This window comes from Candoia aspera, chromosome 1 (genome assembly GCF_035149785.1).
Source record: "Candoia aspera isolate rCanAsp1 chromosome 1, rCanAsp1.hap2, whole genome shotgun sequence".
NCBI lineage: Eukaryota > Metazoa > Chordata > Lepidosauria > Squamata > Boidae > Candoia > Candoia aspera.
In genome coordinates, this window is record NC_086153.1 from 232,036,215 (window position 1) to 232,097,162 (window position 60,948).

At 41.1% G+C, this 60,948-nt stretch overlaps 2 protein-coding genes and 1 long non-coding RNA gene across 6 annotated transcripts; 1 reads left to right on the forward strand and 2 right to left on the reverse strand.

The window, feature by feature from the left end:
- Positions 1–14,717: 14,717 nt before the first annotated feature.
- Positions 14,718–54,980, forward strand: STX3 (syntaxin 3). 4 transcript variants are annotated; one of them, XM_063289135.1, is made up of 11 exons: positions 14,718–15,251; positions 35,032–35,106; positions 37,795–37,894; positions 38,150–38,224; positions 39,169–39,236; positions 39,899–40,007; positions 42,833–42,906; positions 43,227–43,361; positions 45,525–45,635; positions 52,962–53,073; positions 54,228–54,980. In XM_063289135.1, the coding sequence occupies exons 1-10, from the start codon at positions 15,222–15,224 to the stop codon at positions 53,037–53,039; spliced, it is 855 nt and encodes a 284-aa protein (XP_063145205.1). In that variant the 5' UTR covers positions 14,718–15,221; the 3' UTR covers positions 53,040–53,073; positions 54,228–54,980. The 4 variants fall into 4 exon arrangements, with proteins under 4 accessions (XP_063145205.1, XP_063145204.1, XP_063145203.1 ...); XM_063289134.1 differs by lacking the exon at positions 54,228–54,980 and adding an exon at positions 48,599–48,713 and having other exon boundaries at positions 52,962–53,452; XM_063289133.1 differs by lacking the exons at positions 52,962–53,073; positions 54,228–54,980 and adding exons at positions 48,599–48,713; positions 49,779–52,343 and having other exon boundaries at positions 14,719–15,251.
- Positions 38,946–54,260, reverse strand: LOC134487371 (uncharacterized). The gene is made up of 2 exons (XR_010066847.1): positions 54,187–54,260; positions 38,946–39,297 (listed from the first exon to the last, which is right to left on the reverse strand). It is a non-coding gene; the product is annotated as an uncharacterized LOC134487371 (long non-coding RNA).
- A 1,143-nt stretch (positions 54,981–56,123) lies between the features above and the next one.
- On the reverse strand, positions 56,124–60,648 carry MRPL16 (mitochondrial ribosomal protein L16). Its single transcript, XM_063289137.1, has 4 exons — positions 60,511–60,648; positions 59,176–59,241; positions 56,965–57,113; positions 56,124–56,795 (listed from the first exon to the last, which is right to left on the reverse strand). Exons 1-4 carry the CDS (start codon positions 60,566–60,568, stop codon positions 56,310–56,312), a joined length of 759 nt encoding a protein of 252 aa, XP_063145207.1. The 5' UTR covers positions 60,569–60,648; the 3' UTR covers positions 56,124–56,309.
- Positions 60,649–60,948: the final 300 nt, after the last annotated feature.

Sequence of the window (60,948 nt, forward strand, 5' to 3'; positions counted from 1 at the left end):
ATTCCTTTTTAATGCCTGATTTCTGTTACTACTTTTAGCACTGTGAGATAAGCATAGTAATCTGCAGATATTCTTTTGTCTTCTAAGAATCCTGATGACTTTAACAATGAATAGGGAAGATTAAACCTGGCAGGCATAACAAGGAGGACCAAGCAATGAGCAGAATACTGTATAGCTATTTATCTAGGAATTTCCAGCATTCTAACCCATTTTTCAGCCAGTTCCAGAAGTTAAGTCAAGTGTGTATGTATGTGAATAATGACCTGTTTGGAAAAGAAGTGAAAAATTGTTAGGAATGTAGATTTTTCAGCTAATCCAGTATACAACCACAAGGTTCTTTACTGTATGATGAAAGTATTCTGCATCACTGCAGTGCCATCTGCATAGGTTTCCATTCCAATGCAAGGCCTATCATAAAAATGCTGTCCTCTAGGACTACTTGGCTCACTGCCACTATATGCAGTGGACTGGACACAGACCATAGAAAGAGACATTTCAGTGGTGACATCTCAAGGCTGTGCCTGGTACCTTTGCTATAGGCTGTCTGGTATCAGGTGAATTTTCTTTTTTTAATTCTTCTCTCTGGATTTTTAGTCTCTGTTTTCAGATTAGGTAAGTACGTCTTAGATTCTTGTACAGCTGTAGGCCTTTCTTTTTTCTTTTTTAATAATAATGTTGTTAAAAATTACAATTACAAAGATAAAAACTCATACAAACTAAAAAAATGAAAGAATAAAAAGAAAAAATAGGAAGTGCAGAAAAGAGAAAAAAAGAACAGAAAGAAAAAATAAGAATACAGTAAAGAAAAAGAAAACAAACAAAGAAATGACTTCCCCCTTCATCACAACAAATACAAACAATTTAGGAACTTAGCACCTTCTCTTAAAATACAACAAATGATCTCTTTTTCCCATATTCCATCTCTTATCTATAAACAAATCCTTAAAGCCTTGTCATTTCAGTCCTGATCAGCAAAAGCCCATTAAGGGTTACCAGAGATAACAACATATTTATTTTAGCTTTGATGAAATAAACCAACTTTATATTCCTTCCTTTTACTTTTAACAAACTTGATCTTTAGTCCCTTCAAATAAAGTCCTAGAACTTGATTTCTTTTCATTTTTTCTTTGTGCCTTCTCACGAAATTCTTCAAAGCTTTACCACGTGTCTTTTGTAAATCCAATATAGGAAAATTACCCAGGTCACTCTCTTGGTTTGTTATTTTATATCCCTTTTAATTAGTAAGACATCAGCTGGTTTCTTCTGTATGTCCAGTGTGCATCTTTTTCCATATCATTCTTGTAGCCTGTCATTTTAAAATCCCCTTTCAGATCAGTCTTAATCTTGTCAAGTAAAACTTCTTTCTCTTTCATAACATCTTTTAAACACAGTCTGCCTATAAAGGCAGATATGCCTAAAATTAACTTTTGGATCCATTGTTCAAAAATATCCTTCAATATTAAAATATTGTTCAATATTAAAATATTGTTCAAAATATCTTTCAATGTTAAAATATTTTGCTTTCCTTTCTGTATTAGTAAGTCAAATGTAAGTGTTCTTCTCCTTTAATTGTAATCTTTAGTTCCTTCTGGTTCTCTCTAGTGTCCAACCTTCAAAGTCTCATCCTGTCATGATTTTTTTAAAGAGAATTCAAAACAAAAGCATTTTCCCATGGGAAGCATTCTTATAATTAATTCCAAAATCTTATTTCAAATCCATCTGGACCCTTACTCTGTTTGTAATTTTCCAAAATCAAAGTTCTAATCACCCTTTTGCTGTTTATTCCAAAATAATTGTTTAGGTCCTTGAATTTGTATTTAAAACTTCTTTCACTAAGGATTGAAGGAAAATCCTCTGGTGCTATAAAATCTGTTGATTCAAAGGTTCCTGATAGCTGAAAAAGCAGTTAACAAGCCATTTCCAAAAGTGATTAGAAAAGGAAGCATGCAAACTTTAAGTTCCTTAAAGGCACCAACTATGGTTTGAGCAAGGTGGCTATTCCCTCATCTCCCAGAGCTCTAAACCCACTGGACACTGCTATCTTGTGGTATCCTCACAAGGAGCAACTATTTAGAGCACTTGTGGGTGATCTCAAGTCTTCTCCTTGACCAGAGAGGAATTACAAAGAGCTGGTCTACTCACCGGCTCTTCATTCTGCCACAGTCATCAGCTCCGCTTTTAGTGAAGCTGTCTTCGGTTCGCCATTTCTTCCTTGGAAGTCCCAGCCATAGGCCTTTCTTGCTGATTATACTTTGGGTTTATTTTGTAGCTGTTTCAGATTTTATTTATGATTTATATCTTTAACTGTACTTCTACCAAGATGCCACCAAGTATTGTTTAAAAAGTTAAAAAAAATTAAACCATTAAAACATTAAAGCCAGAAATAAAAATATCATAGATTTTAAAACAACTTTAGATGAAATATTAATTAGATAAAATATTTAGATTAAATATGGGTGTATTTTGTATCTGTTATTCTGAGAACTATTCAGAAAGGTCTGGCTATTTATTTACACAATTTATTTCTGCAATGCCTACTCCTCCCCATTCAGTGGACTCTGGGCTGCTCACATGGCATAAATATCATAACATCATTTGGTCAAATGGAAATGTAGTCAGTCTAGGCTGACCATATTTCCTGGAGACAAAAATGGGACATTGGGATGGCAAAACGGGGCAGGGCTGGGCAATGGGCTGGATCAGCAGGCAGGAACTTCTCCATTTTTCTCAGGCTGGGAATCTTTGGATTCCTTTGTTTGCGAGAGGCAAGGCTGGGCTGGAGAGTCTAGTGAACGGTTGTCCCTGACAAGCCGTTCCTCCTCTGGCTGTGCTTTTACGTTCTTTTCTTCCCGCCATTTCAAGGCAGGAGACAATTGGCTTGCCCTTTGATAACCACCTATCAGCTGATCCTGTTTTTTTTCTTTTTAGGTTTCCCACCAGGTTGAGCTCTGCAGCTTTTTTCCCACCGTTTCTGCTGAGCTCCCCCTCCTTCCACTCAAAGTCAGACTGCATTCTGACAGGTTCATGGGAACTTTCACATTTTTAAGTAAGGTTTTTAAGAAAATGGGACAAAATGGACATTTATGTTAAAACAACGGGATGGTTTGGAAATGTTAAAAAAACGGGACTGTCCCGTTCAAAACAGGATGTATGGTCAGCCTAAGTCAGTCAGTCATGGCTCCATACACTGCATTCAGCCATGTGGTTTGATTAACTAGGGCTTACTGAATAAATCAAAACTGCCAGAGTTCATCCATCAAGCTTTAAGCTACAGTGGCTGGATACCCCTAACAGGCTAAACCAAAACCAAACAAACCACACCATAGCTTAGTACAATTCATTAAGGAAATAAACCTAGGAAATAAATACCAATAAAGCAGATGTGTATTGCATCTCTTTCCTCCTCCAAGAGGTACAGATTAGCAGTCTTGCCTTACAATGTCTCTCTATGGTGCAACAGGCTAAATAATTAGTGCCTTGAGTGAGGTGATCAAGGAGGGTTTATAGAGTACCTGTACAGTCCAAGCCCACTGTTTCAGCTGCATGCTGGTTAAAGTCAATACAGGAGGGCAGAACTTGGGGAAGCTAGTAAATCTTCTGGTTATTCCAGGATTTGTAAAGCTATTATCTTTTATGGGTTTAGCTCAAATTTCCATCAAAAATACCCTTGGTAACTGCACACCCTTGATGAGATTTGTAGCTGAGCATATCCTACAAAAAGAGTCTCAGTCTAGCCCAGCAGTAGGCAATGTGCTATGCACAGACCCCCAATGTGTCCCCAGCCACCTTTCTCTGTTAAAATAAACCCTGCAATAATGGCAAGAAGCAGGCAAAGTATCTGTAACGGTTGCCTATTCTAAAACACTGTCAGACTCATGAACAGGAATTCAAAGATATCTGATTTATTAAAGAATAGTATGCAGGATCACAAAGAAAGCTGAGAATGATGAAAGCGCACCAAATTCAAACTAAAAACCCTCGGTGCAAATGAAATCCCTCCCCCCGTAGAATCTTCTCAAGTTCACAATCCCAGGTGCTCCTAACGGTTTCTGATGGTCTGCGGGAAAAGGCCTTGAACAGATAACATAACCCAAACACATTCCATTGTAATGAACACAGATACAGAGCTTGGTACAAGGTTTCACAGCAGCTCCCTCCCAAACAGAAATGTGCGTCAGCGCCATGGCATGTGACACGTTACAATGTATAAAGTACATTGACTCAGTGAACATGACAGTATCATGCTCTAGAATTATATTTATTTTCAGCAATGCTTTTATGTCTCACAAAGTTCATCTTTCATTAAGTAGATATTTTGGTAATTCGCCAAGTTTGCCATAGTGGCCATTTTATGAATGGCCAAGGCTTCATGGTAGTTATCTGGTGAACATACTCATCCCATGTTCACAAAAGTCCAAATGTGCCTTTGGGTCAAAAAGATGGCCTGGTCTGATCTAACCACCAGACTGTACTAGCTATTAAAATAGGCTGGAAATTGAAAATTGTTCCAGCTGGAACACTAATGTCTGGGATCTATATATTTCTTCCATTCCCAGTGATTTACAATAAGGTGTGTGTATGAAAAAGCTTGAGTGGACAGACTTTAGAGATCTACTGTCTGAAGTCTATCAACAGACATCTCAGAAGAATTGCATCCAAGGAACTTGTTCATGGTCTGATTGAAACTTCATGTACTATTTTTGAGAAATTCTGGAGTATGAGTAAGGTGACAGGCGACTTTATGAAGGTGAATGATGCCTGCATCTTCACAAGAGGGAAAGGGATGATCCAGCAACCTCTAAACTGACATCGATACCCAAGAAGATTCTACAACAGAATATAGAGCAGATCTATAAGCAACCTGAGTGTCAGACTAAATAAATCTCAATGTTTGATTGGGCGACTTCCTTGATAGATTTGGACAGACATAATATATCTTAATTTCAGCAAAGCATTTGACAAAATACCTCATCACTTTAATTAGCTAGCTAAAATTATGGAATGAACAGCATCACAATAAATTGGTTATACAGCAACTTGAAAACCACTCTCAAAGAATGCCCACCAATGGTTCCTCATCAAAATGCAGTGAGGTATTGAGTGGAGTATTTCAGAATTAGAGCCAGTTTGGTGTAGTGGTGAAGGCATCAGGCTAGAAACCAGGGGACTGTGAGTTCTACTCCTGGATCAGGCACAAAGCTAGCTGGGTGACCTCAGTCCAGTCCCTCTTTCTCAGCCCTAGGAAGGAGGCAAGGGCAACCCACTTCTGAAAAGCCTTGACAAGGACACTGCAGGGGCTTGTCCAGGCAGTTGCCAGGTGTCAAAAATTGACTTGAAGGCACACAAACAAAAATAATACTGATTCAGAGTTCAGTCCTGGGCCCTGTATTCTGCAATGCTTTTACTAATACTGTGTTTAAAAGCTGAGCTCCTTCCCATATGTATTTTATTATGTTATTGCTCTTTTCTGCCCTGTACAGTATATTAAAGCAATACTTGGATGTAAAATGTGGGGAGAGTAGTTACCAGGCTTGAAGCTGAGTCAAAAGTGGGTGGAATACCTAATAACCCAAAATATAAAAGTAAAATTCAAAATTATCTTTGTGGATGGATACATAGGCTAGAAATAATGGAATGAAATCAATCAGAGACAGCTGCAAAGTTCTTTACTTAAATGGAGGTCAGATGTACAACTGTTGCATGGGGGATACTTGGCTTGTTAATCACACTTGTGAAAAGGAACCTTCGAAGAGGAAACAGAATATGAATCAACAGTATGACATGGCTGAAAAAAGGGCAAATTCTATTTTAAACTGCATCAGGAGAAGTAAGTTTCGAAATCATGGGAAGTACCAGTTCACTGACAGAATGGTGAAAAGCTGGACTTTTTTCTTTTCTCCAGACAACACCACTTTCACTTATCAAAGGGTAGAATGAAAGTGACAGGAGTTCTGCCAATTCCCTTTCTAGCCCAAGCGGCAGCAAGAATGATAGAACTGTGGTGTTTTCTTTTCTTTCCTTTCTGATTTTTATTTTACAAGTTAACTGATGGAACAGTAAAATGGCAGGTCTCTCTTTTCCTTTTAATAAGGTGAAATTAGATAAAGAGTTTCCCCTTCTAGCCCAAGTGACAAGAAGAATGATAAAACTAGTTTTTCCTTTCCTTATTTACTGGTCCACTGGTGGATGCAAGGAGTGTGTGAAGTATGGGCGGAATCAAGGGGAGGGGGCTTATTCTAAAGGTCTATCAATTGAAACCCCAAAGACTCACCCATGGAAGGAAAGTTACTATGACGACTTTCCTAGCATAGATGGGAGAGTAAAGCAGCAGGTGGCATGTTCCCCGTTGCAAGGCATATGTGCATCACAACGGGGAACATGCCCATCAGGAAGGAGGAAGGGATAACCATTACCCTTTAAGCACACAAACGCCTACAACAATCACCAGCACAATAGAGGCACACCTCTGTCTGGACCTAAGACCCATTAACAGATCGGGGGAACTTCCACCCATTACCCCGGGGGATGCACCTGCACCGGACAAGAGTGAAGAGACAAAGGAGACCAGCGGAGATTGCCTAAATCGCCCATCGACGAACCCATATCGCTGCAGATCGCCCATCCGGATCCAGCTTATGGGACAATGGAGGGTGGAGGGGGACAAGGTCCGCCGCACGGGTATAAACGGGGTACCCCGCTACCACGCCCGCATTCCCGTCTTTTTCTCCGTATGCAATCTGCTTCCAATAAACAGGAAATCCTTAGACCCTCTAAGTGAGTCCATGTCTTATTGGGAGTAAGGCTACCCTGACATAAACACGGGAATCGAAATTTTTTTTTTCCAGTAGTACCAGTCCAGATCCAACCTGTGAGGGAACCAAGCTAGTGATGGAAGAATTCATCACCCGACGAGGCGGCTACCCAGCGAACAGCAACGGAACCCACAACCCTGCGGATGGCAGACGCCCGGTGCCCCGATGGCGCGTGGCCCAGGAGAGCTCAGGATCGAGCTCAGAGGGAGAAGCGATGGCAAACGCCACCCGGGGGTCCCAAGGCACGTGGGTCACCGTTGACGAGACGGAGGAATCCTCACCTGGATCGCCTGGAGCCTCGGGGGACCTGCGGGACATCCCATCATCCACGGCGTCAGGAACCGAAGGAGAGCGGCAGGGCCACCGCACCAAGAAGGGCTCGAGAACGGCGGCAAGGCTGAGCGCAGTCGAGGACAAGCTGGAGGCAATGCAGCAGCTGCTCCTGAGGTTAGCAGAGGTGTACGAATCCCACAGCTGGGGCGCGGAGGGGCCAGGCACCAGAAGCCTGACACCCCTTACCCCCCCCTCGAAGAAGCACCAGCCGGAGAGCTGGAGGAGAGGTCCAGAGGACACAGCGCCAGGCAGAGTCCGCTTCCAGGAACCCACCAGATGGGCTACTCCCCCCCTCCCACCCTGATGGTGAGACAACCAGAACGAAGCAGGAGCTGGCAGGAGATGGTACCAATGCCACCCGAAGCCCGACGGAGGGAATCCCCACGTCGAGACCAAAGAGCCCCGACTGCCCAAAGCACACCTCGACGCCCAGATGCGGCTTGGAGCCCACCGAGAGCAGCGATAAAGGACTTCGGGGTTAAGTTCAATGGGGACCCCACAAAACTCTCCTTTTTCCTCACAAACGCGAGGAACTATATGGAGGAATGGGGTCCCTGCTTCCGAACGGAAAAGGGCAAAGTAAATGCCATCGCAATCAAATTAAAAGGATGGGCTGCTGACTGGTATGTCCAGTTATGCCAGGCAGGGGCCCCAGAACTCGAGAACTGCAACGAGTTCCTCTGGGCAGTAGACCTGCACTTCAGGGACCCCCTGGAAAGGGAAAGGGCGAAAAGAGCCCTGAAAACCCTCAAACAAGGACAGTGCTCCGTGGCAGATTATGCCATGGAGTTCCAAGCCCTGGCCGGGAAGGTCGAAGTTTGGTTGCAGTCCACCCTTATTGAGTGGTTCAAGGAGGGTCTAAACCTGAACGTACTCAGGTGGGCACTGTGCAGGAGCAACCCCAACACTCTGGTGGAGTGGATCCTGCTGGCCAGAGAGGCAGAGGACGCCCAGGACACTTTCCTCCAGGCAAAGAGGGAAGTGCAGCATGCAGAGGCGGTGAGAGGACCCCGAACAGCAGCAGGACCAGCGAGGTCAAGACCCCAGCCCTGGAAGGAAGAAAGAGACCGACGGTTCGCCAAGGGTCAGTGCCTTCGGTGCGGGAAGGAGGACCACAAGGCGGCGGCTTGCCCGAAAGCAAAGGTGAGAGACAGCTCGTGGAAGGCGCCAACCAAGCCAACCCCAGCACCCAGGAAAATGCCAGCCATGACGGGTGAAACCGCAGCAAAGGACTTCCCCTACTCCACCAAAGAGGAAAGCGACAAAGATGAACCGGCGGGAAACGCCAGCCACCTGCCCTGAGGACCGCCAGAGGACAGGTGGAAGAAAACAAGAGGTGCGACAATTTCGGGGTGAGTGCTAATTGTCCCACCCTATACATGAAAGTCACCCTAACTCACAGTGGAGAAACGGCAGAAGTATGGGCGCTAATTGACTCCGGCTGCTCCAAGTGCCTTATGCACCCGGACCTGGCAGCCACGCTAAACCTCTGCTGCTATCCACTTCAGCACCACATTGTTTTTACACAGTTGGATGGATCAGCAGCGGGAGAGGGCCCGGTCACCCAATACACGAACAAAGTTGCGCTGCAGCTCGGCAGCCACAAGGAAAGACTGCCGTTCGTTGTGGCACCGGTGGGCCAACCCCTAATCATCCTAGGGATCCCGTGGCTAGTACAACACAACCCACAAATAAACTGGACAACCAGGGAAATCACGTTTTCGGATGGGCGCTATCAAGCACCCACAGGGGATCGGGTTCCCCGTGCTGCAATGGGGAGGGTGGTGACTACATCGATGCATCTGGAGGCAGTGACCCTGGAGGGCCTGCCAGCCAGATATGCAGAGTTTGCCGATGTGTTTGGCGAAAAGGAGGCTGACAAACTCCCACCCCATAGAAAAACGGACTGCACTATAGAACTGGTCCCTAACACACCCTTACCAAAGCCCAAAATCTATGCGATGACCCAGAAGGAGCTGGCAGCATTAAGGGAGTTCGTAGATAAAAATTTAGCGTGGGGCTTTATTGAGCCTGCAAACTCACCAGTCGGAGCCCCAGTCCTCTTTCGGGAAAAAAAGGACGGGTCACTGAGGCTCTGTACCGACTACCGCAGTTTGAATGCTGCAGCCATCTCAAATAAATACCCCTTACCCCTCATCAAGGACATTCTTGCCCACCTGGCAAAGGGCAAGATATTCTCAAAACTGGACCTGAGGGAAGCCTATTTCCGAATACGAATACGGGAGGGGGATGAATGGAAGACGGCTTTCAACTGCCCGCTGGGGTCGTTTCAATATAAAGTTTTACCATTTGGGTTGCCGGGGGCACCAGGAGTGTTTATGCAGTTAATCAACGAGGTCTTGCACGACCACTTATTCAAAGGGGTACTTGTCTATCTCGATGATGTTTTAATATATTCAGAGACGGAAGAAGAGCACGAACGCTTAGTGAAGCAAGTGCTCAGGAAACTCCACAAGGCAGAGCTATTCGCCAAGCTCTCCAAGTGCGAGTTTCATCAAACACAAATTGACTACTTGGGTTACAGAATCTCAGCGAGGGGCATCGAGATGGACCCAAACAAGGTCCAAGCCATCCTGGCATGGGAGCGCCCACGCACGAGGAGGCAACTTCAAAGTGTCCTTGGTTTCACGAATTTCTACAGGGGTTTTAACCAGGGGCTGGCGGAGATTGTGCTACCTCTAACTAACCTACTCCGTACAAAGGGCTTGGGGGACACACGAAAGTCACGGAACCCGGGAGCGCTCCTGAACTGGACTGCTGACTGTCAAAGAGCTTTTGATCACCTCAAAAGCCTCTTTACAGCAGAACCAGTGCTGCAACACCCCGACCCAACCAAGCCTTTCGTGGTACAGGTCGACGCATCCAACTTCTCCATTGGGGCACTCCTGCTTCAGCGGGATTCTGACAATCAGCTGAAGCCCTGTGCGTACCTCCCCTGCAAGTTCTCAGAAACGGAAAGGAGATGGCACGTGTGGGAAAAGGAGGCGTTCACAGTCAAAGCAGCCCTGGAGACATGGAGGCACCTCCTGGAAGGGGCCACCTGCCCCTTTGAAGTGTGGACAGACCACAAAAACCTAGAGGCTCTCAGCACTCCAAAACGCCTCAGCCCCAAGCAAGTACGCTGGGCGCAATTCTTCAGCCGATTCGACTTTAAATTAAAATTCATACCGGGGAGGAAGAACTTCCTAGCAGATGCCCTTTCCAGGTGGCCTCAGGACGCTAGTCAGGCATCAGACATTGTGGGTACTGTGTGGACCGACACACAGCTGGACTGCCCTGCTGTCATGCGCAGCCAAACAAGAACCCAACGGACCCCAGCACAAACACCCGCAGACGGAGGGAGACGCAGGTCAATTTCACCGAACTTGCAACAACAGCTTGTTCAAGCCATCAAAACAGATACATGGTTACAAAATAACCTACACAATGTATCTCTTAAGGACAGACTAGCTTGGAAACAGAATAATTTGTATGTGCCAGAACAGTTGCGAGAGGAAGTTCTGAGCAGGTCACACGATGACAAGACAGCGGGGCACTTTGGGTTTGTTAAAACGCTGCAATTAATCAGGCGACAATTCTGGTGGCCTACTCTTAGGAAAGACGTTAAGGAGTATGTCGCTGCCTGCCCCACATGTGCCATGTCAAAACGAAAGGTGGGGAAGCCCCAAGGACTGTTGCAGCCAGTAGCAAGCCCCTCCCGCCCCTGGGAGGAAATCTCGATGGACTTTATTGTTGATCTACCACCCAGCCAAAGAAAAACAGTCATCTGGTGATAAAAAACTATTTCTCCAAGCAGGCGCACTTTATACCCTGCGCGTCCATCCCCTCCACGCAACAGCTGGCACGCCTCTTTTTAAATCACATCTATAAACTCCACGGTGCCCCCTCCCGTTTGGTGACTGATAGGGGCACACAATTTACATCCAGGTTCTGGAAGGCATTTTTAAAACTAATCGGTACCAAGCAGGCACTGTCCACGGCTTGGCACCCCCACACAGATGGCTCTACGGAGATTCTTAACTCCACCCTGGAGCAATTCCTACGATCATTTATAAACTACCAACAGGACGACTGGGTAGACCTGCTACCGTTTGCTGAGGTGGTCTACAACAATGCAGTGCACCAGAGCACAGGTCACACCCCATTCAAAGTGGTTTACAGTAGAGACTTTGTCCCGATCCCAGAACCGCCCCAGCCAGACTCCCCACCCTGTTCCCCAAATGACTGGGCGGCACAACTGGCCACGGTTTGGCCCGTCATACAGCTGGCTCTCTCAGACGCTCAAGCCACATACAAAAGATTTGTGGACAACCACAGGGCGGCGCAGCCGAACTTCAAAGATAGGGTCTACCTCTCCACTAAGTTCATCAAATCCCCACAGCCCTCGAAGAAACTGGCACCCAAATTCATTGGACCGTTCCCAATCATAGAAATTATCAACCCAGTGACTTTCAAGTTGGAGCTACCCCACAACTTGAGGTGCATACACCCAGTGTTCCACTGTGCCCTACAGAAACCAGCCACCCCTTCAAAATGGCACAACGAAACCCCCCTGCCCCCACCCATCATGATAGATAGTCAACAACATTTTGAAATTAAGGAGGTACTAGACTCCAGGAGGCTAAGGGGCACCTTACAGTACCTCGTCAAATGGAGACATTTTCCCCACCCGGAGTGGGTCCAAGTGCAAAACGTTTCAGCAAAACGGCTTGTCAAAAGCTTCCACGAAGCATACCCAGACAAACCAGCACCTTAGGATTTTCTTGGGGGGGCAGTATGTCATGTTCCCCGTTACAAGGCATATGTGCATCACAACGGGGAACATGCCCATCAGGAAGGAGGAAGGGATAACCATTACCCTTTAAGCACACAAACGCCTAAAACAATCACCAGCACAATAGAGGCACACCTCTGTCTGGACCTAAGACCCATTAACAGATCGGGGGAACTTCCACCCATTACCCCGGGGGACGCACCTGCACCGGACAAGAGTGAAGAGACAAAGGAGACCAGTGGAGATCGCCTAAATCGCCCATCGACGAAGCCATATCGCTGCAGATCGCCCATCCGGATCCAGCTTATGGGACAATGGAGGGTGGAGGGGGACAAGGTCTGCCGCACGGGTATAAACGGGGTACCCCGCTACCACGCCCGCGTTCCCGTCTTTTTCTCCGTATGCAATCTGCTTCCAATAAACAGGAAATCCTTAGACCCTCTAAGTGAGTCCGTGTCTTATTGGGAGTAAGGCTACCCTGATAGCAGGACAATCTCACCAACTGGGGTCCTTGGTAAGCACAGTCTGCAGAGGGCACCAGGCCATCATTTATTTATTATTTATTTATTAAAGAGATATATGGCTGCCCAACTCACTCATGGTGATGCCAGGCGGCTTACAAAAATAAAATCCCAGATACAAAACCCACTGCACCTCCACCCCCCTGGCAGCGACAATACATTCAAAGAAACCACTTGATGGGCTCCGTGTCAACCTGGGATCTCCAGGCCCACTGCCAAAACCGTGTCTTCGGAGCCTTTTGGAAAAGTATTAAGGTGGGGGCCAATCTTATCTCTGTGGGGCTGATTTCCACAGGGAGGGAGCCACCACTCACATGGAGTGAATGAATGATGGAGCCACCATCATTGTGGCCAAAGCAGAGCATGCAGTTGAGTTCTGGAAAGGGGCTCCTTAAGCGGCCCCCAGGACCTCTCCCTCAAATGGTAGGTGTGCTTTTGGTTTCCAAATAGTTGCCAGCCTTGTACTAGATAGAACTTAAGGGAATGTGAGGGAAATCGTGTTCTTGTGGGGGTTCTCTCTCATACACAGCATTACTAGAATAATAATTGGAGATTCAGGACAGGCAACAAGAAATACTGTTTCATACACACATAGTGCATAGTTAACTTTTGGGTTTGTTCCCACAACTAAACCTGCTTTCACATTTCTATAACTGGAAATAGAAGTCAACTAACTGAAGTAGAAGCCAACAAATGATGGACTTTAGTTAAAGAGCTGTGTGGGACTAGTGGTAAGATGGCAGCAACTGTGCTGTTACATATTAAGTTGGATGCTTAGTTTAGCATGTCATCAAGAACCTTGTTTGATACTGTTTGATACTCTGAATGCCAATTACTGGGGAACACAATGGGAGGCAGTGCTGTTGAGCTTGAATCCAGTTTATGGGGTTCCCATAACCTTTCCATGGGCCAGAATGGAAACAGAACATTGGGATCTTCATTCATTGCTGTTGCTGTTGTTAACCTGAAAGACAGGGATCAGATTAAAGGTAACCTTATTTGACTGTCCTTACTTAAAAACTAAATGGCAAAAATGGCTTGTATATTATTACTTTCAAATTAAAGGACAAATCTCTTGTAACCGATAAATAACATTTGGGTTTCTTTTCATGAGGGAAAGTTATAAACTATACTGCTTTAAGTGGGATACAATATACTTATGTGTCATAACTGAGACCATATCTTATGATGAAATAACTGAACAGCTAACTTATAATATTAAAAAAAGGAAGCAAAAAGTCTTGAGAAGCTTTATGTAATTCAAACAGTTTAAAATTAGTCAGCTTCACTTAAATAAGGATTATTCTGTTCCCAAATAGGAGAAATATCTCCAGCAATAACTGCAAAATTCTGAGTGGGATTCAGAGGTTCCACAAGACTGAAATTTCAATTACAGTTAACATAATATTTGGAGGGGGGAGAGGTAAGTAATCTTGTAAGTACAGTATTCCATCTCATGATGGCCCCTCACTATCTGGCTGCAGGCTCCCCACTTCTTTAAGCGAGAAATTATTCCAGGGACAGGATTCAATTTTAGACTCCTTTGAGGGAAAGATTAATGGGCCAGCATCCCTTTCTCCCTCTTTTTATAAAAACTTTTCCCACACACAAGCACCCAAGGTCTAATTGGATATAATGTATTGGATGCATGTATAGTTTTGGTATGCTTAAAGCAGTTGTATACACACAGTTTTGCTACTGACCCATATTTTCATAGAAAGTTTGTAATCCAGATGATTTTAGTATGGATGGATGTCATTATTGACTCTTTATTTTTAGATGGCTGCTTCTTTGCCCTCCCAATACATCTCTCAGCTGAAAAAAAGGATATCCCCATTCTGGTGAATTTCTAATAAGAAATTCTACTGTTTCTCAGTTGTAGAGAAAAATGTTGGCCTGGACTGACCTCAGCGTGAAACGCAGCTGGTGCAATTCTTTTTAGCATGGGCTACGGAAATTATTACATCACAGTTCAAAACTCCTCGAGAAACAGTGGTGTTCCCTCTTTTCTTAACCCATTTCTGCATTCTGACCTTTACGCCTGTCAGACGATCTCTTTCCCAACACCCACTCTCTTTTTAAAAACCTCTCCTCACATACTTACCTTTCCATGAACCTTTAGGCTTATTCCTGCAGTTCCCCCCACCCCATGCAAGCCAACGAAGCAGAGCCCCCCTTACGCATGTTCAGCTGTCCTCACCTGGTTACGGTGGGAGTTCAGGGACTTGTCGTTCGGCTTGTATAAAACAGACTCCTATAAAACAGCCTAACACAGAACAAGAGGAAGTCGCGGGAGTCATAAAAGCATGTCGCCCAATACTCTCCCAGACGAAGCCACGATTCCTTGTTGACATAGCCGCTGGCTGGGCGATGTCTCTTTAAGAGAGATTTCTGCCCAGGTAAAGGGGGAGGTCCCTCTGCTCTCCCCCTCCCCCTTTTCCTTCCCTCCGCGTCTGTCACTGGGGATTAACAACTGCGGCCAGCTCAGCGCCGGAGGATCAGGCTCGCAGGGAGAGCGAGAGACAGATTGAGGCTGCACGGGGCGAGCTGGGGGTGCCGGTATGTACGTCCCCCCTCCCGCGCTGGTAACATTTGGACCCTCCTCCTAGCGAGCGAGCAAAGGAGGCGAAAGAGGAGGAAGCTTTGCTTTGGGCTTCGCTTTGGGAATCCACTTCCTGGAGGAGCCCTACCGGTGCACAGGTCTCCTGGGTGCCCTGCTTAGCCGAGGGAGAGGAGGCGCAGGAGCCGCACCCGCCCACAATGAAGGACCGGCTGGAGCAGCTGAAGTCGGTGAGTGTTGCCCCCCTCCCCCGCCGGGTCTCCCACCCGGAGGAGCAGGACGGAGACTGGGGAGAAAGAAGAACCCTGGCCGCTGTCTATGGAAACTCCCTTTAACTCCGTGGGGTTTACTTCTGAGTAAACATGCACATGATCCGGTATCGGGAGTTCATTGACACAGAGAAAGAAAAGCGTTTCAGCCCCCCACCCCCGTCCAGCTGGATATGCCTGTAGGGTCATTTTGGAGGGGGAAGTTTATAATTCAGGGATCCCTCCTGCACCTCTTCCTAGGTAAGGACAAGCTAAAGGCATACCCATCTGTTGGTTGATTCCTCCATTAAAAAATAGCAAAGGGGCTGTAGCCTGGTAGGTTTTAAACTTGCTGGAAAAGTGAACATAGAAGGTGTGGGGACAGCAAAAGCAGTGGTGTGAAGCTAGGCATTCCATACCACAGTGCCAAGGCTGTCTGGTACAACCTGCAAGGCACAGAAATCCTAGGGGGCCACCACTGTTACTGGCTATCTGGTGTGTGTCTGATCTCTAATGTGGGGTGGTCAGAAGAGGTGTCTGGATGTAGCCGTGTAGTCCTGTCAATAACAGACTTAATCCAACTAGTTGGGGAAGGAGGGGCGAAGTAATGAGCCTGTAGTCTTCAGAAGCTTGAAGGGAGTTAAGTGTGGAGTGCCACCCATTTCTTTCCATGCATGAAGAAGATAAGAAGAATCAGCAACTTCCTCCTTTTGATTTCCCTCCTTGTGACATCAGGTTTTATTTGATAAATGTAGCCTTGTGGCTAAACTATGAGCCTGGGGACATAGCTGTGTTAAGGTGCCAGGAGAGGGTTAGGTTCTGGTTTTGCTTTATCTCTGGTTGACTTACTTACTCAGTGACTTGTAACTGCTCAAGGTCACACAAGATAAAATATCTTTTCTTTTAAAGGTCCTCTAGAGCATAAGGAACATTTTCTCCAAGCACAATACGACTAACAATTTCATAGCTTCCATTTTTAGACTGCTGGGCCATTTGCAAAAAACACATCTAGCTTGTAAGACAAGTTTGCCTGTGATTCTCCTGAAGTGCATCATTCGTGTGTAGCTACCTGCTCCTAGCATGGGGTGATATTTTAAGTCTGGTCGTTTGGCTCAGGTCACTGACACGAGGACAGCTTCTCATTGGCTGCATGGCCAAAGTATGTTGCTAGTTCAATGTGTGCCAGGCTTTGGGGAGGCCCAGACGTTTCAACCTTCTGGAAAAGCCTTTTGCACCTCCGAGTTCCTAGACTGGTTGTTTTCTCCTTCACAATGAGGATAAGGTTGCATGTGATCTTTATACTTGTTGGGATACAGAATTGGCCATTTTCTGGGACAGTGGGTACTGCTTGTCTCATAGGATGAACCAGTTGCCTACTGTCAAAGGAAGAATTCAGTGGACGTTGTGGTTCTGTCATTGTGACCAGAAACCTAGGTGCTTAGCTAGAAAGCCAAAGGAGAATAAACAGGAAGTAAGCTAGGATTATTACAAGCATCTCTTAATTTATAGAAGGAGAGGTGTTCACGTCATCTTGTGAACTTGCACTGTCCTCACACGTGCAGACCTGTGGTTTGTATAATCATGATTTATTGAAGAAACTACAATTTGTGTATTCACCCAGTATATTTAACCAGAAGTGATTGTTTACATGTACAGTAGTTGGATTCACATGGCATGATAAGACCCAAGGAAGCAAACCCCATTTTGGCTTGGTGTGGTGTATAAATTCCGATCCTGCATAATAGAAGGGGCTGCGTCATAGGGAGGAGGGTGCTGGAGAGGTTACTTAGTGAGTGCTACCAACATGCGTTTCTTTTGCATTTCACATGATCTGAGATTAAATTCTGGCCATGTGATTGTGGATAATCTGCAAGAGATGAAAATAGGAAGGCCAAAAGCCCACAGGGGAAATAATACAGGCTAACAGCATAAAGCAGGCCTAGAGAACCTGTGGCCTTTCTTATGTTGCTGCAACTCCCTGGCAGCCTGACCAGTTATGAAGGTTGCTGAAAATCTTAGTTCAGCAGCATCCGGAGGCCAGAGGCTCCCAACTCCTGTCTTTAATTTGGGTTGGATTGAGAGGCTTCCTTGCGTGGGCTTATTTTATTGCGGTAAATTCTCGTAGTCTCTCTTATCAGGCTTGTTTTCCAGTACAGCCGGTAACAGATAAATAGAACGGTCGAACAGGTAAAGTCAAAATTCAAATTTTAAAGGAAGATATACAAAACAAGGCCAATGATAATTACCCATCATAGAAATTACTGGTAACAAAAACTCTCCAGCTTTGCTGATGCAAAAACTACCTCTGTGGCAGAGGCATATAAAAATAACATTTGCCTCCTTAAAACTCTGGGTTCATTTTCCAAAGCTCCTCCAAAAATTGCAACAATCTGTAATGCTTCATGTGACAAAAGGGGAAATTATTAACTACACTGGGAGCGATCTCGATTTGCTCCACTTTGGGTATTGTGATCCCTAGCACAGCATTCAAGGCCTACAATAGCCCTTGTTTTTAAAAAGATTTTGCACCCTTGCTATAAGGAGTGAGAAATCCTTGCTCTTGAGTAAGATTTAAATAAATGGAATCAAATTATTAATCACTTTTAGTTGAATAGTTTCATACTGCTTTCTGCCTTGAAGATTTGCTATTCTTGCTGAATTATATTGATTTTTGGGTCAGTAAAAGAATGTCTCAGAAGAGTGAAATGTGCTTGCTAGCTATTAAAATAGACTTATTTAATATTAGATCTGTGCCTGTTTATTGTTTAGTTTGACAATGACTTGTTTCTCCTCTTTAGATCAACCAAAAATATTGTAAGCATTTGCTCACCCTTCAGCATAACATGCCGCCAAGGCTCTTCTGCTTTTACTGAAAATATATGCAACAAAAGTATCTGTTAGTTGTTACGATCAAACAAAATTCCTTTTTTCATTCTGTGCTATCACTTTGCTTGTAAGATAAAGGTGATATTTATAAATAAGAGGAATAATTTAGATTCTGTGTACTCTTTGAATTTTATACAAATTTGAATTGAGGCAACCTCAATTCTGCAGCATGCAGAAATTGTGCACATTTGGATTTTGTTTTCAATGTGTGCATTTCATTTTGCTCAAGTCATTGAGCAATATAACGGGCTATGCTACATATTAAACCCTGACTACAGGAAAAGCAACTGAATTTCTCTCTAGTAAAAAAAAAAGTTTTTTTTAAAATGTTGATTTTAAAAAGTAAAACAATCAATCACCAGCTGTTTTGCACTTGAGTGGAATTTTGCAGCAAATATGCTAGTAATCTTTTGATTGGGAGCAAGCACACACATTATTTTTAATCTGAAAAGGTGTGTGTGTTTTGAATCATACTAGATTGTAATAGTAATCCTATTGGTCAGAGAACCTGGAATTTTGATTCCTTACACTTTGTATTTCCTAAGTTCTCCTTTCTGAGTAGCTGCAATTTGGTATCTGAAGCTTGGTTGGTAGGTATGTGTTTTAGCTTGATTTAAATTGTCTAATAATTGTCTAATTGTCTGACAATTATTAGACAATTTAAATCAAGCTAAAATTATTTCATCTGTTGTACCTGAGGCTCTTCAGTTCCTATGGTAGGCATTGTAATTCTTAAACAAATGGCAGGTGAAGGTGGAGTAAGATGGCTTTGTTAGTTGGCAGAAGCAGAGGAGAAGTAATTATAGTCCTTTCTCCTGGTGTTCCTTTTCAGCCCCCTGGTTCTCTTCCTCATTAGAATTAAAGGATAAATGTGATTGGGCTCATGCATTGTGTTAATCCATGGCTTGTTTAAATGTGGCTTATTGAATAAACCATAGTGGATGGTTTCATACCACACGCTAAAACTATGAACAAGGAAATCCCATTTTGGCTTAGAACTAGGTATGGACTTTTCTACTCCTTCAAGAACAGTGGTATACTACCAGCAGTGCTGAAGTATAAATTCACAAACAGTCCAGTCTACTTTGTCTATAAAATAGATAATATGTGCCATATTTTTTCTTGGTCCAGACAATAAAGTATCTTAGGCAAGGTTGGCAAATCTGATATATATCAGGAATAGGATTTTTTTTTTAAAAAACCCCAAGACTTCAAAAACACAACCTGCAGAGATGTCTGACCAAGTTGTGTAATTCAGAGGCTGAGATAGGTATTCCAAGCCTTAGATTCTCATCAGTTTTATTTCCTTCTTGAAGAATTATTTTTCCTCATCCAGATCTGCTTTGTTGGAGTTTGGAACTTAAAACACTTTTGCCCCTGTTCTGGAGAGTTTTCCATCCTCCATCTTCCACAGCTTTCATTGGGGTACATACATTTCTGAAAGAGGAGATCCTGTTTCAGATTTTCCATTTGGACCAGATAGAGGCCCAGCTAGTGTCTCTCCTTCCTGCCTTGACTTCCCATTTTCATCATGGTGTAGTCAGATATTGTATCAAGTGGGGTTCCATGCGGAGATGGCGGCCATTGGTGCCCATCCAGAGATCCAATTTCTTGACGGTGACTTTGGGTCCTTCCTGAACAGGTTTGGAATGGGCAGTGGGCCTGCCTCATTCAAAGAATGTTGCAGCGGGGTGGTGTGGTAGCAATATCATTTGTTCTTTGCAACTTTTGGGTATTTCCCATCAAGTCTGCTTTTTTTCCTCAGCTACAAGACAGGTTTGTGTGTACACATGCCCGCACACACACAGACATCCTTTTTGCCACTGTATATGCCTACCTGGTGTATAAAGCCACTTAGAGAGAGAGACAGATGTAGTTTAGTGCTCATGAATAGTATGTGCTTAGAATAATTCTCGGCTTTTGTAGCCTGTGTGTGTGTGTGTGTTTTAAAGGGAATACTTTCCTTGGGCTACCCTATCTTGTTGAAGACCAGATATGACCTCCACCTACATGTCTGTCATGATTTGCCTGGCACAGAAATTGATCCAGTGAGGGAAACCACCTGTTGTTTCCTTTTGTGGAACTGAAGGAGTGAACACTGCAGTTTCTTGTATTTGGAAGGGCCAAAGTCCGCATCACATTTTGAGGGAATGGACCACGGTTAGGATGACCCAGCACAAATGAGCTGGTTGTTTCTCTGCCCAGGATTCAGAAGGAGCCTGGGGGCCGGGTGAAGGGAGGAAAGGAGTGACAGATTTAGTCAGGATTATAAAACCATCAATCAGGAGAAGAGAAGATAAAATGCTCGGGAGAGAGAAGGGGATTAATTTTATTTTTATTCCTTCGTGAACTCAAGTTCCAAACAGGCAGATACACAAATGGGGAGGGAGTTTCCGGACAATAGTTTATGCCTTTTTTTTTCCTTCTTGAAGGTAGAGGTTCCAGGTGGAGGGAACATTCAGGAAGAGAAACATTCCAATATGGAGTTTTTTCTACTTCCTTGGCACAACTGCATTTTGTTCATTCCTTGAATGCTACATCTATGGTTGAAGCAGAAGACTGTTTACCGCAGGACTTTCACTTTCTCACCCAGCTTTTGATTGTGGCCTCATCTGTATTCAGAATGAAGTGGGAACATTGGCTCTAGACAATCTCTCTTCAAATATTAGAGGAAAAATCGCATTGCTGAATGCTCTTTCTGTGTTTGGGGACCTGCGTGATATGGAGAGGTGTTTAGTCTCACTATCGGGGCCAAATAATTTTCTCTCTGTGTAATGATTTGTGTGCAGTCTTCACAAGCATGTAAATCCTTCACTATGTCACATGCATTGAGATATAATGTGCCCCAGAAACATTTTTACTTCCTCTTAAAGTGAAATTAAAAATGTTTCTGGGGCACATATTACTGTGCTGGCACCCCTTCCCCCTTTCCTTCCCATTTACTCCACAGTGAGGATCTATACAGCTTGAACTCTACAATTTGGGTATCCATTATGGGGGAAATCTTAAATTGCTTCATCTCTTTCCAACTTAGTAATACAACAAGGTGTGATGTGAAAAGTTTGTCTTATGCAAGAGTTGTAGAGTTAATTGGAGGCTAATTAATTAATCTGACCCAATGCCCAATTCAGAATATACAGCTGAGAAATAACCAGCTAGCTCTGTTTAAATTATTTCTAGTAACCTGCAATTTACCATCACCCTTTTTACTGAAGACAGTTGTAGAGTGACCAGAGCCCAAGGTTCATAGTGTCCATCTAATACATCACCGTCTACAATAAAATCTTAATATACTTTTAAAGTATTATGACTTGTGGGCACCGAAAAGGCACTGTTACTATGTTTTAGCTTTTTTCTCTGCCTGTAACCAGAAGAGCTATACTTCTGCTAGGTTCAAAAGTTATATTTTAAGAGGGAAATACTGTGCAGCCGTAGCAGTTATATTTACCACATAAAGAATGGTATGTTCCTGGTAGGGCGTTTAATATCAGATCTGGAACTTAGCTGAGAATTGTCAAGTTTCTCTTTTCCCTCCAGCCCCCTTGGAATTGCATGACTACATTTTTTCCTTTTAGGCAATGTTTAAATCCTACAATCATGAGAATATCTGCTTTTGTTTATAGAAAAGCAAAGCTCCTAAAGCTTAAAACTCCGTTCCTGTGAAAAGATCACCAGCCAGAATGTAATTGGTTTTTACTATTTTCTAAAAGTATTTTAAAAAAAATGCCAACTAATGTGAAGTTTGTTCTGTAAAGAGGAACTTGGTTTTACAGCTTGGGGAGAACTTCAACAATACCATGTAGATTCAAGAATTATAGATGAACCATGCAAAAAATACAGATCTTGTTAAACATCCAGGCAGAGTTCAGAATGGTTTGGTTGGTTATCCAGAGAAAACCCTTCAGCATAAGATTTAGAAGTAACAAAAGAAGGCATTTCTTCTGACTTTGATTCTTCACCCTATGATAAATTCCTTTTCTGAATCTAAATGGCAAGACACTTATCCTTTGTGGTACATTGGAATATGTGTGTCTTGCAAGATTCCCACAAAATGAAGAAGTTGCATTTTTATTAGACTAAGAAACAAGTTACTTCAAAATGCAGCCAAAAAAAGGAAAGAGTGAGTCAGATGGACAGGGTGTCACTGCTTAAGAATAGAGATTTATTTTTAAATATATGAAGAAAAATTTTGCTCCTCCCTTAAAAAAAGACAGCTAATTATTAAAATTTTATTGTAAACTGCCCAGAGTCCCTCCTTGGGAGGGAGATGGGTGGTGATAGTTTGATAAATAAATAAATAAATAAAATAAAAACAAAATAAACGAGGCGTGATGATGGATCTACCTATAATTAAAAGGCAAATGATTCAAAACATGCATTAGGAGGAAAGTAATATTAGACTCAGATGACATTTTAAACAGGTCTGGAAAAATAAAAAGGTCATTGCTTGGGTCTGATGGAAGATCATAATAGCTGCCAGTCAAGTCTCCTGCGGAGGCCATTTCACAGCTGAAGGTATCTGAAGCACCCTTTCACTTCCAGGTTTACCTTTCTTTGGCTAAAAATAAAAATGAAACAAAATCAAATCTCATATGTTTTACTGTAATTGTATTGTCCTTCTCTAAAAAGTGTACACATCATTTGTAGCTATTGCCCTGTTAATTTAAACCATCGGTTTAGTAACATCTGAAAAATACAGCATCTGTACAAACCATTCACAATAGACAGCAGTGCTTAACTGACCTTAGCTGGAGTTGGACCAAGTTAATATTTGGATGAGATACTATCAGGAAATCCCAGGATTGCAGACTAGACTGGAAAATCAACAAAAAAAAATCCCCAAAAGTGACAGTGGCAAATGGTTTCCCTCTTACTATCAAGAAAACCACATGAAGTCCCAGGAATTGAACTTGATTTGAGGGAGTCTGCTTTTATTTTTTTCTCGCCAGCTGTCAACAATTTCACTTCAGAAACCAAGTTCACTCCAGTCATCTGAGGTTCTGGCATATATGGAAACTTTGATGTTATTCTTGGAAGGCAGGCCCTCTCATCTGTAGGGAAGAATGCTCTGTACATACTAAGTACTCTTCTTTACATAAATTATTTCTTGAAGGGATGGTGACAGCAAACGGTTAAAGCAGGTTTTTCAAGAATTAGTCATTTCATCTACTGGTACCACTGCAGTTCAGTATGTATAAAGATGTCCTACATGACAAATCTAATTATAGGCTCTTTCTGGAACAGTTCTGCAGTGTACAAAATCTTCATGTTAAACTGTAGAAGTTGGCTTGCAAATAGACTAAAGGGTGTATGGTACGTAACAGTTTGGGTGTATGGTACGTAAGCAAGGGAAATAGAGACAGTAGGCTTTTTTATTGCATAGCAACCCTGTGAGATAGTGAGTTGCTCTAAAACGCATAGTTGGTTCATTCATCTGAGCAGGAACTTGACATCTGGGCCCCCACCGTAACATGTTATTGCAAAAGCTTGTCAGAATTGGTACTGCCAGTAATAGAACCAACATTCATTGGTAAGATAGACAGGCACACCCCTATACCTCTGAGTAGATTTCATTTATGGATAAAATACAGTTAAGTAGCATATATGCCCCTGCCAGATAACCAGAATGCAGGCTGTCCATTGTGGTTTCCTGAGTTTAAAACTGTAGATCTACTTCCTTAAAAAGATAAAAAAGCTGGACTAGATGTTAGAGGGTGTGATGGATAGCTACTGCTGTGTGAACTGAAAGAAGTGGAATTTGAAGCAGGGATAATCAGCATGATCAGGTGAGCAAGGGTGCTTGTTCTTCCCATCTCCCTTTGAATGGGGCATCAGGAAGGCTGCTGCTTCAGTACACAATGTTTGGCAGAGTGTGGTAAGAACGAAGGACCTCTGGATGCACGTCAGGGATGAAGGCCATAGGGAACATATGCCCAAAGTCTTTGGACCTTGACAGTATACTGTTTGAAGGGTAGAGGAGCTTCTGCAGGATTGTGGGATTTATATTATTTATTTATTTATTTTCTATCCCCCCCCTTTATTATTTTTATAAATAACTTAAGATGGCTAACATAAGAACAGATGGCAAATTATTTATTTAAAAAATTTAACCACCTAATAGCCAAAGGTCCTTGGGCAGCTTACAATAAAACACACTAAACAATACAGTTTAAATAAAAACATCTACAATCAAATCAAATAAAAATACCATATAAAGCAGACAGCAGCAAGGCAGTATCATCTAAAGCAATAGGAATTAAAATACAATTCAAATACAGTTAAAAGCCAATTAAAAAGCCTGGGAAAATAGAAGGGTCTTCATCTGTCAGCCCCACTAGGTAGATCAGACCATGAAATCAATTCCATAGGATGTCTACAATTATTTTTATTCAGACTGGTTATAATAACAGGAATGTACAAGTCTGATTTTGCTGTACATCCTTCTAGTTTAGTGAATTAAGGAAGTGTCTGTCTCAACTGCTTCTGAATGTTATCTGGATGCTCTGGACTTTAAAAATGCTTTAGCCCATCTTGCCTTGGTCTGCAGATCTCCATCAAGGTCATCTTCCTTATTTGCTTCAGCACTAGAATGAGGCTGATGTGGGCTCCAGTTGAACCTGTATGGGGAGGGAACTCTGTAAATGGAGTCCCACCACAGAAAAAGTTCTCTCTCTTATAGAGGCCCACCTCAACTGCTCTGGTGGGGGGACCTAGGGGAGGGCTTCATTAGATGATCTTAAGGCCTGAGTAGGTACATACGGAAGAAGGTAACCTGCTCCTAAGACACTGAGGGCTTTAAAGGTAAAAAAAGAGAACACTTTGAATTGGGTCCAGAAACAGACCATGTAGATGGCAAAGTACTGGAATAATCATGCCTGCTTCCTTATTATTGTCATGTCAGTTGAATATTTTTTTCTTTTTGGAGCATTTTTGTTTCCTGTTGATACCATCTTTACTGAAAATAAACCTTCTTTGAACAGTGTAAATATAAATATTGCTTAAGAAAAATGCTTTATAATGAGTGCCATCAAATAATTATCTTACAAGTCTCACCTTTCTCTTCAGACTTATATGGATGCTTTGTACAACTGGATAGGTAATAGCTAGGCTGGCATATTATGTAAGCCATGATTTATGGAATCATGGTTTATTACAGAGGTGGGCAACCTGTAGCCTGTGAGGCACATTTGCCTGCCCAGCATTGCCAACGTTTGGTGGTAAAATGATCCAATATTGGCATTAGAATATTTTGTGCTTTTGTTTCAAAATTAAAGGAAGGATTGGGAGCAGGGGGATTTGAGTGGAGCCCAGTACTCCCATTTCCATCCTTAACACCTAACCCCCTGAAAAATAGCTATCATTTTAATAAACTGCATAATTAAATTTGGTTTTGAGGGAAAGGAAACTGCAGATAGTGAATGGTAACTGTAATACCAGGATGCTCTTTATACTTTAATGACAAGTTCATTCCACCCAGAGTGCTATGGGAGGGCTTCAAGAGTCGGCAAACGCTAAAATGAATGTTAACACTCAGTATCAGGCAAGTACACAAATAAAAATGTGGACTAAAACTCATTGTCCTTTTCAGGAAGTTCTTGCTTTAACCAGCTGTGCTACATGTGTCATAACACTGATTATTGAAACTAATGGAAGTTTCCATGTAAATGTGGTTAGGACTGAAGCTGTAAGCAAGAAGGTGTAACCTGTTTTTGTCTGTGCACAAGAACAATAAGTTTGTGCACAACAAAAGAATGATGGAACCTCTAGGTAAGGGATGATTTTTAGTGCAAAACTTTTCAGAAGCCTTCAAGTAATATTTTTGGATGGCAGTTATCAACTTGAGGGAAAACGTTGAGGTTTGTTTTTCCTCGCTTACCTTGTGTGCAGTGACTTGAATTTTTAGACACTACTGAATTTTATTCTGTCACCCCAACAGAACGTTGGAAAGAAATTGTGGGTTCTGATTCTGCCTATCTGTCAGCAGGATGACTCTCTAAACCTAAACAGAACAGGACCAAATGTGTGTGGGAAGAAGCCAGCTTTTGAAAGATTGAGTTTGAAAATGGATCTTTGGAGAGAGAAAATCCCCCAATTTTCCCCAACACATCCCTATGGGAGAGGCAGTTGGGTGATGACTCCGCATGACACTGACTGTTTCATTCTAAGACACCCCCCCTTCCCAGTCACATGACCTAAAGCAGTGCATATGCAGTCTGCTTGTGCTTCCCAGTACACATCAACAAATAAAGTCACAGTGTGTTATTTCATTACACAGAAAAAAATAGAAACACCTCCACTGCTGGTCAGGTGCTTGGAAAGAATTCTAGCAGCTGTGCGCTACATCTTCCCCTTCTGTGTTTAAAATGGAATTTTACAAAATAACTAAAAATTGGGAGTTGGGAGGTGTGGGTTGAGATGTAGATAGCAGATGACTTCACATTTTATTTTGAGCAGATATTCCTGAAAGTAAATGTGCTTTTTCCCCCCTCTAGCACATTTAGGATGTGAGTTATCCAAGGAATATGAGCGGTCAGGATTGTACTTTCACTTAGCAAAATTTTCACTCTCCTAATCATGGAACGCAGGAGGGCTAGGGTTTCTAGCTTTGACATGTTCACATTGAGAAGAAAGTACATGTTCCAATCCTTTCCAATCTGCCATACCAATTTTGTTGAAAGACAAAAGTACTGATAATATCTAACATCCCGCTTTCCAGATGCTGCCTGTTAATAGCAAAACTTTCTATACCAACTCTGGAAACTGGGTTTCCTTGGTACAAGTTACAGAATTCTGCCTGTTATACATGTTTTTAAATAACTTCATTGCTCCTGAACTAAATTATTTTCCCCAAGGGCAGAAATGTTACTCTCCTTACAGAACAGAGTTTAAACAAAGAGCTTTACCTTTTGAATCTGTGCAACATTAAGTCAACTGTTTGATTACACAGTAGCTTAAGAACAAAGAAGGAAAAGATTGATTAGATACATTAAAGACAAAGCATTCACACCTCTTGAAGAGCTTTGTTTTTAATTAGCCTATTTGTAGAAACACCAAATAATCTGAGTGCCTAGTGCAAGAACAGAAATACCCAGTGCTTCTAGTTCATATTCCTCATCGTCCTGTTTAATCTTCCATCCAAACATTGCTACCCAGTGTGTTAAACTCTTTCTTCCAACTCTATATCCACCAGATGCCCTAATGTGCAGAGTGGTTAAAATTGTGTTTGGCATTGCCTGCCAACAGGCAGAATTCTGTAACTTGTACCAAGGAAACCCAGTTTCCAGAGTTGGTATAGAAAGTTTTGCTATTAACAGGCAGCATCTGGAAAGCGGGATGTTAGATATTATCAGTACTTTTGTCCTTCAACAAAATTGGTATGGCAGATTGGAAAGGATTGGAACATGTACTTTCTTCTCAATGTGAACATGTCAAAGCTGAATAAAAATATTGGCTGTATTGGCTTGCAGCACTCTTGTTTCCAAGACTGAAAGTTCAGATACACTGGTATCTCAGTAGAACTGCTGTGTATTTGCTAGAAAATTTCAGTAAATATAGTCTGCAAAAATCCATAAACTGAGACATGGCTTTAAATAGCTCCAAAGGAGGAACAGAAGCTATGCAGAATACACTATCTTAAGCTAACAGTTTAGAAGTATTCCAAACCCTTTTCCCTGCATTTTTTTGTAGTCCTGGAACTATGGATGTTAAATTTAGCTGTTCTGCCAATTTTTCTTAACACCAAACTGTAATCCACCTTTTCTCAATAATCTCCCTGGTATTATAAATAAATTTGGGATCAGTGGTCCATCTGGCTAAAGATACCATCTCCTGTGTTGCTTCCAAGTGATGGAATGCACTCCCTTGGAAGTTGTACTTGGCCTCACTCTTTCTGCTTTTAGGAAAAGAAGTAAAGATCTTCATTTTAAGCAGATTTGTTTTAGTTTGAATTAGTAATAATTTAAAGTGTTTTAATAAGATTTTAACCATATATGCTTTATTTTGTTAGTTATCTTGAGTGCTCTCTGGGTAGAAAGGTGGTTATTAATCATGAATGACAACAGCTCTGACTCCTACCATTTCTGTCAGCTCTGCTGGGCAAACCAGACCGAGAAATCAGCTCCAGAGGAAGGTTAAAATTACTTTTATTGAGATTGGCTATAATAACAGAATCTTGCAAATCCGATTATGTTGTACTTCCTCCTCCTACTTATAGGTCAGTAAACTAGGTATCTGTCAGAGCCACTTCCAAATGTTATCTGGTTGTTGTGAACTTAAAATATGTTTTATCTCTTGTCACCTTGGCAACAGTTTGCATATCTCCATCAAGGCCATCTTCCTTACTCTCTGTAACTTCCTTCTATACTGACTGGGAACAGCTCTCCAGGTTTCCTGACAGCAGATTTATCTTGAAGTACCAGAGACCATACCTGAAACCTTTGCTCTGTCTTTGAACTACACCATTCCATTTGGTGTACAGTCTCCCATTACATAGAAACTGCTATGACAGGTGGGTGAAGGCACCTGGTTAACTTTGGTTCATCCTCAGAAAGCTTGGTAGAGTCTATTCTAGTTAGTACTTGTATGGGAGTCCACCAGAAAACCCCAAGGTGAGGGGGGGGGGGGAAAGCAACAGAAGAAGGTAGTGACAAACCCCTTTAGTATTATTGCTAGGAAAACTACATAGACATGTCTCTGAAGTCACCAGGACACAAGCTCAACTTGAGGGAGGCTTGATTTACTGTTCAATATTATGTTAATAACTGACTGAAACTACACAGAACTTGGCCAGTTTATGTCTTTCCACTAATTTTGTTGTGACTTGTGGACCACAATTCAGGGATAACTGATCCTGATCTAAAAGAGTAAAAATGTATTCAGCATGAATTTCAGTGGACTCATTGGTAGCTCAGTGTTTTAAGATTGAAAAGTTTAGCAAAATAATAGGAACAAAGATCAGTCCTTGTTGCCACACAAAAGGGCAAAGTTGGCAGGTTTAATGAGCTTGCTTGGCATACCATATGTATATGGTAATAAAACTTGTATCAAATTTCCCAAGGTTTGCTTTACATGTGTTATCTACTTCTAAGCTTTGCAACAGTCCACTAAAGCCTTATTCTACCCTCTGCTGTAGATGGGAGACCGAAGTTATGAGAGAGCACTTGCCTTGGACCATCAAATTAGTTTGTTATAAGGTGACATCTGAATCAAGTGCTTCCTGATTCAGAGCCCAGATCGCTGCACCACCTTACTATATCTGCATCCTTTGGTCTATATTACCCTCTATAATTCAGTGAAAGTATTGCTCTCCAGATCATCTATTCAAAAGTGCTCCACTTCTTGACTGAAAGTCTGAAAAGTATGTTTTGTGCCAAGATTTACTGTCTTGACCAAAGGTCACAAAAGTAATGTTTAATTAGTTGAGCACTGAGGAAAGTAAGGTCAAACCTGTATTTGGAGTCCTTGTGAGATTTCAGTTTGATGACAAAACTGTTTTAATACAGCTTGCAGTTGATTTGCTCAGAGGAAATTTATTTATTATGTACAGTTAACCTGTTCTGCCATTGATCATCAGTCATCAAGTTGCTCTTTTGGAACCAAAGAATTCAAGGAAAGGGAAGGTGCTGAAATACGTATGTAATTTCTGTACTCTATTGGGAATGGATTAATAACATTTGATCCTTTCTTCCAACTATATTCATAGTAGGACATTCTGGTGGTCTTGCAATCCTACTGTTTGGCTCCTCAAAGAAAATAATTCAGTGGCCTATAAGAAACAGCACCCCGCCTTGAGTTTCAGGTGTGATGGAAGGAGCACAGGTATCTGTTCTCAGTACTAGGGATGAGTCACAGCTGAACACTGCAACCTCTCCACGTCCCATGCCCTTACAGCAAAGGGAAATAGCCGTTTATATCTTTGCTGATGTTTACATCACTGCACACACACCTTCTGTTTTTATCACTGGGCATGCCCTTAGAAGGATGTCCTTAGAACCCAGTGTGATCCGGTCCAGTAAGGAGAAGGCACAGACATGTAGAAACTGAAATTAACGTGCACAAAATGATTGACTTGTGTGTGTGCGTGCGTGCATGAGGGTATTGTTTTAACATTCTGCATGTTTAATATTTAATATTTACTATAAAGGTGCCTACTAAATATTAAAAAATAAAATCTTTATTTCTTTATTTATATAAATGTGGAGCAAAATGGTTAGGTAGGCTATCTCATTTTAACGGATTCTAAAATGCCATCCCTTAAGTGCCTACGTGTCCCCAGAGTAGCCCACTCCTGCCATCCTCCTCTACCCAACCTGTGGTCTTTTCTCTGTGGGCAACCTTGCGTGCACATGCACCCCCCACCCGCCCGATTCATTAGCCTAGAGACCAGAGGCTTTCTTTGTCAAGCATGCTGTGCTGGTGTAATGCAATTAAATAAGGATACCAGCCATCTGGTCTGCTTTTTCCCAGGCTGAGGAATGCAGTGTGCATGTGTTCCTGCAAAGGCTGAGCTAGGGCATTTTCTCCTTTCCCATCCTGTTGAGAGCAGAGACACTGGTGATGCTGGGAAAGGGACAAGACTGTTATCCTTTGCTTTCTCTGTAGGAAGAAATGTGTGGCAGAAGGATAAGAATGTTGAGAATTTCTGGGTGTGCCATTTTGTAAAACAAATATAGGTTAAGATGAAGGGGGAAATGGAAAGCTTTTAGCCCCACTCACATCAGCTTTGCAGGAAAAGCTTGAAGAGGCACAACTTCTCCAAAGGGGAAGGTGATTATATGCAGGTAGGTTAGTCTGTTCCTCCAGTGGAGAGAGCAAACAAGTCCCCTCCTTCTCTAACTGCAGTCTGCTAATACTGCTTGTTCTGTGTGGGAGCACATTCAGGACTAGATGGGAGATTAGCTGCGCTCCTTACCAGCCAGATGACTCAGTGACTGTTCAACTAAGATAACCTCTGACCTCCATTTTGTGAGACTCTGAAAACATTTCACTGTAGGAACTGCACCTCTGCTGCTCAGAATTATAGATAGATAGATAGATAGATAGATAGATAGATAGATAAAAGAAATAAGACTTTTTGTACTTGTCTGGACTACTGCATTTCTCCCCTCCCTTTTTCTGTAAAAGAAGCTCAAGAAAAGGAACCCTTAAGTTTGCTTATTCTTTGATTCTTTAGGTCAGTGTTTCTCAACCTTAGCAGCTTGAAGATGTGTGGACTTCAGCTCCCAGAATTTCCCAGCCAGCATAGCATAGCTGGCTGGGGAATTCTGGGAGTTGAAGTCCACACATCTTCAAGCTGCCAAGGCTGAGAAACACTGCTTTAGGCATTGGATAGTCATAGACAGAACTGCTGTGGTTGTGGTGGTGGTAAATTACAAGCCTCATGAGAAGTGTCATTGGTCAATATCAATAAATTTTCCCCCTTTCCCTTAAATTCCTACTGTAGTAATGTTTTCCCAGAGCAAGACTCTCAAACATATCAGGGAATTTCTCTTTACCATGAAATGAGATTTGATGGCAAGTCCAGCCAGAATATTTTTTATTTTATTTTATTATTCAAATTTTGTTACCACCCATCTCCCCCACAAGAGGGACTCCGAGTGGCTTACAATAAAATTAATACTATAACAATAGACATTAAAATCCCGTAAAAATAAAATCACGTTACAAATATAAAATACAATATAAATATTATTTTAAATCTTATTTCAGCAGGTGCAAAACAGTACTTAATGAGTTAAGTGGGATGAGGAATTAGACATGAAACATTTATTTTTTGGTCATTGACACCAGCCTAGCTTTAGATCCTTCCCTTAATACACTTTCTGTATTTTAAAAAAAGTACAGCTAGGGAATGTTTCCTCCCTGTTCCTTTCTTCGGGACTTTAGTCTTCTATACACTCAGGTACTTTCTGCTTGTACGCAAAAAAAATATGTGTACTTCTAATGTTTATTTTGTCACAGAAATGAAAGCATTTTGAAGTGGTACAATCCATTTGAAAAGAAGTTTGCCCTCTGGAGGAGGATTGGACAATGAAACATTATCATAACCCCTCTGTTTCCAGGAGTAAAAGGGAACATAGCCTAACTGGATAGCAATACGTAACCAACTTCAACTGATCTTTGAACCTGATTGGCAGGCAATCTTCACCAAGAATTACCAGGCGTGTATATTTTCCCAGTGACTGAATGGCCATTGAGATAAGCATGCTCATCGCTATAGTATCTTGCTGGCTCTTCACATACTCCTGCATCCCTGCAGACACCCAGACAGATCCTGTGCTATCACTCTGTGCTATGCCAGTAAATTGCTGGGAGCAGAAGATGGTTTAGATTCCTATTGGATATGGTGCTCATAGGAGAAAGGAGGGTGGACAGATACAGAGTTGGCAAAAAGGGGAGTTTTTTCCCTGTGACCTTGAGAAGTAGCGGAGTATTCTCATAGATTTTGGTTTCTGTAAAAAGGACATATAATCTTTCCTCCACTCCCTGAAGTAGAATAAGCGTTCCAATAATATTGGCAGAGAAAGCCCATTTATCTATAGACAAAGACATTTTGATAACTCTAGCAATATCTCTGTTGGCTTGTGCTTGTCACCCAGCTGTTTGAAGTCAGTCTTTTCATTTCCCTTTCCAGCCCTTTTAGATGTTATTCTTTGCACTTAGTTCCTTTTGTTTCCCCAGTTACTGCATGCATTTCTACTTGGAATAAAGGGCCATCATTTGTTTTTTAAATCTATCATTCTACATTGGTAGCTGCACTATGCCTGGCCTTTGAAAGACCTTGGCTTTGGGCGATTATGTCTGGCCTTTGTGCAGTTTGAGTTCCCAGTCAATTGGCTTTATGACAAGATCTCTTGACCCAAGAGCCTGGCATCCTTTTGCAACCTTTCTACCTAAGGCAGGATAAATTGATATAAAGATGCAGATTGTTTAGCTTATGTTCCTCGGTGAAGAACATGTGATTTCACCCCAGGCACATGTCCTTGCTGAGGTGAGACACAATCAAATATAGCAGATGTGACATGGCTGCATGAAGAGCAAAGGAGGCTAAGAAATTGGGGTGGGGTGTGCGTGTGGACATTTTGAGAAGAGATTAAAAACTTGTTCCTGCCTCCTTTCCGCCAACAATGGATTAGGGTAATGCTTGTCCTCAGCACTGGAAATTATCTGCTTCCCTACCATTTTCGTATCTTTTTTATTCACTTTATTATTATTTTTTCTGATTAGTTTAAACTGAATGTTTAATGGTGTTTTCAATGTTTGTAAACCACTCAGAGTATTGTGTTGAGCTGATACTTTGTTAATGCTGAAAATAAGTAAAAGTGTCTTCTCTAATTTTAGTTAATGAAAAATCTGGCCTCAAAGTGTTTGTGCTTGAACTGTAAAAGTTGTGTTTTTACCACTTGGGTCTTTTTTCTCTCAGAATGCAAAATACCAAGATGGAAGACTGAAAAAAACAAAAAAAAAACATGTGGAAACTAATTCCATAAAATGAGAGAATATGTTCAGGAGGAAAAGCCTGCGTTTGCCTTTATCCAGTATCTGAATATCAAGATGTGTGGACTTGGAATACTGGTCTGTGCAAAAAAACAAAACAAAAAAAACTCAAAGTGAAACAAAAGGCTTTCCTTTAAATGGCCCTTTCTCGGTTGTTTAAATTAAGACTATTTCTTAACTGAGCAGTTAAGATCAAATGAACCCTCTTCCCCAACTAGTCATTGGCTTTTGTGTGCATGTCTCCAAAAAGGAAATGAAAGCCACAGTAAAAGCCACCACAGTATGCTTCTACATTTCAAGTATGAAACAAGAGCCAGCGTACCTTAGTACAGAGCAGGAGGAAGGATGATTATGGGTAGGGAAGAGGACTGCCTTCAGTGGAAGGGTAAAAACTGGAGATGCAAGGGAAGTAGGCCCAGCCCCAATTTCCAAACATCTCTTCTGGTTGATGGCTGCACAGTCCAGGCTGGCCCTTCCTTTTAGCTCTGCCTCCTTATGCTGAGGTCAGGGTCAGCCTTTGGTCTCTTGACTTTTTCTCAGACAGCAGCGACTTGGAATAGTGGTGTTGTAGATGCTACTTCCATCCGATTTGGGGCTATAGAACTAAGTGCTAGAATCAGAACAGACACAGAGCAAGTCTTCGCCTAAGTATATCTTGATTCTTCCTCTTGCTGTCCCACTGTTTGATTTCCCTGTAATGGACTTGGGGTGCTTGCTTATTCTGTAGCTGTTTCTGTTTCTTTATCAGAGTGAAGGAACACACAAACTTGTGATCGTGTCATTCTGATGTTTTAGGCTAAAACTCCTCTCAGACTCACTTGGCATAACTAATGGGCAGGGAGATATCTGAGGACATCAGGATGGGATAAGCTGCAGCAATCACTTAAATGTTTTAAACTGTTTTGGAAACAATGTAGTTGTCTGTCTCTGATCATTTCCTTGCTAGTGATTTATAGCATCTTCTAGAGCCACCCAACCATTATTGTGCTAGAATAACAACAATTCAGACAGGCCAGTTTATCAGCCATGGTTGGCTGATGCTATGAAGTCATTGTAATTCACTAGCATGGAACTGACCTCTGTTTCTGCCAACTGTCTCTGGCTTTGGATATGAATGGCAAAGTGATGGCAGAACAGACTTAATGCAAGGTCTGTGCCATCTCGCTCCAGCTTTATTGTCTTTTCATTATATTTTCACTAAGTGGACCAACTTGCGTGTCTTTCTGTGGCTTAAGAAAATTATATACTTGATTATTGTGGGGTCATTCTGTCAATGTGAATGCTGCCAATATAAATTCTGCATTTTTCCTTCACCACGTGGCCAGAAACAGGACATTGAGAACCATAGGATTCTAACTAGTGTTATTTTGTCTCTTCACAGAAACAGGATGACACTGAAGATGACTTAGAAATTGCTATTGACAACACTGCTTTCATGGATGAATTCTTTGCAGAGGTAACCCTTGCTGAGAGGAGAGAAAGTAGCTCTGCAAATAAAGCTGGGCCTCAGAGTGACGAAACGGTGGAGTTTCATGAGATTTATTTAATTGTGCTGCGAAAGCTTTCATTTGAGAAGACTGCAAAAAACTTCAGAGACCAGAATAAAGTAAAGCTGGCAGAGCCATGGGCCACAACTAAGCTTCCTAATCTTCCAGGGGGCCATAAAAGGCCATCTGGTTGATGTGGTAATGTGACCAAGAATGGTTCCCAAACTGGCAATTTTGAGCTTGTTTTTTTCAGCTTGGGAGGCAGTTTATGAGTTGTTAAGGGTGGGGATGTGAACATTTTGACCCTCAGAGGTTTCCTCCTCCCATTTCTACCCTTAATTCTGGGACAAGAATATTTAAAATCATTTGGCAAACAGCCATTTTGCCACTGAATTCTGGTGGTACGATCTCAGAGAGCAAATGATTGCTGGGTTCCAGTCGTGCTGAATGAGGTGGCCAGTTTCAGCTTCCCTGGCACCCTGTGCACAGGCTAGATATTTTTTTTTCCTTATATCATGTTTATCCTGCTCTTTTTGCCAAAAAGTCTCCAGAGTGGAGTCCATACATTCAGTGGAAAGAGAGAATGAGAGCCAGGTGTGTAAGGCCCTCTCCACAGGTTTTCAGCCTATCCAGAGTCTTGGAGAAAAAAAGGAGAGAGAACTTAACTTGGACACCAATTCTTAAATTTCAGTTGAGTTCTTACATAATGTCCTGATGGTTATAGTACAGGGAGAAGAGACTTGAGGGAGCTAGTTTTTTTAATCAGAGTTGGTAGAATGCTCCTGATTCCCACCTCATCTTTTATTTTGCTAAATGGTTAAAATGTGAGGCTTTGGTCAAAGTGTTCTCAATATCCCTCCTGTATTTCTTTGATTTGGGCCTCTTGGAAGTTCAGCAAGTGGCAGACAGACAGGGGTAGTTATTACAGGTTCTTTTTTAAACTGTGCCCAATTAGATTGACCCAGACTCAAAAGAGCCACAAAGACACTGGACAGGTGATTTTATGTCTCTCTATAAGGGTTGGGGGAGATGTTCTGTTTTGAAAAAAACCAAGATATAAAAGTGATATATGAAATTTACAAATATATATATGTGTGAGTGCTTTCTATTGCTATTATCTTATCCTATACTCTATTTCTATTGCTACTATACAATTACAATTTTCTCTATACTATATTCTAGTACTATTACTTCTATACTAATATTACTTCTATACTATTGCTATTACTACTATAGCATCATGTTTTCCTCTTACAGACACCATTCTGTCTTTAATTCCTCTCTCTCTGGTATTTCTTCTATTTTTTTCTTCTCTATTAATGGCCAGCATGTAAAGCATTTGTACCTTCCTGTGCTGTGCTGTGCTTTGCCTCTTTTGTTTTTCCTCTGGACCATCCAGTCTGTGTGAAGGAAGAATGCTTTCTTTTATTCGGCTGCTGGCTGCAGAGCTTCCAAAACACACCTGTCTCCACCCACACCTGTTTCAAGGTTGCAGCTTCACTGGCAACTCTGCCCTGCTAACGCTGGGGAGAAGGCTCAGATAGGAGGGGAAGAAGGTAGCACAAGTGCCTGCACTTTTGCTAAGCAGCCTGCTCTTCCACAGTGGTGGCAGGAGGTAGTTCAAGGAGCACTGCTATTTCTTTAGTCCAGTACTGTAAAGAGGAGATGCTGGGCAAAACAGACTACAGTCACTGCTGCTGTTACCTTCCTTATCTCCAGTTCCTGTGAAATAAAGAGCAGAGCTTGGCAAAGGAAGAAGATGACAGATAGTATACCTGGTGTGGCCTAAAAATGTTAAGCTTGACAAAGGGTTACTGAAGGGCCCTCATGATCCATGAGCACCATTTTCCCCACCATATCATCTGCTGATACTAGGTCTGCAGCTACCTATGTCAAAGGAAATAACATCTCTCTTCCCTTGAGATGATGATAATCATAATGATAGGATGAGGTAAACTGTTGTGATCCTATGAGTAGTGAAGAGTGTTGGTCTAAATTCTGCATTACAGTGTTCATGACGCCACAAAGAATGAACGTGAACATAATCTTAAGAATGTTGTATTTAGACAAATACACCATTTGTACATGAGTGTGAATGGAAGATCTGTAAATTGGCCATTTGGGAAACTAATTCTACTGATAGATCCAAAATACATTACAAGGGAGCATCCTTCAGTTATACAAACCAGAAGCAAAAATCACACAGTTACTGACACTGCTGAAAATAACAGAACACATCAACTGAACAGTGGTTTCTTTTTCAGTTTTATAGTGGGGATAATGACTGGCAGGGTAGATAGAAAGTGAACTGCACTTCTGCTTGATGCAGAAGAAGGGGGAAGGTCTGGCTGCCCTTGGAACTGCAAAATGTTTGGTATGCATGCAATTCTAGAAGTGTTATGCACTGTTTTGTAAAATTTATCCTTCAAATCACTGCCTGTAGAACGAGACAGGAACATCATACAATTGTATCCACAGATGAGAAAGCACTGTCCACCACATGCAAGACAGCCACTGATGCTGCTATTGCTATGTTTCTACATGAATTCCTGTAATGAAAATAAGCTTTGAGCCTCGGGCTGACTTCATAGAATTTGGTCTTCCCTTCTTGGCCTGTGGCAGTGGATTTCTTCTCAACAACTCTCCGTCATTTGCAGATTGAAGAGACCCGGCAGAATATTGACAAAATTTCAAAGAATGTAGAAGAGGCAAAAAAGCTGTACAGCATTATCCTGTCTGCTCCTATCCCTGAACCAAGTGAGTAAGATGCAGTGTTTACAGACTTCTGTTTGACAATTCAGAGCCTAAATCCTTCTCCCCAATTTCTTTAAACATTATCTCTGTATCAGGTAGAAGTAGAGGGATGGAGGTAGCTTCTCGGAGAGGCTAGATGCTTTGTCCTCTTATACTTGAATGGATTCATCCAGACTGAGGGGTGCTGTGTGTGGTGCAGTGGTGGAAGGATCTTGACTGCTGTTCTCCTACCAGAGGAAATCTATTTGTGTTCTGCAGAGACAAAGGATGATCTGGAGCAGCTGACAGCAGATATCAAGAAAACGGCCAATGCTGTTCGAAACAAACTTAAAAGTAAGAGACCTCTTCTGGGGACAAGCTGGATTGTTTTATTTGTGTTGCTTAAATGTTTATTGCTTACTTAGGACAGTTCTGCAGCTGCCTTGACATGGCAGATGCAAGTCCTATGAACGTTATGGTGAATTCCAGATATTTTCCACAGTTTGTCTGCCCTCCAGATGTGTGGAGCTGAAAGCCAACCAAAGTGAAGGATGCCAAGCTTGAGGAAAAGTTCTGTAGTCACTGCATGAAGGGGGGATACTATTCCCTTTAAGTACCAACACCCATTCCATGTTCAAAGCTAACAAATCACGGTTAGGTTCCTTCTTCCTCCCTGAACAACATACTGCTCCAAATGCTAAGAGTTGACTTAAGATTAGAAGAGCAGGATACAGTACTGGGTTTAATTAGAAGTTGTTGTGAACTTCCCTTCTTCCCAGTTTAGATCTGCATTCTGTTTCCTTTGTTTTGAAATACCATAAATTCAGTAAATCTACAATATAGTACAATACTGTACAGGTGTATTTTCTAATATTGGTATTTTTTTTCTTAAGCTTTTCTTTGCCTTCCCCTCTGCAATTAGTTGTGTTGAAAAACTGAATATTTATATGGCACGAAGAGAGTTATTTTTATCCATGCATATATCCCTATCTAGATGCAATTGTTGTTTTTAAAGTTTCTAACCACTTTTCATTGATAAAACAATCTCAAAGTGGGGATACAACAATGAAAGCAATTTATTTAAAAGCATTTTACTATATAAACTTTCTACAAAATTCCCACATCTTAAAAACCCTAAATCAGTTTTAAAACCCTGTAAAACAAGCCAGAACAAACAGAGTATCAACAGAATCAATAGGGGCACCTTACATGCAACCCAAACAAGGGGTTAACTCTGCAGCATATAACCAGAGCACCTTTCATACTGTGATACCTCCTTCTTTTCCTTGGCTGCACAGGTATGGAGCAGAATATTGAGCAGGATGTGGCTCGGTCATCAGCTGACCTGCGGATACGGAAGTCCCAGGTAAGTGGAGCTCCATGGTGGTTAGATTAAAATGTCTTTGCCAGCTGATAGCCAGGGGTAACTGAACGATACAGAAAGGAACTAGATGAGGCAGAACCATGTTTTTGGATGCAACAATGGTGAATTGCTAGTGCTGAAGCCCTTGTCCTCTCATTTACATAACCCTGATTCCAATCCCAGTTGGAATTATGAGGACTAGCATCTTCAGAGGTGCTCTGTTCCTAGGCATATTTCATGAGCAGGCTTTAGCGCTTAACTGTTCCAATGACCAAATTAAGCAGAGGAATTAGCCTTAACTAAAAGGGAAGTAAGGGAAAGTGACAGTTTAAACTTAGCAGGTGGATTACCAGACACAAAAAGTCTTTTAATTTTGAAGGATTGCAGGATTGGAGCTGTTTTCTGCTTCAACACAAATTTAGTGACTTTAAATATCTTGAAAACAGTATGGGGGAACAAACAGAAATAATGATTTTTCATTTTTGTCAAAATAAAAGGAAAAGGAAAGACAATTAAATTAGCTAAAAGAGACTTAGTATCTGTTTTAGATGCAAACCAAGGCATCATTTAGTTTTCATTTACCAAAATAAAGCCTGTAGATTTTACTTTGAAATGGAATGAAAGCCAGGATCTCCTGAAGCATGATTTATTTTTTTTATCACCAGCATTCAGTCCTTTCCCGAAAATTTGTGGAGGTGATGACCAAATACAATGAGGCACAGGTTGACTTCCGGGAACGGAGTAAAGGGAGGATCCAACGACAGCTTGAGATCAGTAAGTGTCCTAACAGTCAGAAATCACGCTGAGATGAGGAGTAGGTCTCAGTGTTTATTGCTGCAACATAAAACAGAATCCTAACAAACTGAAGAAGCGTGGGAAAAACCCAGACAGATAAACCCCAAAGGTTAAGGCGGGTCTGATCTGTGTCTCTTTGAATGGCTGCTTAATTCCTCAGTACTATGCATGCGTTTTCCCCCCTGGATAGGGGCCCCCTCCTGCTCACCAACAGTGCTCAGGACAGTAAGGTTTTCCTCCTTTGCCTTAGATGTCACCTGAGTAGAGTAGGGTCTTGAAAGCTTGGAAGAGAAATGATTCTGCCTTGTTTTTAAAAGTGGAACTCTTCTGATAGAGGCATTACATGGTCTTGGAATCCTTCAGAGCAGTGTTTCTCGACCTTAGCTGTTGCTGGCCGGGGTATTCTGGGAGTTGAAGTCCACATATCTTCAAATGGATAAGGTTGAGAAACTCTGCTCCAGAGTTTAATGACTCTTGTCATTAAACTCTTGTTCTGATGTTTCCAATTATGGGAGTCAAAATACACCCTACCCACTCCCTTTGGAAGGCTCCAAGTTGAGAAAGCAGCTCTTGCACCATTTATTTGACACTGGTTCTTTGTCTGTCATGATATTTGAATGGCACTGAATTTTGATACTCATTCCAATATGGCTAGACAGGTATCAGCAAGAGAATGCCATGCAACCTTCTCCTCAAGACTTAATTTTAGTTACCTTCATCCTAAGCTGCTGATTTTTGAAATTTGGTTAGTCACATGGTTTTAAACCTACCCTTTTTAGCTTAAGAACTAGGAATTGTTTTAAAAGGAAAATTGAAAACCTCAAGATGCTGACTTGGTAATATTTGTATCTAATGTAAAACTGCAAGGTGGACAGACTCAGTTACAGTAGTGCCGTTGGAACTGCTGAAGGATCAGACTAGGGACAAATCATCATGGAGAAAATCTATCTATGTGGTTGCTAAGAGTCAACAATTTGACACATAATCATCATAATGTAAAACTAATATATTATGTAAAATTAGTAATATTTTATAGGGATCTTCCTATATAAGTACTTCACTTATGTCACTCTCATACTAATCTTAGTTGGCTAGAAAATTAGATCCACATACTTAACATACTCATACTTTTCATATTACTTTCTTTGGGGTTAAGCAGTGTTGTGCAGAGCACAGAAATGGGGTAAGAAGTAATGACCAAAGAAATTAAAGACATCATATAAGAAAAAGAAAACGTAACTAAAATTAGTTTGCAGCAGCACCATTCAACTATTCCTCTCCATAACTTGTGGATCATCCTTGCTTTTACCATATCCATACACTGCTTCATATATTGCCTTTTCTTATTTAAACTTCTCACCTCTCTGTTTGAGGGTATCTTCAATTCCACCCTACTATAATATTCTGTTTCCTTCCTCTCAACAAGTCACTTTCCTTTGAATATTTGTTTTGGGATTCAGTCCTCATTCATTCTTCTATATGATCAAACTATCTCAATAAAGTTTTTTTGTACTGGTAACTCACTTTTGTATTTAATCAACATATATTCATCCTCCTTTCATTCTTGATCATATCTCTAGCTTTACCACATAAACTTCTTAAGTAACCCATTCTTACTACACTCAGCTTATTTTTATATTTCTCCTGATATACCTAACTTTCACTTCCATATAACAAGAAACATGCTTCTGTGTGCAACTCATTTTTGCTACTTTTGACAAGCATTCATCCCTTGCAATAGTCTATATTCTTTTCACTACATTTCTACCAGCATTTTCCTATCTTAAAAATTTTCTATTTATTTCCCCATCTTTAATAAACATCCTAGCAAAGTACACAATTTTTTCTACCTTTTCTAGGGTTTTCGTTTTTTGTTTGCTATTTATGTGAAAAAAAATCCCCTCACTCTGTTGTTCCTGTCAGACACAGCAAACTTGGTCTTTAATGCATTAATTTTCAGATTCATGCTCCTCCTTGCATCATACAATCTAATATTTCCTGCAAAACATTTGGATTCGTAGCCCAATACATAGCATCATATCCATACTAACACACACATCCATTTATGCTCCCAACCAACACACCTCTTAACATCATCAAAAGTATTTACCCAAAAAGACATTAAATAAGCCAGATAACAGCACACATTCTTGACTGTTTCCTTGCTGGGTGTGGAACCATTTGCTAAGCATTCTATTTATTTATTCTTAACTGTGCTTTATTTCATCATATACATTTCTTACTGCATTCATTTACCAGTCTTCCTCTCTCTATTCACACAAAATGCTGTATCATTCAGACCTATCATACACTTTCTCTAAACTAGCAAATGTACAACAAACTTTCTTCCTCACATTAAAGTTAATATTTTATCGGATTATCTTTTTTATTATTTTCATTTCATACACTGTGTATGTGCATCTATGGAACGGCAAATCACAATAGAATAATGTGTGTGTGTGTGTGTATGTATGTATATGTGTGTGTGTGTGTACATATATATACATATACATATACATATATATACATATATATATATATATATATATATATAAAACATATATACATATATATATATATATATATATATAAAACATATATACATATATATATATATATATATATATATATATAAAATAATGTGGTTAAGAAATACATTTCCCTCTGACTGGCTCAGAGAGCAGAAAAATGCAAAGGTGAATATTATTATTGTGTGGTAATTATTATAATGTGCATGAACATGTTCATTCATATTATACTAATTGACATTCTGGTTTTCTCCCTCTCTTTTCCCTGGGATACAGCTGGGAAAAATACAACAGATGAAGAGCTAGAGGAAATGTTAGAGAGTGGGAATCCATCGATATTCACATCTGGGGTGAGTATGTATGTGAAGCAGGCTGATGGGTTTCATAAGAAATAACGTAAGGATCCTGAATGTCAGGAAATAAATGCTTATGGTTTCCAAGAAGGATGGTTTGGGTTTGTTTGTTTTTTCCTAATGGCATCAAGTGTTACTGATTGCAGCAATAGAAAGGTAAATGAGTTGGATGGACAATGAAAATGAAAAGATATATTCAAAGGGAGAAGCTGAACTGGGGCAAAAGGAAGTATATGAAAACTGCTGTGCAGAATACTGCCCAGTATCATTGCAGAAAAGGGACTGCTTTCATGCAATGCTCTTTGGGTCTTCTCTAGATCATGGATTCCCAGATCTCGAAGCAAGCGCTGAGTGAGATTGAGGGACGACATAAGGACATTCTGCGACTCGAGAATAGCATCAAGGAGCTTCATGACATGTTTGTGGACATTGCCATGCTGGTAGAAAATCAGGTAACTGAACTGCACTGTAGTGGAAAGACGCTGGATAAATAGCCAAAGAAATTAAGTAAACACCTTAACACATTCTTTTTCAGAAAAAATATCATCTTGGGGGAGTGAAATGATTAGATTCTTGCAAGAAGCAGGAAAGGGGGATGACAATGAGTAAATTTCCCACCAGCCCACCTCACGGTCTTGTCATATTGCCAGCGCTCCAGCAATGTTGTTTTCGTTGCTGCTTGGAAGATAAAAAGTGTTCAATTGGCATACCATTTCCAGATGAAGGAAAATATGAATATAAAAGGAGCAATGTGTGTTCCCCAAATAAGGCTAAGATTTTTTATAATACTCCAGGAGCTTGGGAGGAAGAGGCATTCAATGGCACTGTCAACATAATATAAGGGAGGGCTTAAGTGTAAGACCGTGAAATCTAAAACAGACTGTTCAGAATCTAAGGAATTAAGAAGGTCGCATAGTAAACTGGGTATGGTGTTGATCTAAGACCTGGAGGCCTGCTTCAGTTCCTCACTCAGCCACAGAAACTAATTAGGTAATTTGGGGCTAGTCATTATTTCTCAGCCTAACCCAGTGTTTCTCAACCTTGGCAAATTTAAGATGTGTGGACTTCAACTCCCAGAATTCCCTAGCCAGCATGGGAATTCTGGGAGTTGAAGTCCACACATCTTAAAGTTCCTAAAGTTGAGAAACACTGGTCTAATTTTATTTTTATTTATTTATTTTATTTTCTATCCAGCCTTTATTATTTTTTATAAATAACTCAAGGCGGCGAACATACCTAATACTCCTTCCTCCTCCTATTTTCCCCACAACAACCCTGTGAGGTGAGTTGGGCTGAGAGTGAGTGACTGGCCCAAAGTCACCCAGCTGGCTTTCATGCCTAAGGCAGAACTAGAACTCACAGCTTCCTGGTTTCTAGCCTGGAGCCTTAACCACTAGACCAGACTGGCTCTAATGTATGCATACATGCTACTAAATCATAGTAAGATAGGACTGTTAATGCAGTTATACATGTGACTGAAGAAGACTTATTTTGGACTCTGATGATTTTTATCTGATTCACAAGCAGCCCAGCAAAATAACAAGACATCTAAAAATATCTCTTTTCCCCACAACCACCACCCTGTGAGGTGAGTTGGGCTGAGAGAGAGTGACTGGCCCAAGGTCACCCAGCTGTCTTTCATGCCTAAGGCAGGACTAGAACTCTCTGTCTCCTGGTTCCAGCCTGGAGCCTTAACCACTAGACTAAACTGGCTCTCTTGAGAATTAATATCTTGAAATTGAGTGAATGGATGGCAATATAGAAAGTGAGATTCAATTAAAGTAAGTTTAAGTAGTATCTTTTGAAGCATATAATTCTAATTACAGTTGGGATGCAGAAAGGACACTAGAAAAGGCAAATTTAAAACATCAATAAAGACTTTCCATTTTTAATGTAACAGAGCAGACCCACTTGAGTTTATCTAAGCATGGCTCTGAATTTTATAACCCATAGTCATAGTATGGCTAGTTGATTTGCATGATGGTTTGGTTGGCTGAGCGTATATAATGGCAGGCTAGGACCATAGCTAAGATAACTTGGATATCGGAGGTAAGATTTATCTATGCTTGTTGCTTGCTGCATTGCACTATTCCAGTGAGTTAGAATTCAAATTTTTTCAAAAGGCCCTTTCATACATCACATGATGATGATGACTAAGATAATCCTTGTTAGGATCAGTTATGGGTGAGAAGTAGTCTGCTTAATAGTATTTAGGCTTTGATGCCAATCTTTAAGGGTCTTTTCTTGTTTTCTGCTTGCAATGCAATGCCGAGGAGATGGCAATCAGTTTATGGTGAGTATATCTTTAGAACATAAACCTAGCTTGGGAGGGAGGCAGAGAATGTGAGGGGATTTATGATGGGTTATCATGGCTGAAAGTCTATGGATATGAAACAAATACTTACCCAGGGAGTCACCTAGATAGGATGAAGAATTGGCATGCTTTGGGGAGAGAGAGCACAGCTCTACCATGGGATGATGGCTGAGTCAGAGAAAAGTTCAAGTCTGTCTAGAGACGGGATGGTTGGGAAGCTGTGGGTGTTCTTTCACAGCCCTTCTTCATAACTCTTTCTAGCATGTTCACATTCTTTCTCTCCCACTTTTAAATTTCACAGGGTGAAATTGTAGATAATATAGAACTCAACATGATGCACACCATGGACCACATAGAGAAAGCACGTGAGGAAACCAAGAAGGCTTTAAAATATAAGAGTAGGGCACGCAAGGTGAGCCTTTCCTACAGACCTCCAGCTTGGCACTCTCAGCCACTTTGCCAGTTTACACTTTTTGCTTCTGCCTCTTTGGCTTCTGTCTTCTTCTTCCTCTGCAAGGGAGCCATGATTGACCGCATAGAGAACAATATGGACCAGTCAGTAGGCTTTGTGGAGAGGGCCGTTGCTGACACCAAAAAGGCTGTAAAATTTCAGAGTGAAGCACGAAGGGTGAGAAGAATTATTGGTACCCAGCCCCGTCTCACCTTGTTTAGACTCTGATCCCAGTGTTCGTTGAACTCACCTCCTGCAGACCTCTTTCTGTCAGCTTGGTGTTTTTAGATCCAGACCCAGTTATTCCTTCCCACTCTCTTTCTGTTCCTCTGTCTACCCTGCAGCCACTTCAAAACCCACCCACTTTGTCAATAAACTTTATTAGTTGTTTTGCTAAGCACTGCTTTGTTTTATGAGTGGTCATCCTCTGTTCCTTCCCTTCAACATGAAGAAGGTCTCTTCTTTCACAGCTCCTTTTAAAATATTTTTTTAACCATCTTTGAAGAATGTGAGGTTTGAACTTCTCTAGAATGCTAGTCTGAATGTCTTCTACTTATGCTTTGAGTTGTCTTTCCATTCTGTTCTTGTTCTGTATGCAAAGGCTTATCCCTGTTAGTTCTGATAAGCTATACAGAGGTTATGGCAAATGGCAGCCAACAATCCAACCTCTTTTATTCTAGCAAAGTTCTCCCGTGCCTTTAATAACTGTACGGTAGGCAAAGGTTCAGTCACCTAGGGGTGCTATTGGCTTGGGAGTCGGGAATTAGTATATGTTGTAAGTTCGGCAGCTGGTAAAGGATGAGGTCTGCTCAGTGAAAATGGCAAGAACTAGTTTGATTGTAGCTTTCATTTCCAGCTGTAAGAAAGCCAGAAACTGAAAGTAGTTGAAACCCATTGTTCAGTGTCCTTACTTTAATTAATTAATTAATTTTATATGGCTACCCATCTCAAATACATGGCTCTGGAAGCTTACAATAATTTAAAAAATAATTAAAAATAAAGAACAAAATGTTTTTATGCTGAGAAAATTAGCTGGTTTGGGGGATGTGGCACAAGAAAGTCTGAGAATTACAGCTTTTTGCACTCATCATGCAAAATGCATCACATAAATTAAGACTGAAATTATGTCTCAACAGGGACTGCTAGCACTTTTTTTTTTTAAAGAAAGAACATTAAGGCAGGCTTATCCACACTTGTAAAGCCTGAATTTTGTAAAACGAGTTCATTAAACTCTAAATTGACAATTACAGGCAGTCTGATGGCTGAGGAAAGGATCCTCTTAATGGTGTTGGCTGTTGGCTGAGGAGTAACGCTGACTGGGTTATTGATAACAAGGCTGTGCAGAGCTTTTTGTTCAAAGGAAAAAAGGGTGTTTTGGAAAACACATGAGCATGCAAGTAGCATCTGTGGGTGAATCCTTAAGTAATCCCAGGAAAAGACTCAACTGCTTTAAGGAACTGCTGAAGAGTATACAGCCACGTGCACTGCAGAGCATATTTTTTCCTTTGATTCCAAAGTCCTGCATAGCCCTAATTAATAGCACATTTCTGATTCAGATGTGCAGGTTTGAACAGCAAATCCCATTGTGCCAGTGAAAGATAAGCATCTATATTATATTGTATCCTTGGCTGCAGTATGTGTGTCTGTATGTAATATCCAAGGCAAGCTTTGTGTTGAAATGAGGGCCAGATACTAACATTTGTCTTACAAGTAGCTCTGTCTTGCAATTCTTTAAAAACAAGGTAAGGCAGGCATACAGATCATGGGTTCTGGAATTCTTTCCCACCTTAATAATAGTGCTGCTCTGGGTCACATGACCAGGAGGGAGGTGAGGCTCAGAACTGAGCAGTCAGCAACATTCCTAGACACTGCCCAACTGCTTCTCCTGTAAGAGCACACTGGGGAATTTTTTTCTGGAATCTTTTTCTCTGCAGCTCCCAGCTGGATCCAGCCTACTTTTAAAACCTACCTTTATCTGGTTTCTCCCACCATATCAGATTTGACCCCATTCTGTTCAGTTTTCAGAGTTATCCTGCTGACAGGCAGAATCTTGAGTCCCTTTACATAAATTCTTCCCAATATTCCATTGGATTGGAAAAATGTTCCAATAGGAACTTTTATTCTGCTTTAATAATAGATACAGAAGCCACCAAGTCCAAATGAAGCCCCCATCCTGTTCCCTGTCATCCTGATCTTTTTAAACCCAGGCTAATAATTTAAAATAAAATCAGTCTTGTACACCAAGGATTGTCTAGCTGGTTGGCTCTGATAGCCCAATCTATTCTAAAAACCGAATAGTTGAATGGAGGTTTCTATAGCCAATGTCACTTGTTGTTCATTTGCACATTCACACTCATCCCAACAGAACTTGACCTTTGAACTTTTACTTACATGATTATTTGGTTTGTTGAATAGGATTGAGTTTGTAATACATCTGGCAACACATTCTGTGGTGATTAGATCATTCGTTGATTATGCATATAGATTATTAATTCCACTAAATCATAGAAATGCAAGCATCAGTCCGGTAATGGTATGTGGGAATGACCTTGGGAGACAGGAGGAAGAGCCACAGCCAGGGGAACAGTCAGATAAAAGGCGGCTGAGCCCACAGAAGGAATGTGGATGTGGCAAACATCTCAGAAGGGACCCTCCCTGGTTTCTTGGGCTATAAAGGTGACAGAGGAAGAAATGTACTTTCCAACTTGCAAGATTATGTTAATGTAATCTTATAATAAAGTATGATTAGTTCATCTGGGCGTACTTGCTCTCTGGCCTACCTCGCAAGGCTGACAAATCCAGACTTAAACAGTATAAAACTAAGTGCTTTAACTTAACAAAAAGCTACCCGCCAAATTTGCTCAAACCTTTCCTCCCATTTGTTGGTATGCCATGGTTAAATCTTCCTTTTTTTACTCTTCTAGAAAACAATAATTATCATTGTGATAATAGTAGTCTTGCTGGGAATTGTAGCTCTCATTATTGGACTTGCAGTTGGACTGAAGTAAAAGTAACCAGCTGGGTATCTGGCACTGAACCGTAAGTAGTCTGGGAAGCTGATTTATTCTTTCAGTTCTTTACTGCTTTTTCAGGTTTACTTTAATCTCTCATTGTCAGGGAAGTTTTTGAATACTTTCCTCTCTGTTTGAAGACCATAAGACTTGGGGTTAGGGTTGATTAGTTTGTCTGATCACAATATCCAAATTTATCCCTTGTTTTATAAAAAGAACTCCATATAATCCAGTAAGATTCTTTCTACAATGTGTTGGACAAGGATGTGCTGTCCAATTTGCACTTTAACATATGCTTCTGAATTTCTGTTTCCCAGCACTGGGAAAGTGGTAGAAAAGAATGACCAGGCTCATGAATCAAAGTAAGCCACAATGTGATTTGTTTGGTTTCAGCTTAGTACCACATGTCTACCCTGCCATTGTTTTTTTAAAAAACAAACAGTGGCTTAAGGTGTATCATTATACATGAACTAGGTCACCATGGCTTATATAACAAACTATTCTTAAAGTAAACCTTACCAATGTTTGATAGTCTGGAGAAGTTTGAGGTTTTCCACAAATACGATGTATGCCTTCTAAATAGGCATCTACTGTATTCCTTCACAGAAATAAACTGTATTTGTGGAATTGTATTAACAGTACTACTTGGTCCTCTGAGGGTATTTATAAGACCATCTGCAGAAATTAGCTGATTTTTATGCTTGGTTGATCTGTGAAATTTTCCCATGATAATATAGGTCCCTGATAACAGATCAGCTGTTTCTCTCATATTAGTTCCATCACTTCACCTCACCATTGAGCTCTGAGCACCTCACTCAGAGTGTAACTTTTTGTTGTTCCTCAAAGATGAGGGCTTCCTCTACTATCTCCCATTGCCTTTTTGTAGACTAAAGCTTAAGGGCTAATAAGGAAGGCCATCACACATACACACAAAAAAGAATCTTAACTTACTAAGGGCTAGGTGAGAGGATGATTCCTTTCATGGTCTACCACTCTATAGGAGTTTGATATATTCCTATGACTAGAATAAAGTGGGCTGCTCTTTCCATTTTGAGACCTAACTTTTCCCACTTTGTTCCTTTCCATCTTCCAGACATTCCCACGCTCCTCCTAAGCCAGTAGCAAGATTTTCCTTCTTGAACTTCACTGCCATGGTTTGATCTTTCCTTCCCTACCCTCCTTGGATGAAGTATGCATGGTGCCCTGCAGAATGAGTGCACTTGCACCAGTGCTTCCTGTGAGAGCCAGGTTGTTCCAGTCCCATAGCCTGAAGACCCTAATATACCTTCCTGCAACCAGAAAATCCAGAAACCTCATGGCATTCCAGAGAGAAGTTCCTATCTGATCTACTCCTTATCCATTCCTCCTTTCCTTCCCGATTTACCTGCTGCCTTCAATTCAAGCATTTCTTCTTGAATGATCAACAATACAGTGGAAATGAACCTTAGAGGAATTTGGGGAGCCTTATTGCCTACCTCACTGCTTTAATTTAACCTTTTCAAAAACACTGTACAGATTATTGGAGATGCCAGCCAATATTACTTCCAAAAAGTCCATGTTACAGCTAAGACTTAAACCTGTGGTTGTCACCCACCTCCTAATCTTTACCCCATTTTAGACTCCACAAGCTGGAGCAGGTATTGTATTTTCTATGGAAGAGATGAAATGATAGCCCAGAGGGATCCCCTCAATCTGCATCAAGTGAGGAAATGAACACTTAAAAGTAGCTATAAGAAGGGACAAGGAATCTGCAGTCAGTTAAGCCGTTCTTGGAAGATACAGCAGATTTAGGCAGACAAGCACAAATTGAGGCACTCCAGACTTGAAAACACCAAGGTGTTCAGTCCATGTTTTAAATCAAGCCAACAGCTGTGTTTTGCATTGGGGATGGACTGTTAGCCCTCATATCCTTGAAGTCTGAGATGCTTGTGTTTTATTACCTAGTCAGCTGAAATGTTTTGGTATAGCCATGGACATTCCACACTTTGGGAACTTACAACAGGTCTGAATAACAAGGAAGACCTATCTTCAAATACTCATTAACAAAGACACTCCTAGGGGATATGTGTTACTTACATCTTGGATAACCCCTTTCACTTGTGGAATGCAGTTATATTTCTGAGGCACTGTAAGTAGTGGTGTGCAAAGTATTTTGTGATTGAAATAGTTCAGTTTTGAATGGTTGCTCTGAGTGTACTGAAATGGTTTGACCTTGGAACTGAGGATGAATGAAATGTACACTTGAAACAGCCCATTTTAACCCAACATGTTTTGTACACCTCTATTTGCAGAATTTAATTTCCTTCAAATCAAATGAATGCTTGAGTACTGAAGGCATGATGTATCTCATCTCTATTCTGATATTTAATTGTGTTTATGGTATATCTGTTTGAGGACATGAAGATTAGGGAAATTGGAGACCGTGTGTGTGTGTGTGTGTGTGTGTGTGTGTGTGTTCTATTTTAATTTTTAAAATTTTGTACTGATGGTTTCTGGTTGATAAATGTTGCACCCATCACTGAAATTGCTGTTTGTAATCTGGCCAAGGTTTGTAGGGCAAGAAAACTGGTCTGGAGAAAAATATTGCGTTTAGTTGATGGCATGGCAGCTGAGGCCCATGCTTTCTAACACCTAATCTCTTTACAGAAAACATTTTATTGCTGGATAAAATACTTCTGTTTTGTTAAGGGTGAAAGAGAAAGAATCTTTCTCTTATGAATACAGTTACAGCAGTTATGTTTTTCTGATAGAAATTCCCCTCAATTTTTTTCTCAACTTGTTTTTGTATATGAGAAAGTTTTGCTATGGTTACCAACTTGTATGCCCTTTGGCCCTCTCAACCCGACCTGTGCCATTCCTACAGTGGTGTCACACATGGAAATGGAAAGGTTTGTGTATTTGTGAAATGCTTAAAAATTTGTGGATTTCTCTAGTGGGGGGGGGTACATTTTTGTTTGTTTAGAGAAGCTAGTCATATCATGAGAGGGAGTGCCAGGCCTTTCCTTGGGGGGAAAAGTTAACACAATTGTTCTTGCCTTCAGTATCAGTATATTTGCTGCATGGAAACCTACCTCAGAGACTAAATCAACCACGTTCTCTGCTTACACCTGCTTTTCAACATAGGGCTGTGGAGGAGTCATTTCTATGGCAGATTTTAGGACTCTGGCAGTAATGTTTTATCAGATTCAGAGATCAGCTGCACACTCAAATTCTATAGAGATTATTTGCTTTCTGATTACATGAGACATAATAGCCCTTTGATTGGAACTGAAGAGATTATTCCCATTGGGTCTGGGAAGAGATGACTACTTAGTAATTCCTAGCAATATTTATCAGCTTCTCCACCAGTTCCACCATTTAGATCCACCCAGCTTCTAGTTTGTCTAGCCATGGTGGGTAGATGAAACATTTATATAACATTCTTCTGGGGGTGACAGACAGAGCTGAGAAAGTGTGGTGGTCTTTCATAGCTTTGATGTCTGTAACTTGTAAATGGGCTGGCAGCAGCAGTGAAAGGATCATTTATGAGAACTATCTGTAAAGATGGAAGACTGAACTTCAACATACTAAGCTGCCTATGGACAGCAGAGATTCTAGGAATTTTTATGAAACTTTTTAAAGAAATGGTAAAGTTTAAGAATAAATGAAGTTATTTGAACATCAGCCTGTAATCTTGTGTCTGTCCACTGAACTCCTGAACTAGTGGGTATAACCATACAATTACACTAATTTGAGAGACAACATGTACTTCTTTTGGCCTCCAGTATGGCCTGTATCATGTTCGCCATATCGTTTGTGGTATCTGGAGGAGGGTGTGGTAGGAATGGCTATATGAACACATAAGTACTAAGGAGCTGCCTCTGTGTACCTTTAGGACACCAACTTTAGCTGAACATTTTCCTCTCATTGCCAGTTATTATGCAGAGATGTCCTGTAAATGGTACCCTTGGAATGTACAACTACTCTTTCCATCTAAAACAACTATGAATTGTACAAGTCCCAACATGGACTTGGCACAACAGTATTATATAAAAAGAGCTTGAGAGACAGTAACCCAATGAAGAAAGTTTGGTAATACAATCTGGGTCCTATCTAGATCTGTGAAAGAACAGTCTGTAATATCTTCTTCAGCTCCTCTGTGTTGTCTCCCAACCTTCCAATCTTATAGTCTAAACTCTGTTACTGTGTGACTCACAAAATAAGCCCCGCTCTTTCTCCAATTCTATCAACTCCATGCTTATTAATATATCTGGGTATTTTTCCTCTTATTGAGCAGAAGAAGATAATGATTATGCTATGCTGCATCATCCTCATCATTATCCTGGCTTCTACTATTGGGAGCTTCTTTATCTGAGCACTCATTCCTTGTTCTTTGCCACTTGTCTCAGGTAAGTTGTATGCAAATACAGAAGCTTAGTGTTATCATTCTTAACCAGGGCAATTGGGGTCTTCCAAACTGCTCTTGTATTAGGCTGTATTTCTATTTCCACCAGGATTAGGACAGGCCTAGTTGTGGTGAGAATGGTACACCAGATAATACTTCACTGTAGTAAATAATTGTTTATAGAAAAAATAGCCATCAACTTAAATAAGCCTATGCAAGCTAGGTGAGTGAGGATAAAAGACAGACTGGTTTCCTAAATGGAATGTTAAAATCAAATGAAAAGATAAAAGGTATCTTACTCCAATTCATAGGAGGAGAAACTGTCCGCATATTGCAACTGTCGGCACAGTGTTGCGCTGGTTTTCCTCCTTCCTCTGGGGCCAGTTCCATTTGGTGTTCATGGGGGGGAAAGATCCAGCCCGCGTCCCCTACTTTGTGGGGTGCCTCAAGGCTTGGTTCTCGCCCCTCTCCCATTTAACATCCACATGAGGCTGCTGGAGGAGGTGATCTGACGGTTTCGGGTGAGGTATCATCAGATAACCAGCTTTATATCTCCACCCCGGGCTGCCTGAGTGATGCCATGGATGATCTGTCCCAGTGCCTGGAGACTTGGGGGCCTGGACGGGGTGCAATGGGCTTCAACTCAACCCAAGCAAAATTGAGTGGCTTTGGGTATGCGGGCCTTCCAGGGACAAGGTTTTTCCATTGTTGGTCCTGGATGGGGTGGCACTGCCCCAGATGGATGCAGTGTGCAATCTGGGGGTCCTCATAGACTCACAGCTCCTGCCTGAAGAGCAGGTGGCAGCCATGGCTAGAAGGGCCTTTGCACACCTTCGAGTTGTGTGCCAGTTGCACCTGTTCCTGGACCGAGAGGCTTTGTTCACAGTCACTCATGCCCTCGTGACCTCCCATCTGGATTACTGCAATGTGCTCTACATGGGACTGCCCTTGAAGAGCATTTGGAAGCTTCAACTGGTACAGAATGTGGCTGCACAGGTAGTAAATGGTGTCAAATATTTGACATATGTAACACCACTATTACGTGAGCTGCATTGGTTGCCGGTGTGCTTCCAGGTGAAATTCAAGGTGCTGGTTAATATGCTAAAATACCACTTACTATCTCTGCATCTTTTCAGTTTTCTTTTTCTTTCCTTTCAGGATGGATCTGTAAGATGATTTTGGCCTTTCAGGCTTCCCCAATCTTTTATCTCCCGTGCTTCCAGTTTTGGAGATGTCACAGCCAATGATTAACCTGTCAAAATGTTTTAGTTGGACTCCAGGGTATGAAAAGGGGAAGGAGGAGCCAGAATAGAGCCAATGCATAGAAACCTGGGATGGGGGAGTGAACATTAGAACCCAGGGGTCTTTTTCACAAGAAGTTCCTAAAGCCAACCAAACTAAATCTTGATTAACCAATCAACTTTAATACTTAGGTTTAATGGGACCTCATTACCAGTTATGCTGGGTCCTTCTACCGAGTATAAATTTTTTTGGAACTGAAACCAAATCCCGGGGAGACATTTTAAATGATTCTTATGGAAGATGACAATAAGCTACACATCCCCCTGCCTTATCTTTAAAGATAGGATTCAAAATTGACATGTACCTCCTCGCTTTTAAATGTGAGGCGTTTCCCCTGGTTGTACGTTCTGCTTACGCTATGTAAAAGAAACCCGACTCCTTCCAAGACTCTCATGTCCTAGCTCCAGTGGTATGAGATTAGACATCTGGATAAAAATCTGTCCCAGATTTTCTCACCTTCTATCCAGCACAATCTTTGTAATCCTTTTGATTCCAGTCACAGATATGTATATATTTCTAGCTCATTTAACTGCAAATTCTGGCCCAAGCTGCAGACATCTGTAGTGGAGGCAGGACTCTCATGCTGATAAAGATTTGTTTGGACAGAAACTGTATCAATGTATTACTTTTAATACATTTCTTACATACTGAAAGCTTGTTTTTTATTTAAAAAATGAAAACTTGTTTATTCAAGCAGGTAACATTTATTGCTTCTGATCACGGCCTTGGTTGGGGTGAGTGAGTGTGGTGGGCACATTATTCATTTGACCCTGGTCCAGTAATATCCTTTTAGCTTCCATTTGGGTAAAAGTCTCCCATTCTCCCCTTTGAAATGAAACTCATCATTAGATAGGGAAAGGGAGATCTTTGCAACTATATAATGAACTATTCTTCCTTATTTATACTGCAAAAGTTATTCCAGTTTTAAATTAAATCTGGATTAAGTTAAGTTTCTGCTACTGTTCCAAAAGCATAGATGTTAACAAAGGAATCCTCCTGAATAAAAAGTTTATTTCATCTAGAGTCACGTGTGTTAGATTAAGTCAACAAAGAATTGCTCAGATACAGTGGGCTTAGAATCTCTTAGGATCTTCCCAGTTCAGCTCCAAATATTGGAATAAGCTTCTATCTAAATTTACAGCAGGGATGGGCATAAATACACAGATAGACTTTTATTTTTTTTTATTTTTATTAAAGACTGTACCATCTGACTAGTATTCATTAGAGTCTTAATTAACACACAAAAGAGGAGCAGCAGCAACTGGCAGCTTTGTTTCTACTTCTACATTGATCCCAGAGACATTCTTATGATGGCATGTGGGAATGTAGGTCTCCCAAGGTCATTCCCACATACCATCACAAATTGTGAGTAGCTGTAGCCAGTGCTTTGCTTGGAGGTGCACACTTGCCCAAAGACAAGGGTATGCTGGAAGGGTAGGGAATGACTGGTTTGCTTTCTGGTAAATAGTATTTTGGAAAAGATAGCAGCCATTTTGTGAATAGGAAATAGTTCGCATAAAATGTAAAACGCCCAGTGTGCCCATTGACCATTTGCCTATATCTGGCTTACAGGAAAAATGCTTCCAGCCTTAAAAGGAACTATTAGAAGATAATTTATTTATCAAAGTCATTAGGTATCCAAATATTTAAACCAGATTTTGGGAAACTGTTCTTCCCAAATCAAAGATGCATTGGAATTTGTCAGATTAATCCAAGACCAGGTGATCTTGGTCTAAATGTGAAACACTGTAGCAAGCTTCCATGATGAATTTATTTATCCCAAGTTCTACATCATTATCACCACTCCATCACCCTCCATATTTATCAGACTTCCACATATATAGTCACTCACTTGTTGCTTCACCCACAAATATCTCTGTTAGGAAAGACAAGTTTCCAAAGAATTGCTGTAGCAGATAATGTTCCGCAAGTCTCTGCTCATACCCTGTCAGGCAGGTAGAACCTTCCCCAGTAGCGACCCTTGTACTGTAAGTCGTAAGGGCTCAGATACTTCCGTATTCCCAGCATATTGGAAGTAACAATGCGCTCAAATGTCCATGGATTCTGGTTATTGTGCCGCCTCTCCTCTTCTCTCTCCTGCATCTCTTGAAGGGTTTGCTTGCTGACTGCTTGGGCTGGGAAAGGCAACTTCTTGGCCACTTGGGTTAGGAAGTTTTTCACCTCAGCAAACTCACAGTGCCCACCAATTTCCACTATGAGACGACCTGTTTTCACCGCTGACACATAATGATCAATTGCACCTTTGCCACCACCCATGCGGTGTCCTAGTCCTTTGCGGGTAATGGGTTTGTAAGGGGCAGGGACTCTCCACACAGCAAACATTGTCTTGGAATTCATGTGCCGATTAATACTCAGGCGCATCATTTCAAAGTGAGCCCAGCGGAGATAGCCACCACTCATAGCCTGCAGGCCCAGGAAGGGTGGGGGAAAAATATTTTTATAATTCAGGTAAGAAAGACCATGATTAGATAAATTTTCTGAAATTGCAAGAGGGGATCTCCTCTTTCACATCCAACTGCGATCTTATACTTTTATACAACTATGAAACCGCACCAAGAAGACTCTCACTTACCACAATACCATATTGTCCTTCAGTAAATTCTCTGGCTTCTGTAGAAGGACCTCGGATGTCACGTAAATTCTTGAACTGTCGCCTAACCTTAGGCAAATTTGGCGCTCTCTCAACAATTCTCAGTTTGGGTTTCTCAGGAATGATTATTCCTAAAAGAATGGAATTGAAGACTCAGTTCTTCTCACAACTGCCTTCCAGCTGGACTTTTCAACAGAATTACTCAGATTCCAGAATTTCAGCTCATGAACTATGCTTGTGCCTCCTAATTGCCTACCTACTGCAACCATACAGGAGCACTATCACTATCTTTTAAAACAAAACAAGATTATTTAGAAATTAGTAAGTCAAGAGACTAAGGGATCTTATTTTTTTTTAGAAGAACTTTATTGATTTTCAAAGTAGAGTTAAAATACAAAATGTAGAATATAGATAAGATAGAATATAGAACTAAAGGAAAAAGGAAAAACTATAAAGATGCAAAATTAGGTAGAAAACAGAAAGAGAGAGTGACTTCTGACCTTCTCCAATATAGATATAAATGCATATTATACAGATATAACCTCTTACCATTAATTAAACCTTAGTAACGTTATTTCTATAAAATCAAACCATTTAATCATCAAAACCCAAAATCAAAACTTCATTTTTTTCACACAAGCAAATAATCCAAAAGTGGTTGCCAAGTAGAAACAAATCCAGACACTGTATTTTCTCTTATCAATGCTGTTAACTTCACAAGGCACCTTATTTAAGAGCATCCAGTTAAAGTTTCATTTTCCCCAACATCATATAAAGGAAAGTGATAGGTTGATACAAATCCTGTCCTTTTAAGTTTTCTGTATGTAAGGACTAGCTTTGAAGAAACATAGGGAAAGAAGTAAATGCCAGCAAGTTAAACAAAAGCCACACAGAGATAGAATCTACGTACAGCAGGCACACACATGGTATTGACCAACAGAGGGAGTACCAGAAGTGCGTGCAAAAAAAAAAATGTGTGCCTGTTTCAGCTTTGCAACTACAGTGGTATAAATTGGTCCTAAATTAGAAGTAGATTTTCCATACAATTCAGTGACAGTACTTGTAGACATTTTTAAGTATCAAACTTATTTTTATTCCTTCAGTTAAATGTAAGCTGTGACCAAGGAAAGGGCCTATCATGCTGCTAATGCTAAATACAGAAGCAGCAGAAGACAGGACGGCTTTGTCTGCTGCTCCACTGCCTTTATTGAGATTGCACATTTACTTTAAGCTGAGCAAACCATAGCTAAAATTTAAAAAACAGGCTCAAATCTACATTCCAAATATTCATTATAAGAGGCCATGTGGTATAATGGTTAAAGAGATGATCTAGGAGCAGGTTCAAAACCAGCCTTAACCAAAGCAGCTCAACTATCAGCAGCATAACTAGTACAGTGTAATTGGTTTGATTTCAGTTCCAATGCAAAGAACTTTTAGCATGTCACAGAATTGCTTTGCTAAATATTATAAAATGTATATACAGAAGACCATATACATTAACTGCATGACACCTCAAGGGCATAAATTGGGAATATTTTAGGAACGTATGCCCCAACCCCATCAGAAAAGAATAACAAACTAATAAAGATGTTCAAATTGTACATCTATCTTTCTGGAAAATTCTCCCTTCTGAAATTCATGAGGCACTATATTATACTTTTAGGGTCTTGCTGAAGACTTATTTCACTCACACCTTTCTTATCTGAATGGAGTTTGGCTTCATTTTTATTCTTCTTTTCCTCAGTTTTCAACTATGTTATTTTTTAATTTATTATGTATACTTTATATTTTAACTGACTGTACACTGTTTCAAGATTTGTTAAAATGAGAAGTTATGTACAAATACATTAAACAAATAGTATTCATAGGAAATTATTCTATCTTCACTCAGTAATTTGCTGCCAAATTTCAGCAACAAGAAGTTGGAGCACTGAAAGAGCTGAAAAACAGATGGGGAGTGTTAGCACCAATCCAAAAGAACAGTACATTTCACACTTCCAGTGTAACACCATACTTGCCTATTTATGAATAAGTCCCACTGACTTTAATAGAATACACTCCCACATAAATGCGTATAGACCTGAGGCATTAGACAGTGGGAAAGTATTGAATAATAATGTAGGAATGCAAGCTATACTGTACACTTCACCTTACCACCATTTTAGTAACATTCTCCTCTATCCCTCAGCGTACCTGTATAATCTGGAAGCGGCCCATATTTCCTGTAGCCAGCAGTGAGAATTTTTATTCCACCAAAACCTAAAAAAAAGAAAGAAAAAAAGAAATGCACAAAAAGTTATTGCCAAGAAGGAATGGCCCATACACAAACTCTTATGAAGGCATCTTCCCTCTAACAAACCAGTAGCATGTCCTGGAAATATTTCTCATATATTATAGTAGGAAGTTACAGTTATATTTCCTCTGAAGACATCAAGTTGTTTCACCTTTAGGCATACTGACTGGGTAGAATTATAGTCCTAACACTTCTGCAAGTCAGAGCAGCTCATTTGAGTTTAGGAAGAATTATATCCCAACAGCCCTGGCTATACTATAGTGGATAAAAACCAGTTACAATATCACATTAAAAGAAAACAAGGAACCAGACATTAAAAATGTTGGATAAGCAAAAACCAGAGAATAAACTGCTGTTTCTGAAGACCATCACCAACCCATATCACCCAAGCTTACAACAGAAGGACCATTAAAGATAAGGCAACAGACAACAAGGGCCCAGCCTTCCAAGCTTTATTATGAACTAATCTTTATTATAAATAAGACTTGTGGCATGTAAAGGCAATGTAAAGGCAATTGGTTAAAGGAAGCTCTGGCGTGGGCTGGTCCATGAAGTCATGAAGAGTCGGAAGCGACTGAACGAATAAACAACAACAAAACAACAAAGTCTCTCTCCTTTCACAACTATTATAGATATGAAATATTTGCCTTTGCTATCTGGTTAACACATGCAGTAACCTCGTTTTAATTGACAAGCCAAATTACTGCATAGCAGAGAGGCAGGCATGGAAGAGGAGCGCAACCATTTCACTCTCCATCTCTTAAAGGGGGGTGGTCCTTGCAACTGGACTGTTTTAGATATTTCATCGCTTGGATTTTTTATTCTTTATTTTTTATTTCTATTTATAGTATTTTTACTGTATTTTATTTTTTGTATTATTCTGATGGTTTTAATCACTTGTTGTAAACCGCCCAGAGGCCTCCGACGGGAGAAGATGGGCGGGGATAAATTAGATAGATAGATAGATACATGGATGGATGGATGGATAGATAGATAGATGATAGATGATAGATAGATAGATGATAGATGATAGATAGATAGATAGATAGATAGATAGATAGATAGATAAAAAATAAAAAATAAACTGGCCTTGTTGCTGCGCGAAAAAGTTAACTGCTGCGCTACAAAAGGCACAAAGCCGGAGGACGGCGTTATATCCTCCTGACGCTGCAAGAAGGTGCAAGTCCTCCCTCCACGATTCTTACAGAAGGAGGACGGCACGACGTCCTTCTGACCTGTTGGTGTCGGCGCCCCCGCGAGGGCGCTTAAAGGGCCCCTGACCAGCCTCCACATTCCCTTAATTCCGAGGACGAGCTACTCTCGTAGAAACACCAGGCGGGATCCCCCGTATCGACGCGAGAAAGTAACGGAGAAAGAGAGCTACAACCACCCCTTTGCTGTACTGCGAAAGGCGCGGATCTAGTCCACCCGGGCAGCAACACTTCCGGTAGGAAGAACTCAATGCATGTACCAAGGAAACAAGCGCTGCGACATCTTGGTTCCGGGAAAGGTATGCGCGTTAGCCGCTGCTGTGGTGCCGTCGTGGCGGGGAAGACGGGGCTGCTGGGAACGGGAATACTGATTCATCGAGTATTTCCTGAATATTTTTTATATACCAAGGCAATTTACCTTGACCCTCTTATCACGGCAGATAAGAGGGTCAAGAAAGTAAC

What these genes read in the sequence shown, in the direction of transcription:
- STX3 (XM_063289134.1), top strand. Translation starts at nt 15,222, where the DNA reads ATGAAGGACCGGCTGGAGCAGCTGAAGTCG. An exon ending in GGCTGGAGCAGCTGAAGTCG is followed by an intron (nt 15,252 to 35,031) that starts GTGAGTGTTGCC and finishes GTCTCTTCACAG; the next exon opens with AAACAGGATGACACTGAAGA. An exon ending in ATAAGAGTAGGGCACGCAAG is followed by an intron (nt 45,636 to 48,598) that starts GTGAGCCTTTCC and finishes TTACTCTTCTAG; the next exon opens with AAAACAATAATTATCATTGT.
- MRPL16 (XM_063289137.1), bottom strand. Translation starts at nt 60,568, where the DNA reads ATGTGGAGGCTGGTCAGGGGCCCTTTAAGCGCCCTCGCGGGGGCGCCG. An exon ending in GGGGGCGCCGACACCAACAG is followed by an intron (nt 59,242 to 60,510) that starts GTCAGAAGGACG and finishes TCTTTTTTTTAG; the next exon opens with GTTTTGGTGGAATAAAAATT. An exon ending in AAGGACAATATGGTATTGTG is followed by an intron (nt 56,796 to 56,964) that starts GTAAGTGAGAGT and finishes CTGGGCCTGCAG; the next exon opens with GCTATGAGTGGTGGCTATCT.